Source organism: Narcine bancroftii, chromosome 8 (assembly GCF_036971445.1).
Source record: "Narcine bancroftii isolate sNarBan1 chromosome 8, sNarBan1.hap1, whole genome shotgun sequence".
NCBI classification, from domain to species: domain Eukaryota; kingdom Metazoa; phylum Chordata; class Chondrichthyes; order Torpediniformes; family Narcinidae; genus Narcine; species Narcine bancroftii.
The window spans coordinates 142,968,944-143,041,032 of record NC_091476.1 but is presented as its reverse complement, the minus strand read 5'-3'; the positions used below and the strand labels follow the sequence as shown (position 1 = coordinate 143,041,032).

The 72,089-nt window shown below is 41.4% G+C and overlaps 1 long non-coding RNA gene across 1 annotated transcript; it reads left to right on the top strand.

Annotated features, from left to right (window-relative positions):
• Window positions 1-26,316: 26,316 nt before the first annotated feature.
• Window positions 26,317-49,964, top strand: LOC138741295 (uncharacterized). Its single transcript, XR_011343437.1, has 3 exons — window positions 26,317-26,696; window positions 35,210-35,294; window positions 49,719-49,964. It is a non-coding gene; the product is annotated as an uncharacterized lncRNA (long non-coding RNA).
• The last annotated feature ends 22,125 nt before the right edge of the window (window positions 49,965-72,089 follow it).

The window sequence follows — 72,089 nt, the reverse complement described above, 5'->3', positions numbered from 1 at the left end:
TTATGAGCAAGGGTATTTGTGTCCCTATACCAGACCATGATGCAACAAGTCAGCACAATTTCCACCACAAATCTAGAAATATGCCAGGGTTTCTGGTGTCATACCAAACCTCTGCAAACTCCTGAGGAAGTAGAGGCGCTGACATGCTTTCTTCATGGTGCCATTAGTGAGTTGGGTCCAGGAAAGATTCTCCGAGATGGTAACTCCTAGGAATTTATATTTACTCATCCTTTCCACCTCTGATCCCCCAATGATCACTGGATTGTACATTTCTGGTTCTCCTTTCCTGTAGTCAACAATCAGCTCCTTGGTTTTGGTGATATTGAGTGTGAGGTCATTGTTGGCCAGCATCTAAAAGATCAATTGAAAAACACCAGCAACTCTTTCAGATCAGTGCAAAACATTTTTTCGAAGCAGACATTGTTTAATTTCCAAAGCTATTTGATACACCATCAATAATCACAAAGACTGAAGTTGTGAAACTGATAGGTTTTTATTAATTATATTCTGGAACAGCCGTCAACGTCTTTGACTGATCAAGGCAGGGTGAAATGGCTATGAGTAGAATCAGTCCCGGGAGGTGTGTCCAGCCAACAGCAGCCAATCATAGCATAGCTATCCAATTTAATTTATTTTAATCACATCCCATGCATCCAAATGACAAATGGGGAAAATCAGAAGAAATTAGTGTGATATAAAACCTGTCTGATAGTTTACGCAGTACACAAACATGCTGGAGAAACTTAGCAGTTCATGCAGCACCCATAGGCAGTAAAATGTAATCAACATTTCATGCCTAAGCCTTTCGTAAGGAATAAGCAAAAGTTTTAAGCCCCTGTATTGCAAAGCCACAATCCATATTGTTCTTATAAATTCACAAGCCCATCTCACATGGCACCATTCGTTCATTCATGGAATGTGATCAAATCCAGTATTTTTCACCTGTTTCAAATTTTCTGAGAAAGAGCTGACAAGCTGCATGAAGTTTCTTTTGACTCAGATGTATTGCTCACTGGGCCAGGGCAGCTGTGATTCAAATACCTTGTAGGTCTGCAGTCATATTCATTTTTTCTTAATATTTTATTTAAAAGCTTTTCTATACACTTAATTAGTAAATCATTATGCAATACCATGAATGTTTAAATTAAAGAGAATTTCATTCATTACATGATGGTTATATCCCCTCCCCTTCCTTCCCTCTCCCAATCCCCACCCCACACTCCACCATTATAAAGAAGAATGTACATATGTAACTTAATTTAATGTAATGTAATTTAATAAAAGAAAGAAACAAATATTATAGTACCTTGGGTTGCCTGGAATGCATTCCAACACATTGGAATTAAGTAGATCTTATATAGTCATTTCATTTTAAGCAAGAAGGTTAACGCAGAACTGAAGAGGCTGGAAGAACATTTCTACATATTTATATCTAATATTTGAATATCCGGGCTTCAAATTCACAAAAATATAGATATTTATTTCTCAAATTATATCTAATTTTCTCTAAAGGTATACAGCTTTGTATTTCTGCATTCCATCTTTCCATACCTAAATGTGAATCTGATTTCCAAGTAACTGCAATACATTTCCTTGCCACTGCTAATGCTAGTTTAATTTCATTTGATAAATTGATAATTTCACCTTAGATCTTGTTCCTTCTATATTTCCCAATAAGAATAAATCTGGGTTTAATAGAAATACTGTACTTCTAACTTGTTTTATTTTTTTTCCTAAATCCACACAGAAGTGTTTTGTACCTTAGAGCATGACCTATCCTCAAAGATCCCTTCACCTCACCTAAAACATTGACTTGATATATCTGATTTCATTCTATTCAATTTTGTATCTTACATTAATAGAATTTGTCATACTATCTTGACAGAGATCAGACCATCTTTGTTCATCAATTGTAATATTCAAGTCCATCTCCCATTTCAGTCTAGATTTGTGCAGTCCTTTTTGCAGTAAAAAGATATATTGTTGATGTGAATTTCTTAATGTTTCCTCTCCAAATAAGAGTTTCCATCTCACTACAAATAGGTAGCCACATCTCTGAACCTAATTTTTCCCTTAAAAATGCTCTCAGTTGAAAAATAAAGTATTGTAACATATTCCATATTTATTCCTCAATTTTTCAAATGACATCAATTGGTCTTCTTCATAACAATCTTGAAAATTTATAATACTCTTATTGGTCCAAATGATTATAAATCAATTATCCTCTAAAAAAGAAACAAGTTGGTTTTGAATCAAAGGCATTTTAGGCAATATACTTCCTTTTGTTTCAATTTCATCGTTTATCTTATTCAAAATAGTAATTAAATGTTTCAACAATGGTGTCTCCCTAGACCCATTTAATAATTTTGTCCCATTTATATATAAATTATTCTGCTAACCTCTCTTCTATTTTATCTAGCTCTATTTTAACCCATGCTGCCTTTTCTACTTCTTCAAAAATGATGTAAAGAATCTCATTTGAGCCACTTAATAATAATTCTAAAAGGTAGGAAGCTGTAAACCTCCATGTTCATATTTCCATGTTAGTTTTTAATATCAAAACACTTGACATTTCACCTTTCCAAAGAAATTTCCTTATATGTTTTTAATTCTTTAAAAAAAAACTTTTGTGGTAATAATATGGGTAAAATTTGAAAAAGATATTGAATTATTGGAAATATGTTCATCTTTATACAATTAAATATTCCTATTCAATTTATAGGCAGAGTCATCCATTTTTTTAAATCATCTTCAATTTTTTTTGAGTAATGACAAGTAATTAAATTTATATATAAGTTTTTAAAATTGTTATCTACATGAACCCATAAACATTTAATCCCATCTTCTGACCATTTAAATTGAGTGGTTCTCTGACAGAGCATATAATCTCCTTCTGTAAGAGGTATAATTTCACTTTTATCCCATTTTATTTTATAACCAGAAATCTTAGCATATTCTTCTAAATTAACTTGTAATTTCCTTAAGGAAGTCTCTAGTTTCATCAAATATATTAAGACATCATCTGCAAACAAGCTAATTTTTATATGCTGCTTGACCAACCTTAAATCTTTTAATTTCCAAATCTCTTCTAATTATTTTTGCTAATGGCTCTACAGCTAATATAAACAAAGCTGGAGACAAAGGGCATTGTTGTCTACTTGATCTCATCAATTGAAATGAAGTAGAAATCTGGCCATTCGTTGCTGCTTTAGCTTTAGATTTATTATATAGTGCTTTAATCCAATTTATAAAAGTTTGCCCAAATCCAGAGTTAGCCAGGACTTAAACAAAAAAAATCATTTCTAAACTTTCAAAGGCTTTTCTTCTGCATCTCAAGCCATGGAACTTTTCTTTTTTTGTGCTAGATATATACATATTATACATTAACTGTTTCCTTTTAACAAAACCTGTTTGGTCTATATTTATTAATTTTGGTAATAATTTAGTCATCCTTGTCATGATAATGAATATGTATGAGATGTACCGGAAGTCACGTGGTATGAGAGAGAGATAAGAGCACAAGCAGGAGAACAAAGGAAACTGGAGAATAAAGACTCGGAGAAGTTTACCTGATAAAACTTGTGTTTGATGTTTTATTAACTTCACATTTCGGGCCACAAATGTGACATTGGCGACGAGGATGGGATAAGGTTGAAGAAAATTAAAGACTAAACAAGATTACAGAGGATTACAGACAACTTCAAGGTGATAAGAATTTTCTCTGTGTCTCAGTACTTTTGGGGCTGGAATATTTCCTCATGGCTGGGGCAGACGGTGACTTTCTAACACATACTGGAATTGCTCATTTTGACCCAAAGGGTGATGGAAGCACTGTAAATGTGAAGTGGAAGGCATGGCTGGAAGAATTTGAATCCTACGCCGACAGTCGTGGCCTATTTCTAGAACCGGTACAGTTGAACAAAAAGCGCAGAGAAGGGCGTTACTTCTTTTCACTGCGGGACCCGCAGTTCAGGAAACATTTAAGACACTTTTGAATACTGAAAGAAAGGATGAGTACCGGAAAGCAGTAGATGCATTAAATGCACACTATGTAGTGACATCGAATGCTACATTTCAACGCCATTTGTTTCGGAGAACGAGACAAGAAGATGACCAGACAATTGCTCAGTGCGTGACGAGACTACGCCAGCTAGCTGTTGGATGCAATTACATGCCAGGTGATTTGGACAACCAATTATTGGATCAAGTCGTACAGCACTGTAGATCAGATAAACTCAGAAGACGTCTACTGGAAAGAGGGAATGAGTTGGAACTCACCAATGCTTTAGCCATTGCTGCTGCATTAGAGGCTGTTGAAGGGCAATTTCATACCATGACCCTGAAAGACAACTCAAGCCAGCAAATTAAGAGGCTCTCACATCGCCATAACCAGCCAAGATATACGTCGACACAGGACGTGGAGTGTTAGCGATGTGGAAACTGAGGTCACTTTGGAAAAGATCCATATTGCCCGGCCAAAGGCAAAGTTTGCAGAAAGTGTGGAGGTAAGGACCACTTTGCAAAGAAGTGCAAAAGCAAGTTCAATGCAGACCAGAGGAGGAAGAGTACAACTTCCAAAGGCAAAGCCTGGGGGAAAGGAAAGTATCCTGGAAAGAAAGACACCATTCGCCAGATAGACGGTGACGATGATGATACCCAGGAGGAACAGAGTTGTTACCAATTTACGTTGAATGAAATACATCATGAGAAGGTCCCAGTGATCATTGGTGGAGTGACAGTGCAGAGTTTATGGTCATAGAAGAGAGGGGAGAACCATTGCTGAGTAAAAGCACAGCGCAAGACCTGGCAATACTTCATATTGGAGCTTGTGTCAATTCAATTCAGTCATACGAGGATATGAAGCAAGAATTCCCCGCAGTCTTCCAAGGAGTAGGAAAGCTGAAAGGTCGACAATTGAAGCTAGCGGTAGATGAAACGGTCAAACCCAAGGCACAACCAATGCGCCGAACTCTGTTTGGACTTCGTTGGAAAGTCGAAGCCAAAATTAAAGAATTGATCGAACAAGACATTATTGAACCGGTGGAACATTCGACACAATGGGTCAGTCCCGTAGTGATTGTGCCCAAACCAAAGGGTGACATAAGACTATGTGTTGACTTGAGAATGGCCAATGAAGCTATAGTTCGAGAATGACACCCTATACCAACAGTGGAGGAAATACTTCAAGAACTAACTACCAGCAAGGATTTCTCAAAAATTGATCTGAAATGGGGCTATCATCAATTAGAGCTGGATCCAGGTTCCCGAGATATAACAACATTTGTGACTCACTGTGGATTGTATCGTTACAAGAGACTATCATTTGGAATTAATGCAGCTTTGGAGATCTACCAGTATGAAATCCATCAAGTGATTCAAGGCATTCCTGGAGTTGCCAACATTTCTGACGACATCATAGTCCATGCACCAACGAAGGAAGAGCATGACAAACGGTTGAGGCGTGTACTATCTAGACTACAGGAGGCAGGCCTTACCGTGAATGGAAACAAGTGCCAGTTTGGTGTGTCAGAAATGGACTTCATGGGACACAGACTTACACGGGAAGGACTAAACCCCGCAGAGGCCAAGGTGAAAGCTATTGCATAGGCACGTGCACCTCAGAACGCAACAGAGGTGAGGAGTTTCCTGGGATTGGTCAATTTTTGTGCAAAGTTCATTCCTAATTTCGCTACAGTGGCAGAACCACTAAGGAAACTAACCAGGAAAGGTGTACCATTTCATTTTGGATCTGAGCAGAAGAAAGCGTTCACAGTGCTGAAGCAACGCCTGACAGATGCAAAAACTCTTGGATATTACGATCCGGCGGCATCAACCAAAGTCATAGCGGATGCCAGCCCGGTTGGTTTAGGAGCCGTGTTGGTCCAGATGCATGATGGAGGACCAAGAATCATTGCCTATGCCAGCAGATCGTTATCAGATGTGGAAAGAAAATACTCTCAGACAGAGAAAGAAGCACTCGGACTTGCATGGGCCTGTGAGAGGTTCCATGCATATTTATACGGCATTGAATTTGAACTCATCACAGATCATAAGCCATTAGAGGTGATCTATGCACCTAGATCCAAACCATGTGCCAGAATAGAAAGATGGGTACTCAGACTACAACCCTACAAATATAAAGTAATCCACATTGCAGGGAAAGCAAACATTGCTGATCCGCTGTCCAGATTGGTGACGGATGGTGGTCCACAATCCAAGTCAGAATTTGGAACAGAAACAGAGAGCTTTTTACGCTTCGTAGCTATTCAGTCGACACCGAAAGCTGTGACTACGAAGGAAGTCGAGAGAGAATCCGAAAGTGATCCAGAACTCATGGAAGTAAGAGAATGCATACAGAGTGGACAATGGGACAAGTGTACTCACAAGGCTTACATTCCCATTAGAGACAAACTTTGTTGCATCGGACAGTGTGTATTAAGAGGTTGCAGATTGGTGATACCGCAAAGATTGAGACCGAAGATCGTATCCTTAGCGCATGAAGGACACCTAGGTATTGTTGGTACCAAGCAAAACCTCAGGACCAAGGTATGGTGGCCAGGTTGTGATAAAGACGCAGAGAAATTTGTTAAAACTTGTCACGGATGTCAAATCAAAAGTAGGAGTAATCCGCCAGAACCGATCCGGAGTACGCAACTCCCGACAGGACCATGGATCGACGTAGCTGTTGATTTTCTTGGACCTTTACCGACGGGTGAATCAATTATGGTAGTGATAGATTACTACAGCAGATACTATGAGTACGTGGTGTTGAAGTCCACAACCACTGAAAAAACAATACAAGCATTAGCAGAGATATTCGCAAGATATGGATTACCTGTTACATTATACTCTGACAATGGTCCACAATTCATTTCAGAGACATTTGCGGAATACATGAGGACCACAGGTATCCACCATCATAAAGTAACTCCGAAATGGCCGCAAGCCAACGGAGAAGTAGAGAGACAAAATCAGTCCATTGAAAAACGATTGAGGATTGCACACGCAGAAGGACAAAATTAGCGAGAAGCATTGCTATCTTATGTGGCTGCCTATCGAGCAACGCCTCATGCAACCACTGGAAAAAGTCCTGCAGAAGCACTTCTTGGGAGAAAAATCCGCACAAAAATGCCAGAAATAAAGGAAATCCGAGACGACCAGGAGATGAGGGACCACGATGCTGAAAAGAAAGGTGCAGCAAAGCTGTACACAGATTCGAAATGTGGAGCCAAGTACTCAGACATCATGCCAGGAGATAATGTTCTAGTGAGGCATGAAACTGGTGGTAAGCTAGACACACCTTATTACCATCAACCCTATACTGTCGTATCCAGAAGTGGCAGTATGGTGACAGTCAAGTCTCCGACTGGAGTCCTGTATAAGAGAAATGTATCAGGTGTAAAAAGGTACCAGTCCAGAGATACATTGAGCGAAGAGGTTGAAAGGCCAATACGAGATGCTGAAACTGAGAGACCTGATGATGTTCCAGAGGCAGTTACCAGCACTCCTGATGAAGTGACTAGAGCGCCAGAAACACCCGAAGCCGTGGCGAGCAGTATTTACGACGCTGAGAGTGAACAACCGAGAAGCGACGACAATATCGCAGGCAGGCCGAAACGAAACCGGAAAGTGCCCAAACGATACGAAGACTTTGTGCCATAGTTTTAATAAGAACTTTGGGACAGTATTTAATTTTATATCATAAAGTGCATGTATGAGTGCCGTAGGAAGTAAACTTTATGTAGTTGAGTTATAGTATTACCATTAGTTACGATGTTTGTATGTTTCCGAGGGATATCGGTAAGTGAAGGTAAAGTTTATTTCTGATTAAAGGAGGGATGTCATGATAATGAATATGTATGAGATGTACCGGAAGTCACGTGGTATGAGAGAGAGATAAGAGCACAAGCAGGAGAACAAAGGAAACTGGAGAATAAAGACTCAGAGAAGTTTACCTGATAAAACTTGTGTTTGATGTTTTATTAACTTCACATTTCGGGCCACAAATGTGACAATCCTATTTGCCAATATTTTAGTGATTATTTTATAATCCACATTCCACAATGAGATGAGTTTATATGATGATTTCAAAGGGTTTCTATCTTTTTTTGGTATCACAGTAATTATTGCTGTTGAGAATGATTCTGCAAGAGTATACATTATTGATGCTTGGTCAAGCACTTACGTAAAAATAAGAATCAATAAGATGGGAAACCAACTTCTCCTGGTGCTTTATTACTTCGTAAGAACTCATTGATTTTTTCACTTCTAATTGTATAAATTTAGCACTTAATTCTGTTTGTTCCACCATGGTTCAGTCTTCTTCTTCTTCTTCTTTCTTTCTTCTTTCTTTGGCTTGGCTTCGCAGACAAAGATTTATGGAGGGGTAAATGTCCACGTCAGCTGCAGGCCCGTTTGTGGCTGACAAGTCCGATGCGGGACAGGCAGACTCGGTTGCAGTGGTTGCAGGGGAAAATTGGTTGGTTGGGTTGGATGTTGGGTTTTTCCTCCTTTGTCTTTTGTCAGTGAGGTGGGCTCTGCGGTCTTCTTCAAAGGAGGTTGCTGCCCACCGAACTGTGAGGCGCCAAGATGCACGGTTTGAGGCGAGATCAGCCCACTGGCGGTGATCAATGTGGCAGGCACCAAGAGATTTCTTTAGGCAGTCCTTGTACCTCTTCTTTGGTGCACCTCTGACAAGATGGCCAGTGGAGAGCTCGCCATATAACACAATCTTGGGGAGGCGATGGTCCTCCATTCTGGAGACAAAACCTACCCAGCGCAGTTGGATCTTCAACAGCATTGATTCGATGCTGTTGGCCTCTGCCATCCCGAGTACTTCGATGTTAGGGATGAAGTCGCTCCAATGAATGTTGAGGATGGAGCGGAGACAACGCTGGTGGAAGCGTTCTAGGAGCCGTAGGTGATGCCGGTAGAGAACCCATGATTCAGAGCCGAAGAGGAGTGTGGGTATGACAATGGCTCTGTATACGCTTATCATTGTGCGGTTTTTCAGTTGGTTGTTTTTTAGACTCTTTTGTGTCATCTAGGTAAATGCATCTGAAAGAGGTTCCTATCTATTTTATTCTCAACTTGTAAAAACTCTGAACTATATAATTTAGAATAAAATTCCTTAAACAATTCATTTATTTCTTGAAGTTTGTAACTAACGACATTTAAATAATTTTAATTGCATTAATCGTTCTTGATACCTGTTCTGCTTTCAATTGCCATGCAAGTACTTTATGTGATCTTTCACCTGAGTGATAGTATCTCTGTTTAGTTCTTGTGATTGCCTTTTCTGTTCCATAGATCTGTAATGTGTTATATTGTAGTTTGTTTTATTGATTAATTGTCTATGTTTACCCTCAGATCTTGTTGTTTGAAGATCTTCTTCCAAGACTGTTATTTCTTGTTCTAATTGATCTACCTCTTTCATATAATCCTTGTTAATTTTTGATGTAAAACCTATAGTTTTACCACTCAAATATGATTTCAAACCATCCCATATTACAAATTTGTCATTCACAGAGTTCATATTTGTATCACAAAAGAGTTGTATTTGCTGTCTTTGAAATCAGTTCTTTTTTAATAATGATGAATTTAATCTCCATCTATAAACTGATTTCTTTTTGTCTGGCATTCTGATCATCATCAATAAAGGTGACTGATCAGATAAAAATCTTGCTTTATATTCTGCATCTAATATCCAACAGTGTAGCTGTGCTAAGGTTAGAAATAAATCAATTCTAGAATAAGTCATGCATATTTGAATAAAAAGAATAATCTCTTTCTCTAGGATTAACTCTTCTCCATGCATCTATTAAATTCAAATCTCTCATCAATACCAATGTAGCTTTTGCTGCTTTAGATCTTGATACTCCTCTAGCATCTATCTAAAACTAGATCTATACAAAAATTAAAATATCCTCCTATAAAAATATTCTCATGTGCCACTGCTAAGATCAGAAAAGTGTCTATAAATTTTTCATAATCCACATTTGGTGCATAGAGATTTAAAAGAGTCCATAATTCTGAATATATTTGACAATGCATCATCACATATCTCCCTGCTGGATCTATTGCTAAATTTTGTATTTCAGCTGGAAGATTTTTTCTCACCAAGATTGCCACTCATCTTGCCTTAGAATTAAATGATGAATTTCTTTTTAACTTCAAATATTTTTTCTCAACTAAATGTGTTTCTAATAGAAAAGCCAAGTTTACTCACATTTTCTTAATATGTGCTAATACCACTTTCTTTTCACTCTTCTGTTTAACTCATTAATGTTAACATTTAAAAATTTTACTATTTCACTCATCTTGCTAATCCACTCCTTCCTCCACCTCTGCCTGCGGTCCCTCCTCCCTTGGCTCTCTAATTCAATATCCAATGTATTGGTGTGTACTCCCTCAGGCAATCCAAATAAAAAAGAAAGTTAAGTTTACTTTTAAAGCATTGAAATCACTACATTTATGACTATATATAAACCATAGAATACCACCCCTTCCCCCTGCCAGTATGTGTTGGTTAAATAGCCAACACTAACTTCTTCTATGTTACAGGTTGAGACCAGAGTCACATTTACCTACTTGATACAGTAAGAGTTAGAGACCCATCTCCTCCCAACCCCCTTGGTATTTTAATCTCAAAATATTTTAGTCTGCAATCATATATTGAGTAGCAGATCCTCTTCTAGGAAGGACGCTTAGAAACCAGATTGTTTTCTTACAAGCAATAAATACATGGGCAACATTACAAATATAACATTTGTAGAATGGGACTTAAAGGGAATTTAAATTCCAGCCCTAATATGTCCTGTTCATTATCGTTCTGGATTACTTGTCCAACATCATGGAACCATAGAACACTACAGCACACAAAACAGGCTTTTGGCCCTTCTAGTTTGTGCTGAACCATTTTTCTGCCCAGTCGCACTGACCTGCACTCAGTCCATAGTCCTCCATACTCCTCCCATCCATGTATCTGTCCAAAATATTCTTAAATGTTAAAATTGAGCCCACATTCACCACTTCAGCCGACAGCTCATTCCACACTCTCACACTGTGTGAAGAAGTCCCCCCTCATGTTCCTCTAAACTTTTCCCCTTTCACCCTTAACCTATGTCCTCTAGTTTGTATCTCATCTAACATGAAAAAAGCCTATTTGCATTTACACTATCGAAAGCCCTTATAATTTTGTATACCTCTATCAAATCTCCCCTCATTCTTCTATGCTCCAGGGAATAAAGTCCAAACCTGTTTAACCTTTCCCTTTAACTCAGTTCCTGAAGTAAATCTTCTCTGCATTCTTTCAATCTTCTTCATATCTTTCCTGTCATTAGATGACCAAAACTGCACGTAATACTACAAACTTAGCCTCACCCAATGTCTTTTCCAACTTTATCATAACATTCAAACTCCTATACTCAACACTTTGATTTATGATGGCCAATATGCCAAAAGCTGTCTTTATGACTCAATCTACCCATTGCACCACATTCAGGGAATTATGTATTTGTATTCCCAGATCCCTCTGTTCTACCACACTCCTCAGTACCCTACCATTTATCGTATATGTCCTTTCTCAGTTTGTCCTTCCAAAATGCAAGATCTCACACTTGTCTGCATTAAATTCTATCTGTCATTTTTCAGTCCATTATTCCATCTGGTCTAGATCCCTCTGCAAGCTTTGAAAATCTTCTTTGCTGTCTACAGCACCTCTAATTTTAAACCCCATTTACACAGATGTGAATTACCCCAAATATCACATTAATTGGCATGTGAACGACCCATTTTTAAAGCTCGGTTGGGTCGTTCACACTGAACCAAGAAAAGCCAGGTCAGTGCAACCTTTTACATAGTAACCCAGCATCCAGGAGCAAAAGGAGGCAGGACTTGCAGCATTACAGCATTGATGTCCTGTGTGATATGTAACATGCTCCGGGCAGTGACCTCATCCCGACCTTGTTCCTGCTGTTTCAAGTTTGAATCTCCTGCTGGTAATTCGCATGCATTCATTGCCTTCGACTGTCCTGGACCCAGGAAGGTGGATGCTTTTTAGTTGGGATAATGTGAACTATTTTGTTACTGCGTAAGAATATACCGTTCTCACTGTAGTAACTATAGCACACCACTGTGGGGCGTATATAAGTGTGTGTGAACTGTTCCCTGAGATGGTGGAGTCTCTTCTGTTATTTGAATCTTGCATCTCTAAGTTATTTAAGAAGCCTCCCAAGTAACTCCAGAGACAACATGTTGGCAGCAGTGTAAGAGAACAGGAATAAAGCCATACAATTGATTGTAAGTCACTGAAATATGAAGGGGAAGAGAAAAAGCATTACTGAAAAAAAATGGCTGGAACAACTGCAGTTCACCCAGTGATGGATGGGGCGGCTGAAGACATTGTTGAATTGTTTAAAAGGTTTTAGCAGAAGTGCAATTTACCATTCAAAAGCTATTTTAAAAATACAACAGCAGAGGAGAAGGTCAGTTATGTACTTCTCTGGAGCGACTCCTTGACTCACTTAATAGCTGGGAGCTTAACAGAGGTAGAGAAAAATGATCCAGAGCAGATATTTGCGAAGTTTGCTTCTCACCTTGAACCCAGGTCTAATCATAGAATTAAATGCTATAAATTTCAAGGTTTAATGCAAGAGCCTGATGAAACTGTTGATAACTTCCTCACTCGACTAAAAATTGTTGCAGCAAAATGCAGATTTAAGGATATAGAGGAAAGATTAGTTGATCAACTAATATGGGAGAGTGCCCATCCCAAAGTGCAAAAGTCTCTTAAGATAGTTTGAAGCTAGCCGAAGCTATCGACGCAGCCAGAGCCACCAAAGCCTCGAGGATGCAAATGAAATCCCTATCTATGCAGACCCACCCACAGCAAAGAGAAGGAAGGGTTGATGCTATAAAGAACACAAACAGAAAAGTGCAAACACCCAAGACTTGCAGGGAGTGCAGAAGTCAACACTCTTTCGATTACCAAAATAAACGCCTTGCGAACGGTTCTGAATGTAGAGCCTATGATAAAGCAAACCACTTGGCGAAGAATTGCAAGTCTGGTATGAAGAAAACAGTAATACCAGTGAAGAAAAAGACAAGAAGAAGATCCACCACATAAAAGGAAACAACAATGAGGACTCTGACACCCAGATAATGGACATAGAATCCATACATCTTCACGAGATGTCGTGTGAGATAAAGAAGGAAGCGAGTTGCACACAAGGATCCAAATACAGAGGACAATCCAGAAAAAGCCAATGTTATTTAATCGAAAGGTGAAGCTGGATACTGGATCACAAAGCAACATCCTTCCATTCAGACTCTACCGCCAGATGTTCCCAGGAACATAATAAAAGGGTATCCAAAAGACGGCACATTGGAAACAGCAAATATCATGTTAATGGCCTATGGTGGACCCATGATCAGGCAGATAGGGAGAGCTAAGATCTATGGCTGCCATAAGGGAAAGAACATCCTCTGCACATTCTGTGTGGTAGATGCAGACGGACCTGAATGGGTGCCGGGAGTTGCAATTGGTCTCTGTCAATTATGAGATCCAGATGAAGAAGATATTCAAAAGGATCAACAGAGACACTCCATTGGAGAACCGACTTCCAGTCACAAACAAGGCTGAGCTCGTGAACATGTACCTGGAATGCTTTGATAATTTAGTTGGATGCTTTGGAGACTTTGAAAATCACATCACCATAGATAGATTCAAACTGCAAACCAGTCGTCCATGCTCCAAGGAAAGCAGCTTGAGAAGAAGCTGGAGCAAGAACTAAAGGACTTATAAAGGATGCAAGTCATAGCAAAAGTCTGGGTAAATTCCATAGTGGTCAAAGAAAAATCAAATGGTCGCTTGAGAATATGTCTGGACCTTAAAGACTTAAATCAAGCAACAAAAAGGGGTCAATACCCAACACCGACACTAGAAGACATCGCAGTGGAACCAGCAGTATCCAAAATCTTCAGCAAAGCTAGATGCTAAGAATAGATACTGGAATGTGAATCTAGATGAGGAATCAACACTACTAACAATGTTCAATACTTCATTTTATCGTTACAAGCTTCTGCGACTACCTTTCGGCCTAAAGGTGAAACAGCAGAAGATCGATGAGATCTACAGAGAGTGTAAAGGTGCCATTGGCATTGCGGACGACATCCAGGTTTTTGGCAGAGATGGAAAAGTTCATGATCTTCATCTACATGAGGCCATGTCTTGGGTAAACTTGTACCTCTCACTTTGTTCATTTTAAATTGGTCACAGTGTTTGAGCTACCGAAAGAAAACAGAGACACACGCCGAGAGTACTTCAGTTTATACAAATCTTTATTACTAAATCTAAAGCTGATTTCAAACTACAATATGCAAGCCCTTTCCAATTATACTTATCAACGCCTGGACTGGTCCCAACTGCCGAAGCGAGGCAACGACCGCACAATTGTAGTAGGTTGTCTGGCATCGGTAGCAGCTTCTCCACCTCCCCCAACCAGGACGTTGGTTGGACTCTAGAAGTTTTTCTTCTTGCTGAGAGATGTTTCCACCCCTCAGAGAGTCTCAAACTTCAGCAGTGGAACCAAGGCTTGTATTACCCAAAAATTGTTTACTCATAGCTTATCTCTTTGAATAAATGATTTACTTATCTTCAAGGTCTCCTGACAGTCTGCGACCAACAAAAGACAACTGCATCTCTGGGCCCCATGATGGAATTTAGATTATGTCTTCTGATTCACATGTATACATTCTTGCATAAGCTGGTCTAAATCCTCCATTATAGGCCAATGGAGAGAATAAGAGGGGCTGAAATTAAACTTAATGCAGACAAATGCATTATAAAAGAGAAGGAATGCCAATTCTTTGGAATCCTGTACGCTCCTGATGGGGTAGAGCCAAGCCCAGAGAAAGTTAAAGCCACTGGCGAGATTGAGACCCCAAGGGACAATAAAGAACTCAAACGTTTCTTTGGGTTGGTCCAATACATGAGTTCCTTCATACCCCATAGGTCAGACTACACAGCAAACATCAGAGAGTTGCTGAAGGAAGACGTGGAATTTCAGTGGTCACCATCACAACAGAGAAGTTTTGACCAGCTCAAAGAAATCATATGCAGAGAAGTGGAGATAAGATATTATGTTAGAGAAAAATCCCTCATTCTGGAAGTAGATGCATCTAACAGAGGCCTTGGTGAGGCATTGGTACAAGAAGGAAAACCAATAGCTTTTCCCTCAAAAGCACTAACAACAACAGAGACCAGATGTGCCAACATTGAGAGAGCTGTTGGCGGTCGAATACGGATGCAAAAAGTTTCACGTTTCTGTATGGAAGAAAGTTTATAGTGGAAAGAGATCATCACCCACTGGAACACATCCAGAGAAAGAACCTAAACAAGGCAGCAGCTAGACTGCAGAGATTACTTCTATAACTATAATGCTTCAACTTCGACAAAATACATACCAGGCAAAGAGATGGTGCTTACTGATACGACTTTCCCCAAATGAAAGATATGAAATGGAAGACATGGGGATCAAGATACATCATCTCGTCAGTGTGACCAGTAATATATTAAGCCAGATCAGAGAAGAAACCAGTAAGGATGAGGTGTTGCAAATGCTTTCTCAAAAGTAATACAAGGATGGCCAGAGAGGATACAGTGGATACAGCCTTCAATACATCAATAGTGGTCTATCAGAGATGATATATCATTGGAGAATGGTGTTCTGCTGGCTGGATCAAGGCTGAATATATCTGAAACAAGGCAGAAAAAGATTCTCCAGAAAATACATGAAGGTCACATGGGAATGGAGAAATGCAAACTCAGAGCGAAGTCAGCCGTGTACTGGTCTGGTATATACAAAGACATCAAAAATATGGTGGCTACATTTCAAATGTGCTAAAAGTACAGAAAGACACAACAAAAAGAAGATTTCCACAGAAGTACCTACCAGGCTATGGCACACAGTGGGAGCAAACTTGTTCGTCGAGAAGCAAGAGTGGTATTTAATAGTAACCTTTTACTACTTGAAGTGTCCATTCGTCAAAAGGGTGAAAGACCTGAGAGCGTCAACTATCACCTCAGAAATGAGAGTGCTCCTTTCTGAGCAAGGAATACCTGAGCAAGTAATATATGACAATGGAACATAGTTCTCATCACAAGAATTCAGAAAACTAGCTGCAGAATATGGGTTTGATGTCATTACATCATCCCCATTCTACCACAAAGGTCAAGGGTTCATTGAAAGACAAGTGCAAACTGTGAAATGCACACTAGTTAAGTGTCGTGAAACAAAAGACCCAGACCTAGCTCTTCTAACATTATGAGCAACACCTTTATGGGCTGACATGAAGTCCCTAGCAGAATCTTTAAATGGTAGGAGATGTGAAACAACTGCCAAGCAAAATACACCCTCCAGAAGACCAGGAAGAAACCAGAAGAAGACTGGCTGACACACAAGAAGAAGGACGTCAGCATTATAACGAACATGCACAAACATTTCCAGAACTCTTCTGAGGGCAGAATGTGCATATTCAAGAGCTGATGTTGAAAATTTGGACCCCAGCAAAGGTCATCAGAAAAGCTGAGGTCATACATTGTTGAGACAGGCACTGGCAATCAGCTGAGGAGGAATAGAATTCACATCCAGCCAACACAAGATGTGATGAAGCAGAAAGCTTTAATATCAGCAAAGTCTGCAACACCAATATCAAATGAGGTATTAAGTGAAGAGACCAGAACCACTAATACCGAAACATCAATACAGCAGTTGTCAGGTGGAGCACAACAAGCTAAATCACCTACATGTGTAATGATCTCAGTCAAATTCACAAGATGGCAAAGCAACAAACAGTCGCCAGTGCAGTATCGATAAGAACTATTTTAAAATAGTTGTATAAATAAACTAGTGTACAAATTCAGTTACTTAAGTTGCATTGAAAAGAAAGAAATAAAGAACAGTAAATTTTTCTTTATCTTGAGAAGGAGGAATGTTATATAGTCAGGATAATGTGAACTATTTTGTAACCATGTAAGAATACACCCTTCTCACTGTAGTAACTGCAGTGCATCACTGTGGGACATTTTATATGTATATGTGTGTGAACAGTTGCCTGAGATGGTGGAAGGCATCAGTAAGTAAAGTCTCTTCTGTTATTTGAATCTTGCATCTCAAAGTTATTTAAGAAGCCTCCCAAATAACTCCAGAGATATAACAGTGGGTAAGCCTTTTAGACAGGAACCAATGTGAAACACATTGGCTCTGATTCTACCTACCTTAACAGGTAATACACAGGATGAAAATTACCCCTATCCTGCATTCATTGCATTCACACAGGGAAATGAAGCGGGTAAAAGTGGTTAATTCCCATCTTTTAATGGCTGTGTAAAAGTGCCATCTGCCACCTTGCTGATTCAGTTTGTCACGTTATCATCCAGATCATTGATATGGATGACAAACAACAATGGTCCCAGCACCGATCCCTGAAGCACGCCACTAATCACAGTGTGAGAAGCATCTAAAAGACTTACCCACTGTTATATCTCTGGAGTTATTTTGGAGGCTTCTTAAATAACTTTGAGACGCAAGATTCAAATAACAGAAGAGACTTTACTAACTGATGCCTTCCACCATCTGTTCACACATATATACATATAAAACGTCCCACAGTGATGCATCACTACTCTCTGGCTTCTCCTGTATAGCCAATGTCGAATCCACTTATCCGAACATAACCACTGTATCCCCTTTACACAGACATGGTTAAATGGGAAGGGATAATCTTTTAAGCACCACAATTTGAAACATATTCCAACTCTATTAACAGATTGGCTGAGCCTCCTTTTGGGCTGGCATCTGATCTTTGTTATAAACTAAGCTGCAGCACATCTGGTTAATGCTTGCAATGTTCTGTTGTCTCGTCCCTTTCAAGTACCCCAGTAACCTGGCCTTGTTCTTTGCAGAGTTTGATTTATTCAGACATGCCAGCACATTGTGTGATGATGTAAACTTCACTGGATGTGCCAATAACAGTTTGAACTGTCCTAATTGTTAGAACATGCCCACCACCACATTGCAAATCACAGCCACACTTCCAACTCACTCAAAATGAATTCTCCTATCACCATGGTCACATCATATTCTCACTGCTTCCTTCAGGCAGAAGGTACAAAAGCCTGAAAACCAGCACCTCCAGGCACAATAACTTTTTTTTTTCCCCAACAGCTATCAGGATCTTGAACCTACCATTGATAGACTGATCAGGGACTGCTCTGACACCACAAAAGAACTGTCTGCACTATTGTAATGTCACATTTTTCTCTTGCACTGTGGTAACTGAATATTTATTATTCACATATTATTCTTCAATCCTTGAGGAAAGGCTCAGGCCTGAAACATTGGTTATATATCTTTACCTCCAGTGGATGCAACAAGACAGGCTGAGTACCTCCAGCAATTCTGTGCTCTCGCATATTTATTATCTATCCCTCTTTTGTACTGAACAGCAAATTCCTAATCCCTCTGCCTGTTGGACCTACAGCAGAAGTTTTCAACCTTTTTTTTGCGCTCAATTGCCACTTTAAGTAATCCCTCACTAACCACAGAGCACCTTTGGCAAGCGATGCCATAGTTGCTCCCTGGTTAGTAAGGGATTACTTAAGATGGTAAGTGAGTGGAAAAAAAAAGGTTGGGAACTACTGACCCTGAGGGAGCTAAGCAGCTATCTTATGGGCTCACACACTGCCACTTGCAGGTGCCCCTCTAAGCTGCACATCAACTTGACTTGAAAATATACTGCCAATCTATCACTGCCACTGGTCTAGATCTTAGAGCTCCCTTCCCAACAGCACTGTGGGTAAACCTTCACTACAACTGTGGTGGTACACCACCGGCCTACAGCAGGGGGCAACCTCTGTACCTGCAGGAGTGTAAGGGGACAGGACAACACCTGGCCAGCTGTCAATCAGTCGGCCTGAATGGATCAAGCCCCACCCGGTCAGGTGTCAATCACCCTCCAGGATATAAGCCTGCGCCGGCCTCCTGAGGCTTCACTCAGAGTTGCTGCAGCCACAGCCAGCCTGGCTCTGTGGAAGTCTTTGTGGATTAAAGCCTGTTGTACAGTCTTTATCTTTGTGTGTGTCTGATTCTGGCTAACAGCGCACCACAACAACGAATGGCAGCAATTTACAAAGCAAACACAATGCCTCCTTCTCAACAACATTCGGAGATGGGCAGCAAATGCTGGACTTGCCAACAATGCCCATGTCCCACAAGTAAGTAAAGGGAACAACTAAAAAATGAATCTGACAAATCAAATTTGAATTTAACGTGTTTGTTTTCAAGCAGGCGCAGTCTGGTTAAACTGAGTCCCAATCGTGTTAAAAGTAGGAAAATTATCTGAAAGATATTGAGCAACTCATGCTAAATTCACTGCAGAATTGATCTCATCAAGAAATGTTCTAACTTATTTTTGGCTTCTCTCCTGCAACCAGCGTGAGATCATGTCAGGAGAATAGCATTGTTACCGTTCACCAATAGACCAGCCACATCCAGCATCAATTCTCATGGACAAACTCCTTGGACCAGGAACACACAGTGAGTTTGCATCCTGGCCAGAACAAAAAAAGCTATTTTCTCATCCAAAACAGGTTTCTGAATAGCTTTCACATGTGGCTATAACGACATGGCAAGCCACATAGACTCTATACACGTTCCAAATAGTTAATCAGAGCAAGTTGTCTGAACATATGACCCATTCTGAGCATTATATTTCGTGGCAATCCACGTGTAGAGTTGAAGTAAATTTGTTAATGGAGGTTGCAGTGATGATGGTAGGGTATGGAGATGCTGACAGGCTTCAAGGCATTTAACTAGCTTGCTAACTTATGTTCTGGGAACAGAGAGCACTTCCGTTTGGCTCATGCCATGTAACACAAAGTGACATTACATTAATTTAAATTTTAAATTTGGACATACTGCACAGTAACAGACCATTTCAGCCCATGAGTCCATGCCACCCAATTAACCTACACCCCCCGGTACGTTTTGAATGCACAAGGGGTATAGGTTAATTTGAAAATGATATAATTTTCTATCCAGTATCATCAATATTCCTATTTTCAATGTGCACTGAAGTGTGAATGTAAGTTAATCAATGCTAAATTTGAATAGAGTGACTGCCTCATTTTATTAACAGATATACTACTGGTAAGATTGTGACAGTCAGGAATCTGGAGGGCAGGTTAGCCTTGTACAACTCACAAGAAACAGTTGATTAGAGAGCAAATAAAATCAATTCACCCGACCAAAAGAGAAAAAAATGTCACCAGATTAAAAACATAAGAGCATAAGAGCATAATAAATAGGAGCAGGGGAAGTCATCTGGCCCATTAAGACTGCTCCACCATTCAATAAGGTGATGACTGATCTGGCAGTGGACTCAGGTCCACTTACCTACCTCGTCCCCATCACCCTTAACTCCTTTTCTATTTAAAACTATTATTTTAGACCAATGTTCCTTTATGTAAAAATGAAATTCTTTCATGTTATGGTTACTTTTCCCCGGAGGATCTTTTTACTGTGAGGCCATTAATCTCTCATATGATGCAAAAGCAAGAATGATACCTGGAATGAAAGGATTACTACGAGGAACATTTGATGCCCCTTGGGCTGTACTCCTTGGAGTTCAGAAGAATGAGGGGAGGAATGTCATAGAAGCATTCTCAATGTTGAAAGGCTTGGACAGTGTAGCTGTGAGAGGTTGTTTCCCTTGGTAGGGGAGTTGAGGACAAGAGGATACAACTTCAGGATGTAAGGGCACCCATTTAAAACAGAGATGAGGAGGAATTTCTTTAGCCAGAGAGTGATTAACTTCTGGAATTTTCTACCATAGGCGACAGTGGCCAAGTGGTTGGGTGTATTTAAGGCAGAGATTGATGGCTGTCAAAATTGTCATGGTATCAAAGGTTATGGGGAGAAGGCAGGGGAGTGGGGGTGAGTGAGAGAATGGATCAGCTCATGATGAAATGGCAGAGTAGACTTGATGGGCTGAATGGACTACTTCTCATATCTTATGCTTTGGTTCCAATTTCCAGAAGATCTTATCTTTACAATCACTCTTCTATCCCTTGAAACCAAAGCTTCCAACATCACCAACACTTCTCTTTTGTGGTGGCATAGTTAGTGTTGTGAGCAATGCTGTTACTGCACCAGCGATCAGGACCAGGGTTCAAATCTGCGCTGCCTGCAAGGAATTTGTATTCTTCCTGTGTCTGCATAGGTTTTCCCCGGGGACTCCAGTTACCTCCTATCCTTCAAAATGTACTGGGTGGTTATAGGACAATTGGGCGTAATAGAGCAGCATGGGCTTATGGGTTGAAAGGGCTTGTTATTGTCTCAAAAATCTTTCAGGTTTGGTGTTTAATGGATCTCCCATTGTTATCCTACCCTCTGAACTGTGTTTTATTTTGTTGTATTTATGTATGGATGGACTTGCTGGAAAGCATATAAAACAAACCTTTTCACTGCACCTTTGTACAGATGATGATCAAGTGAAAACTTAAACTTAATTAAATAACTGGGAATATTGGTTTCTGTACAACATTAGACAGAAAAACTGGTGAACCTTATAAATAAAATTTCTTCACAAACAACATCAGAGCAACCCACTATTTTAATGTCAAATAATGTCAAAATATCAAAAATGACTCTTTATATTAGAATCATGGGTGAACTCTTCAGGTGACCATGAGCTTAAAATAACTTTCAGTCATTTACATTTATTTGAGTTATTCAAACATCTCCATGATAACAACCTCACACTCAATATCACCAAAACCAAGGTGCTAACTTCAGAGGTGCACAATCCAGTCATCTTTGGTTGATTAGAGATAGAGTGGATGAGCTCATTTAAGTTTTTGGAAGTCACTATTGTTATAGAGTTGTGTGTTGTGTATTTTGGCCTATGTGTTGTGTGGTTTTGTGTTGGAAAGTGACAGATTGACTTAAAGAGCCAAGGTGAAGGTGGACTGCTGAGAGAGTGGGAGACGGACTGGGTATGTGCAGAAAATGATCTAAAATTTCTGGACTTGAACGACAAACCATCACTGGGGTGTGCTGTGGAGTGGAAGGTGGCCCAGAGCATGAGTCGTGGTCTGGAGGACAGTTTAGAATGTTGGGATTTCAAAAAGGATGAACATTCTGAAGGCAGCCAGAAGGATCTGGATCAAGCCGACGGTTCCTATCTCTGCAAGCAACACAAGACAACTTCGAATTTTGTGCTCTCTCTCTCTCGCAAAGATCTTTTGGCTTCAGTTTACCAAACAAACTGAATTTTGTTTATGATCTTTGCTTCAGATGGGATCGAAGTTTTGTGAGTCTTGTGTGTTTTGTGTTTGTTTTGTGTCTAAGATTTTCTGTGGGCTGGTTGGAAATATAACTTAGGCTTTAATTACATGTTATATTTAGGCTGGAGAATTTATTAGTTTTACACTGTTATAGAAATTTGCATATTAACCAATGGGCATTGTTATAAAAGGGGTTTTTTGAATTAAAGTTTGAAGATGAATTTTTGTTAATAAAGTAATTGTTCATCTTTACCCCTGTGTGATATGCCTTCTTTCTGGTTGCTGGTTTGTTCTTGTAACATTATCTTGGAGGATCTTTCGTTGGGCCAACACATTAATGGCATTGTGAAGAAAGCACGGCAGCGCCTCTACTTCCTCAGGAGTTTGAGGAGGTTTGGTATGTCACTAGAATCCCTGCCAAATTTTTGCAGATGTGTGGTGGAAAATGTGCTGACTGGCTGTATCAAGGTCTGGTATGGGAACGCCAATACCTCTGAGCGTAAGGCTCTGTAAAAGGTAATGGACACAGTTCAGGATGTCTCAGACAAAACCCTCCCTGCTATCTTGAACATCTTTAGGAACGTTGCTGCCAGAGAGCAGCAGCAATCATCAAGGATCCACACACTATGTTCTCACTGCTACCATGAAGAAAAAAGTATCGGTGCCACAAGACTTGCACCACCAGATTCAGAAACAGCTGCTGGCCATCCACCATCAGTCTCCTCAATAATACACTCAATCAGGGACTCATTTAAGGACTCTTACACTTAAGGACGTGCACACTTTATATTTTTTTCCTCTCTGTATTGCAGTCAGTTTGTTTACATTTATTTATCTGTTTACATCTGTACATTAATTACAGGGTTTTTTTTGCACTTCCAATAAGTGGTAGGTCTGCCTTGCCCACAGGAAAAAGAATCTAAAGGTTGTATGCAATGTCATGTATGTACTCTGACAATAAATCTGAATCCAAAATCTGAAATCAACACTTCTACTTTCTTCTGATGCACTCTACAAATATTTGAGTTCAAGTTTGTCAAGGAGATGTTTCCCCAGTCTTGGCAAGGGGCACAGTCTCAGCATGGGGAATAAGAAATTTGGGTTTGAGATAAGGGAAATATTCTTCACTCACAGGGTAGTGAAGCTGTGGAATTTTCTATGCACAAAGCAATGTAAGGCAAGCAGAGGAATAACTGGATAGATTTCTAGACCAACAGCAGGAAGTTGTTTGGGGAATTTGTTCATGAAGTGCAAGTTGATGAAGTAAACAAAGACGATGTGGTCAAGCAATAATCATGGCTTTTATTAGCAGTAACTCATGGTGCAATAATGAAAGACAATAGGTGCATATACAATTATATCCAAGGGGAGTGTCCTTAACAGAAGAGATAATGCACAGCCAATGTTAGAACAGCAAAGCTCGCCAGAGGCGAGGCAGGCAGCTTGACAGACATTCACCACAGTTCATGATCAAGAATTAGCCATGATCATGTTGAACAGTGGAACAGATTGAATGCGGCACTCCAACTCCTGTTTTCTATGTTTCTATATGTTGGATATAACTCTCTCTGCATAAATAGCCATGAGATGTGAACTATACTCATCAAGAAAGAGAAGAAACAATTGGTGTCCTGAAAAGATTATAGTTGGTCAGATGAAATGGAGCTCTGTGTCTCCACCTATTTGGAAGAATAAATTGGGAAGTATTATCACTACAGATTTAGTCCAAATGGTTTCCAGGGAGTCATTAAGGCAAATTGGTGAGTCTGGTTAGAGAAGGTTTAAGTGGATGATAAACATTGGTGTGGATTGGTTGGGCCTAATCGCCATTTCCAAATGGTGTATTTTCAAAATTCTTTGTAATCATACATCCATTAAGACTATATGATGAGTAAAAGTTGGAAGAGTTGCTGAAGGCAATCAAGTCATTTATTGTCATTTGATTGTACAAGTACAAAGCAGTGTTTTCCGGTCCTCGGTGCAAAACACAGACACACAACCAGATATAACACACATACAGACAAAAAATACAGGTGTAAGACAAACATTCATATATACAAAAAATATATATATTTTTGTAAATATGAGAGACTCAGATGGTTAGTGTGAGCAGTTATTTTGGTTGCTCAGCATTCTCACTGCCTTTGGGAAGAAGCTGTTTCTCACCCTGGTAATGCAGGCTCTGATACTTCAGAATCTCTTCCCGAACAGGAGCAGCTGAAGGATGCTGTGTGAAGGGTGGAAGGGTCCTCAATGATTTTGCACACCCTCTGCAGACAACAATCCCAGTAGATCACGTCGATGGCAGGGAAGAAGACTCCAATGATCCTCTCTGCCACTCTTATGGTCCTGTGGGTTGACCTCCGATCCATTTCTCTGCAGCAATCGTACCACACTGATGTAGCCAGCCAGGATGGTCTCAATAGAACTTCAATAGAAGGTTGCCATAATGGTAGCTGGTAGCCTCACTTGCTTCTGTCTTCTCAGGAAATATACTGTTACCTCTTCTTGACAAGTGAGGAGATGTTGAGTGTCTACAATAAGTCACTAGTTAAGTGAACTCCAAGGAGTTGGTGGTCTCCACTCCCTCCACTACAGAGTTGTTCATGTGTAGTCGATGGTGGTCGTTCCTTGACATCCTGAAGTCCACGATCATCTCTTCCGTTTTGTCAATGTTGAGGCCCAGGTTGTTGCTCTCGCACTATTTCACGAGATTTTCCAACTTTTTCTGTGGTTTAACTCATTGTTGTTGCTGATGAGGCCGACTACTGTTATGTCATCTGCAAACGATGACACAGTTGGAGCTGGATCTGGCGATGCAGCCATGAGTCAGTAGCATGAACAAGAGCGGGCTGAGCACATAGCCCTGAGGTGTGCCTGTGATGACTATGACGGTGCTCGGTATTCTGCTACTGACCTGGGCAGACTATAGTCTTTCCATTAATTAGTCCAGGATCCAATTATAGAGAGTGGTGTTGAGTTCAAGCGAGGACAGCTTCTCCATCAGCCTCTGGCAAATGATCATATTAAACACCAAGCTAATCGTATTAAATGTCTGTAGTCTATAATGCAGCAAGAGCCAAATCAACATTGTGGCTTCTGCTGTCTGACAATCTAGAAACAGCTCAACTTTTCTAAACTGTGAATATACTTTTGTTTATGACATGCGACATGGCAAAGGGCCCTTCTGCCCCACGAGTCTATGCTTCCTAAATACACCAATTAACCAACAACCTCTATATGTTTTTGAAGGGTGGGATGAAACTGGAGCATGCACAGGAAACCCACACAGACATGGGGAGAATGTACAAAATCCTTACAGACAGCACCAGGTTCGAACACCAGACACTGGCACTGTAACAGCATTGCGCTAACTGCTACGATAACCGCGCCGGCCACCAATCAATATTGCACAAGATCAATCAGCTGAATACTTTAATGACATTATCAAGGTAAACACTGATATGGATTAAATTGTGTATAAACAAAAATAAATGTTTTATAAAAGGAAAGCAGTCTGCATGGATGCAAGTGACATAGTTAGGAATAACTTGCACCATCCACAAGCCAAGTTGGCATCGTTTAATTTAATGTTTATTACTTGGATATAAGATGTTCTCAGTTGATTCAGGATTTCATAATTCTTTGTTATACACATTGACAAGCCTTGTGAGTGTTATCTCTTGCTAGCAGATCAATTTCATTGATAGTGTGCAATGGTTGTGACATTACGACAGAATAGAACTTCACCACATTTCCTTGGCCACGCTTAGCTGCTCCTCTGACATGGCCAGCTGTGCTCTCCTCTGCTTTAACATTTAAGATTCAGAAACAACGTTTCATAAGGACTTATGAGAGCCAAACAAACAGAAATGCTTTAATATATTGGACAAACCAAGCTACATCATAGCATTGTTACCAAACAAGATGTCACTGAGACAAAGATAACAACTGCCTCTCCTGAGGTAGTCGACCCTACACAGTTTAAAATGCAGTTCTAAGATATTGCTTGGTCAATATAATCTGCCACACTCTTCAATCCTCTGCACACCTCCTATTCTGGTCACGTACAAACTTTATCTATCTATCTAATCTATCTATCTATCTACCTGTCTGTTCATCTATCTGTCTGTCTATATATCCATCTATCTATGTCTATCTTCCTACCTACCTACGTATCTATCATCTCTTTTTTTTCTGTCTGTCTGTTTTTCTATCTCTACCTCTTCCTTTTACCTCATTAACATGCAATTAGATCATCTGTTCTTACATTTCCATCTATGGCTCCATTATCCATTTGACTGATGTAAGTGCAAAAGAGCCCAGGTCATCTCAGAACGTAATCCAGGTTAGTGTTACTATGCACATTCTGAACATGTTTCTATGCTACCACAGACATCCCTTGTTTTTTATCAGTATTTGCTCATTCCTTCTGAAACAGAGCTTGCAATGCTCACAGTGATGTTCAAATAGGGTAAATATTCTAAAGGAATATTAGAGTTTGGATCGGGGCCAAATTCCTCTGGAACAGCTGGGTTAGGTTGGGCTGTCTTATGCCAGTCCAGCTCAAAACTAATTTGGGTTGGAATGGTTTTCTCAGTAATACCACACAGGGCTGTATTTCATTAGGCATTTGAGGAGATATTTTGCAGGGTAGATTTCATAAGGAGTTTGAAGAGATTTGGAATGCCACCAAAGACGCTTTCAAATTTCTGCAGGTGTACTGATGAGACCATTCTGACTGGTTGCATCACTGTCTAGTATGGAGGTGCCAATGCACAGGAAAGGAAAAAGCTACAGAGAGTTGTAAACTCAGCCAGCACCATCATGGGCATTAGTCTTCACTCCATCAAGGACCCTTAAGAGGCGGTGCCCCAAGAAAGCAGCCTCTATCCTCAAGAACCCTCACTCCCCAGGCCATGCCCTCTTCTCGCTGCTACCATCAGGAAGGAGGTACAGGAGCCTGAAGATGATACAAAAACAGCTTCTTCCTCTTGGACATCAGATTTCTGAACAGACAATGAACCACAGTCACTACCTCACTTTTTCTTGTTTTGCACTAGATTTTTTTTAAATCTTGTATTTACGGTATTGTAAATTATAGTAACCTTGTTCTGCACAATACTGCAGCCACAAAACAACAAATTTCATGACACATGTTCATGACAGTAAACCTGATTTTGATTCTGATGAGTTGAAGCAGGGAGAGCTGCTTTCTCACAGACTCGGGGACACTGGTTCAATGACTGTGGAGGTCGTAGGAGCTCCCTGTGACTATTCGAGTTTCCCCAGATGCTATGGTTTCCTCCCATGTCCAACAGATGTGCAGGTTGGTATGCTAACTGGTGTTGGTGAATTGCCTCTTGTTTGTAGGTGAGGGGTAGAACCTGGGGGAGCTGATGAGAATCTGGAGGGAGTAGAATGGGATCAGAATTGACGATGGGAATGTACGTGGTGAGCCAAAGGGGCTGTTTACATGCTGTGTCACTCGATGATCTGATCTGTCCTCTGTTCTCAGACATAAAATCTTCTTTAGGGTTGCTGTATTTATGGTAAAGGTCATGTATAGAATATTCAGAGCTCCAATTTGTCTAAGCTTCTGGCATATACTTGTTGGAATTTAGGAGAATGAGGGGGGATCACATTGAAACATTTCAGATGTTTAAAGATGTGGACAGAGAAGATGGAGAAAGGTTGTTTCCCATGGTGGGAGAGTCTAGGACAAGAGGGCACAACTTCAGGATTCAAGGGCTTCTGCTTAAAACAGAACTGCGCAGGAATTTCTTCACCCAGACTGTGGTAAATCTGTGGAAGGTGTGGCCACAGGTGGTTGTGGAGGCCATGTCATTGGGTGTATTTAAGGCAGAGATTGATAGGTTCTTGATGAGGCAGAGCATCAAAGGTTATGGTGAGAAGGCCGGGCAGTGGGGCTGAATGGGAAAGTGGATCAGCTCATGAAAGAATGGCAGGGCAGACTCAGTGAGTTGAATAGCCCATGCTCCTGTGTCTTATGTTCTTGAAGTAAGCGCTGAGCATTTTAGGATTATATTTTTCTACATGAAAGATGCTGCAGAAATGCAAGTTGTATTTGTATGATTGAAACCAGTTTTGCAACTGTAGCCGGCTGCTTGGGAAATGCCTGATCTCAGGCAAGTGGTCTGAATGACAGTGGCATTGAGAGAGAGGGTCTTGGGTAGACAGAAATCTGACCAGGTGGCCAAAGGCACCGTTTTACAAGCTGCCTTACAGCAGGAATATTCAGAGGGTAGAAGAATGAGAGCACGTGGCTAGAACGGGTGATCTTAAGAGGTTACAAAAAAACCTGCAGAAAATCTATTTTTTAAATGTAAGGTTTGGAAAAAAATAATTGATTTGTTTTATTGATCAGCCTGTGCTAAACTATTGGATAAACTCCAGAAATTATGTATGAATTCTACACAGGATAGGCATGTTTGTGAAAAAGTAATATTAATTTTGCATTAATTGTAGTACTTTGCAAAAGACAAAAGGCATAATTATTTCTCAGGGGAGAAACCATTTAAACAACATGAACATTCTTTAACTTGTTATGATGCAGGAAGCTGTTTTACTCTTTGAAGTCATTGCTGGTTCCCAGCTGAGCAATTCCATTCATCCTGTTCACCTTTCTGATTTCCCTGTCTCATTCTCCCACATGATAAGCAACTCCATTTTGATACCCTTTGTTTGCCATTTACCTGCACTTCAGGGGTAATTTAACTACCAATCAGGAAAGAGATACAGGTGCCACAAGACTTGCACCACCAGGTTCAGGAACAACTGCTACCCCTCCACCATCAGACTCCTCCACGACAAACTCAATCAGGGACTCATTTAAGGTCTCTTAATTTTCACATGTTATTACTGAAGATTTATTTTCTGTATTTCCACAGTCAGTTTGTTTATATTTCTTTGTTTGTTTACATTTCTCTCTTCACTAAATGCATCTGGAGTTAAGTATTTTTTTGCACCACCAATAAGTGGTGATTCTGCCTGGCCCGCAGGAAAGAGAATCTCAGGGTTGTATGTGATGTCATGTACGTACTCTGAAAATAAATCTGAACTTTGAACTTTGAATTAACTGATGAGTAGGTTGAATCTTAAACAAAGCTATATGGTAATTCAGAGAATGTGCAGACTTCACTCAGAGAACACAAGTTCAAAGTTCAGATTTATTGTAAGAGAACATACATGTACATCACGTACAACCCCGAGATCCTTTTTCTTGCAGGCCAGGCAAAATTTCTACTTACCAGTAGTGCAAAAGAAAGCACATATCAAAACATACTGAATATTTTTTATAGCAACCTGGAAAAAAGAAATGTTAGCTTTTTCACAGCAATATTTTATAAAAAAAATATTTGGCACAGTTACTTCTGAATAAAGCCAACTTGATCAACCCATGCTATAACAGTGGATCACTGCCCCCGGTATCTCATCCTTCATAGACCACAGTTCATTGCTGCGGGTCCCAGGAATTTCATTGACTTTGTTCATCACATCTGCTACAGAGTCTGGGATCCAGAATCAGTGAGTAGACAGGTAAGAGGGAGGTCAGATTGCTGATGAGCTTTCAAAATGCAGGGTTGGAAGCTCAACAGTTTAGTGGCTTAAAATTGCAAGATCTGTACCTTCCACAGTGTTTAGGTAGAATGCTATTCATTGAAGTATTTTTATACTTTGCTTCTAATCATTCTTAATTACTGATAAAAATAGATATAATTTGCCATGTATTATTGTTAATTACTGATTTTATGAAGTTTAACAAATTTACCTGACTACAATCCTTAACTTTTGGCAACATTCTCATGAAGAAAATAACACAAATTCAATGGGACTAAAGAATTCCTGTACCACATTCATTTTATGATTTTGATTATATATTCAATTTATTTGACAGATGTGCTTTCATAAATGTTCCAACAACTGAAACACAAGCTCTGCAGTGTCGGCAAACAATCATGAAAGATCCAGCTTCATTTCTAACCTTACTTTAATAACCATCTTATATTTTACAATTACGGTGTCAGTTTCTCAGCCATAAGAATACCAAAAGTCAAGATCCCCTTATTGTCATGTAATAGCATTATTACATGTAATATTATATTACATGTAATATTACATAAAATTACCTTCCACCTGCCATAAAGCAAAGAGCCATCATTAGCATCGCCCTGAATCCCTTACAGTACGAGAGAACAGAGCAAAAGAGAGTCCCTTCTGAGTCACTGAGTTCACGTGGATTCACCGGCAGCGCTCCAGTAGCCCTGTCATCGTTCAAATTTCAACTGAGTCTTCCTTCAATATTTCAAACCCCTGAAATTAAAAGAGCTTTTCTTTGTAAAACCCTGGGAGATCAGAGATACCCGTACATCTTGTACAGCTCAGCCTCCATGGTTTTCAAGCTGCACTAAATGTTCAACTTCAGAGAATGTTTGCCAAAATATAATGTTCCCTCTGCAATTTTAAGTGAACTCGTTTAAGATTTTACAAGCATTTATGGAGTGTAATGCACTACATTAGTCTTTGCTAATCCTGTGCAGAAATGTCATATTCAGGACCAAATTCTACTGTTTAGAAAATGCTGTTCCATCAATTATAGGATTTTAATGGAATATTGAGAATACCCGACGATAAAACCCTGAAAATGGTAATGGACACAGCCCAGGACATCACAGGTAAAACCCTCCCCACCATTGAGAATATCTATAGGCAATGCTGCCATCAGAGAGCAGCAGCAATCATCAAGGATCCACACCACTCAGCACACGCTCCGTTCTCGAGGTTGCCATCAGGAAAGAGGTCGAGGTGCCACAAGTGTTGCACCATCATGTTCAAAAACATCTGCTACGGCTTCACCATCAGACTCCTCAACAACAAACTCAATCAAGGACTCATTTAAGGACACTTATTGTGCACTTTATTGATTTTTTTCCCTTTGTATTGAACAAACAGGTTGTTTTCATTTCTTTACTTGTTTATATCTTCTTGAGTACAGTTTTTTTTGCATGATCAATAAGTGATAACTCTGCCTCGCCCACAGGAATAAGAATCTCAAGGTTGTATGTGATATCATGTACGTACTCTGACAATAAATCTGAACTTTGAAATCCATGATGACCTTTTTGTCCATCTACATCAATAGTTTTCAAACATTTTCTTTCCACTCACATCTTCTTCTTTGGCTTGGCTTCGCAGACGAAGATTTATGGAGGGGTAAATGTCCACGTCAGCTGCAGGCTCGTTTGTGGCTGACAAGTCCGATGCGGGACAGGCAGACACGATTGCAGCGGTTGCTGGGGAAAATTGGTGGTTGGGGTTGGGTGTTGGGTTTTTCCTCCTTTGTCTTTTGTCAGTGAGGTGGGCTCTGCGGTCTTCTTCAAAGGAGGTTGCTGCCCGCCGAACTGTGAGGCGCCAAGATGCACGGTTTGAGGCGATATCAGCCCACTGGCGGTGGTCAATGTGGCAGGCACCAAGAGATTTCTTTAGTCAGTCCTTGTACCTCTTCTTTGGTGCACCTCTGTCACGGTGGCCAGTGGAGAGCTCGCCATATAACATGATCTTGGGAAGGCGATGGTCCTCCATTCTGGAGACGTGACCTACCCAGCGCAGTTGGATCTTCAGCAGCGTGGATTCGATGCTGTCAGCCTCTGCCATCTCGAGTACTTTGATGTTAGGGATGAAGTTGCTCCAATGAATGTTGAGGATGGAGCGGAGACAACGCTGGTGGAAGCGTTCTAGGAGCCGTAGGTGATGCCGGTAGAGGATCCATGATTCGGAGCTGAACAGGAGTGTGGGTATGACAATGGCTCTGTATACGCTAATCTTTGTGAGGTTTTTCAGTTGGTTGTTTTTCCAGACTCTTTTGTGTAGTCTTCCAAAGGCGCTATTTGCCTTGGCGAGTCTGTTGTCTATCTCATTGTCGATCCTTGCATCGATGAAATGGTGCAGCCGAGATAGGTAAACTGGTTGACCGTTTTGAGTTTTGTGTGCCCGATGGAGATGTGGGGGGGCTGGTAGTCATGGTGGGGAGCTGGCTGATGGAGGACCTCAGTTTTCTTCAGGCTGACTTCCAGGCCAAACATTTTGGCAGTTTCCGCAAAACAGGACGTCAAGCGCTGAAGAGCTGGCTCTGAATGTCAATTAGATACAATTAAAACAATGATTTTCAAGCTTTTTCTTTCCACTCACATACCACCTAAGTAATCCCTATGCCATAGGTGCTCTGCAAGTAAGGGATTACTTAAGGTGAAATGTGAGTGGAAAGAAAAAGCTTGAAAATCATTGTTTTAATTGTATCTAATTGACACATTATGTGCACAGTTTCATTACTCCAAAGGAAATTGGCAAATGACAATTTTTCTCAAGCAAAATATTTCACTAATAATTGGGTCTAGAGCAGTGATTCTCAACATCCCCTTCCCACTCACATACCACCTTAAGCAATCCCTTACTAATCACAGAGCACTTATAGCATAGGGATTACTTAAAGTGGTATGTGAAGTGGAAAGAAAAAGGTTGAGAAACCACTGATCTACATCAATCCCATTTGCCTGCATTAGGTCCATATTCTACTGTGCCTTACCTATTCAAGTGTCTGCCTAAATACAGGTACCTCATAATATGATGATTACATGAGTTCCCCACCTCCTCTGGCTGCAAATTCCATATTTTAACTACCTCTTGAGTTTGGAAAAAAAAACATAATTCTTAGGTATCCCTTAAAACTCCTGATTCGCTCCTTAAACCTATGCCTCTTGTTTATGATATCCCTAACATAGGAAAAAGATTTTAGCTATCTAACCTATCAAGTCTCACATAACCTTGTATATATCTTCCCTTAGTGTCTTCCACTCCAGGGAAGACAAGCCCAGGCTACTTACAGTAGAAGTCCAAACTTCCAGACTGCTCGGGGATTGGGTCAGCCCGGATTTTCAGATTTATTGGATTCTTGGGCAATACTTTTAAAATTCAAATTTAAGGAGGAATAAATAAGAGATGAACAGGTAAACTTTGGTGGTTTATTCATTAGCAAATACAGCATGCTTCATTTATCAAAATGAGCAGCTTTCAAGAAAAAAAGCCACTCCTGTGCATCTGTGGTGCTTACACATGCAAACACGTACACAAAAGCCCGCTGAATTTAAAATGTTTTACAATTGTCAAAAAGTTTGGCTTCTCGAGTGGTCGTGATTTCTGGCATCCGGAATTTTGCACTTCTATACTTGTCTTCTCACAAGGGCAGGAGCAGGAGAAAGGCATCTGGCCCATCGAGTCTGCTCTGCCTTTCAATAAGATCATAGCCTTGAACTGGTATTCCACTCCACTTATCCACCTATTCCCTGTCACCCACAATTCCCCTAATCTAAATGTGTCTGAAATAGATTTAATGAGGCAGCCCCTGTTGTGTGTAAGCCACGTCTTGATGTCATCCCTCTCTGTATGTCAGTAGCCACATTAGTCTGATGGTATTAAAGAATGAGTCCTCCAAGTCCTCACTGTGTAAGTGCACACGCAGCTGACTCTACTGTTTCCCTGGGCAGAGAATTCTGCAGATTCACGACTCTCTGGGAGAAACAGTTCCTCCTCACCTCAGGTCTTGCCTGCCAGTGGAAACAAACTTCCTGCTTCTATCTTTTATTCCCATAGATAAAGTCCTCCACTCCAGACAACATCCTGGCGGATGCCCTTTGAATTCTCTCCAGTGCTTGTAAATGTTTTCCTGGTTTGCTTTGGTATTGTGATTGAAGGGTTAAAAGCAATTGTAAGGGAATTGTACACTTAATTGACTTGGGCCTAGAGACAGGATTGCTAAATGAAAATAACAGCTTGCCTGAAGACTACAGATCTGTTAAGAAAACACCAGTACATATTGAGGCCTGTAGAAGATCATTTAATTGAAGAGCAGGACTGATGTTAGTTGCGCATTCTGCTGCAGAAATCCTTTTCCAGATCATCAGCCTTGCCACGTAAGTGATGAATGTCTGGAGAGTTTTGGAGGAAGTGGCTCTAAAAGTGCAGTCCACTGCACTCGCAAGACCTTGAAGCAGATGCCATTTGCATGGCATCTGACAAGCGATGTAAGGCTCGTTGCCCCATCAGTGCCCTTGCTGTATTATTGTATTACTGTATTAGTGTGTGTTTTCTTTTATTGGTATTATTATTTACTACACCGTTACCCAGAATTCGAGCAACCAGCAACCTCAAGCAACTATTAAAAAATGAGGAAAATAAATAAATATTTAAAAATTAAAATGAATACGAATAAATAAAAATTCCACATAAAGCACAGTAACAGGCCCTTTCAGTCCACAAGCCTGGGCCACCCAGTTACACCCAATTGACCTACAACTCCCGTTACATTTTTAAAAGGTGGGAGGAAACCAAAGCACCTGGAGACACAGGGAGAAGGTACAAACTCCTTACAGACAGCGCAGGATTCAAACCCCTATCCTGGTCACTGGCACTGTAACAGCATTGCGCTAACCGTGCCGTCTTTTTAAATTTAAAATTGGAAAAGTAACATTTAAAATTGGAAGAGTAAATGTTCTCTGAAGAAACACATAAACCTTTGGTGAAGATGGGAGCCAATATTCAGGCAGTGGAGGGCCTTGGTCGTGATTTGCTTGTTGCAGTTTGAATAAAGTTGTGTGAATCAGCAATGGCGTCGCCCAGGATGAAGAGCTGGTTGGGGTAACTCTCTAAAAATGTCTGCTGATCCCTGCTTAGTAAGAGTTTTTAGCTTTATGTGTATATTATTTAGTATATTAGTAAGGCATTATCTGATTATCTGTTAACCTAGTAGTGGGGTGGTTTATTATGATGTTATCATTCATCTTTCAGACGGCTCCATGAGAGGGAGGAACCTGCAGATGCAGCGACCATGAAATGTTTTCAAAGATCGTGACAGAAAGTAAAGTAAGATGCTGTAAGATTTATATATTCATGCAAGTGTAGGTACTGTATAGCCTTTTTGACTTAGTCTTTTAATGTTTATTCTCAGTGCAGGTGTATTAGACATTGTGAGAGTAAGTCTCAAGAAACCAGAAAATACGTTTATCTGGTACCTACCTATCCCCATAGGTGCTGGAAACTGGGAGCTTTATCGCATTTTTACTTGTAGTGGAGTGGTATTTAAATAAAAATATTTGTAACCTATCATTGTAAATATTCTTTCTCCACCATTGATGAAGGTCCTCCTTGTAACCTGTTCATGCTATAACACCTGTAGATACTTTTAATGGCTTCAGTGGTGAGGGCTCATCTTGATTTGCCTACAATAGAGAAGCATGTCATTCATCATTATGCTTTGAACTGAAGGTTCGACAATTTTTCTTATAAAGGCTGAACTGCAAAAAAGTCAACGCGACATGGACAACAAATTTGGACTGGGCCCCTGTGGAGCAGTATTGCCCCCCCCCCCCCCACCAACCCCTAACCCTACTACCGCCCCTGCACTGATAATTTTTGGTAGGAGGCAAAACTAAATTGGATCGTCATAGGTCTAATCACCTCTGAACTGTGGAGATGTTAAAAAAAAAGAGTCAAGTTTATTATCATCTGATTGCACAAGTACAATCTGATGAAACAGCATTCTCCAATCCTTAGAGCAAAACACAATCAGACATAACACACATACAGACAAAAATTATATACGCAGGACACCCATTTCATCAGTACAAATAAATTAATAAGTATTGCTTCATGAATATGAGAGTCTCGGATGGTTAGTGCGAGCCGTTCCTTTGGTCGTTCAGCATCCTCACTGCCTGTGGGAAGAAGCTGTTTCTCAGCCTGGTGGTACTGGCTCTGAAACTCCTGTATCTCTTCCCCGATGTAAATAATTTTAAAAAGTAAGAATTATGCATTTCTAAAGGACGTTTTAATTATACATTAAAGCAATTAGAAATAATTAAGTACATGCATTTTAATATTTTAAGTGACTTTTTCTTCATAAATTAATGTAAATTAATTAAAAACATACTTATATCTTCACTTCCTAAATTGACCATGAATTTCCAATTAAATCAATGGCTTCTCCAGTTCCTCAACAATTCTAACCTGGTACAGGCATAGAGGGGCAGCCCTGGTAATGAGCCAGTGGCGGAGTGTCGCAATGGCAGGTGTCAAACCAACTGTCACTCAGCAAGCGTTTGACATGACAGGTTCACACAAGTCCAAGTTTATCTCATCTGGATGCAGGTAGTTGTCTGAGTAGCTAAGTCAATTCACCCTTTCATTACAGACCTTTCAAAGAAAGATGCTCCTGTGGATCTGGCTGTGGCCAAATACTTCTGAACGTCTCTCTGAATGAGTATGAGAGTTTATTATATACAGTGTGTAGATGCACTCAAATTCTTACTTTCATCATTCAAACAAGTGCATACAATACACTAGCGATGGTAGAATAAATTAAATTACCACCAGGTTGGCGTAGCAATTAGTGCAACATCTTTATAGTGCAAGGGATCAGGACCGGGGTACATTGTCCCCATGTCTGCCTGGGTTTTCACAGAGGGCTCCGGTTTCCTCCCATTGTTCGAAACATACTGGGTGTAGGTTAATTGGGTGTAAATTGGGTGGCAAAGACTTGTGGGCCGAAATGGCCTGTAACCATGAAGTTTGCCTAATTTTTAAAAAGTCAACAAGTATAATAAATGTAAGAAGATGGATAGATAAATATTCACAGTCACTGTGAATTCTTCATTTACTTTCACCTGCATTCTTCATTTACACACGTTATCCTGAAGACGCCGACAGATGAATCTTCAAAACCACTCCCTCCATTCTTGGACAAGATGATGTATTTGGATTCAGTTAAGAGGCTGACAAAGTCTCCATATGGTTGAAAAGCAACTTCATTACTCAGTGAAAAAGTCATGCATGATCATCTTTTTTTTTAATTTTTTTTATTTTTCACACCATAAATCACATTAGCCATGATATACACTTTTTCTTTTTCACACATATACAGTGACTTTTTCTCTCCCCCCCCCCCTCCCTCCTCCCAAGCCACCCCCCCACCCCCCCACCTCATCCATTTTAGGTATACAATCTAGGTTGCATTAAACCAGTCAGACAATGTTGTCATTCAACAAAAATACACCAGATGTAAGTTTGGCTAAAACAAATGTTCTCATTCTATTTGGTCAATCACAATCACTGCTTTTTGTTCAATCCCTTTATTGCAAGAAATTATTATTCAACCGGGCAGACAGATCTTTCGGTGTTCTCAAGAGTAAAGTTAGGGGAAGGTTCAAGAGACTGATTAAATATAAATCTCCTTCTGAAACTAGACGTGCTGATTTTCAGGCTTCTGAACCTTCTGTCTGAGGTAACCAGTGAGAAGAAGTTGTGACCAGCATGATGAGGGTCCTTCACAATGAGGCAGAATTTCATAGAAGTCAGAGCTGGTGAAGGATTTGACGAGGTTTGCCACTTTGCCAACATTGCGTGTTCCTGGGCGGGCAGTAAGCACACAAAGGAAGGGAAATTTAACCCAGGAGCTGGAACCTTTAACTTTATGTCTATAATTAAATTTAAAGTTAAATGAGAACGTTTGTTTTAGCCAAACTTTCATTGAGATAATTATATGTGAAATCAACTGAAAATCTGTATAAGTACCTTAGTCCACTGAGTAATGAAGCTGCTTTGAAACTATATGGATACTTGTGTCAGCCTCATATCTGAATCCAAATTCACCATCATGTGGGAGGCAATGAATTGCCTGCTGTACTTGCCTTCCACTTCTGCTGAACTCCATGGAGCCCAAATGCACCGGAAGCGAGGTAACAGGTGACCGATATTCTTCCCCAGGCCTATCCCTCCGAATCACTCTCCCAGATTAATTTGTAGCACGGCCATAATATGGGCAGATTCCAAAATCATCAATAAAATGAAATTACCGGGGCCCAGAAAAGGAAATATCCAAGAGGGAAGGTCAAAGAAACTTGGGAGCCCTGAGGAACTCAATGCCAGCTGAGCCAAAATGATGGAGGTTAAGTCAACAAAGTCACAACACAGACACTATGCATTTAATCCCCAATCAGCAGTACTGTGACAGCATTACCCCAACTGTTAGGCTAATCGTGCTGCCCCAAGTGATTCTGCGTGACTAATCACAATCCCTGCTTTCCCTTCAATCCCTTTATCAGCATCAATCTGTCTCAATATTTGAGCATCCACAGGTCTGCGTCTCCTGCTTTCTCTACTTTTCTAATTTGAAGGACCACTTTATCCCGAAATTTAATAAAAGCCCACTAAAGCCTTGATTGAAAGTGACCATAGTTTGGTTTCTACATCACTACAACTAAAAGGAATAAAGAAACTGCTTTCCATTGAAAAGGTGAAGAAAAACCTAATTGAAAGTATATGAGCAAATAAATAACATTGAATAAAACTTGTTCACATTTCCAGATGTCTGGTAATTATAAACTTCAGTGTCATTTATATGATATTGGCTTTTCAGATGACATGAATTACAATTTGCCAAATGGGAAAACATGTAAACAATAAAACTGTGGATTTGGCAAAGAGCATTGTGCACTTTAACCACTGATTTTAAACCTAAAATATTCCCTTTCCTCACTGATCTTTAGCACACAGCAAAAGTAAAGAAAGCAGAAATAGATTGTTCATTGTGTGAGTGTAATGTCATTAAATTGGTGTGATTGATGCAGAGAAATAGATCGGAGGTCAATCCACAGGAGTGTCTCCCTCCCCCCCACCCCCTGCCTCTCCCATCGAAGTCCAAACCATCAGCAACCCAAACTCCAGATCGGAATCTCTGATACGATCTGGAAGCCTTCAGCACCCTCAGCATCCTCTCCCATCCTGGATCCGATTTCTGGTACTGCTTCAGCCAGTCTCAAGCCAGTCTCCACCATTCCACAGGCTGGTTTGAGTCCTTTGACCGCAGCCTTGAGTTCTTCACCTCCTTGAGTCCCCAACAGCCTACTGCCAATGTATTCTTCATCCTCAGAGCCCCTCACTGGTCCATGCTGTGGGTCATCTCCTCTGCTTCACCTTCTCAAACAGGGGATGGTGTCTGTTTTTTGGTGCCCTGCACCAATCCTCCACTCACCCAGAGTCTGCAACCTCTAATGGTCATTGCCGATCATAGGTGCCACCATCTTGGGCCCAGATCCCATGGTCATGGGCTTTTAAAATAAACCTGTCAGCTCTTTTAATAGGCCATTTATAGCCTGTACAGAGCTGTTAGTAATTGGACTAGGCAGTAGAACACTGAAGAGGAGCGCTGTGTCTCCATTCCCCGCTCTCAGTAGGTCTGTACCAGCGGCAGTGCTGATGTTGCCGAGAAAGCCTTCCTGTTTACAGTACCGGAGGCAAAACAGTTTACATAATGATTAGCGCAATGCCTCTACAGTGCCAGCAATTGGGACCGGGTTTGAATCCCGCACAGTCTGTAAGGAGATTATCCATGCAGATTATCCCCAGGAGCTACGGTTTCCACCCACCAAACCAAATGTACTGGTGGTGTAGGTTAATTGAATATAAATTGGGTGCCATGGACCCATGGGCCGAAATGGCCTGTCACTGTGCTGTATATTTAAATTTAATTTAAATTTAAAATTGAAAATTATAACCCCCTCACCTGTGAATTAACCAGCTCTGAATCTCCGCACCTGCATGCAGGACATATTTCAGTTACGTGTGCCCTCTAATGACTCAGAGACCCCTCAAAAGTTAAAATAAAAATAGAAAATGCTAAAAAAACACTGAGCAGATCTGGCAGCATCAGTGGAAAGAGAAACAAAGTTAATATTCCAGGTTAAAGATGCTCTGTCAGAACATTAACCCTCCTCTCACTCCTCGGATCTGCTGAATGTTTCCAGCATGACCTGTTTTTATTTCATGTTGTTAAATCTGCAGATTTTTTTTTTTTTTGCTTTTCACTTCTTGTAGGGTCCTTGGTATACCTCTCACAAATAAAACTTCTTTGGTGGGACGTGACAGATTGTTCTTATTTCACACCTGAATTCATGATTTTACTTCTCCTGGAAACAAAAGAGTAGCTGATCTCTGCATTCCTTCATTATAAATCTGACCAATTCTTGGAGGTGCCAATGCTCAGGACAAGATGGTTGATAACTCAGCTAGTGACATCACGAGCACCAGACTTCACTCCGTTGAGGACACCTACAAAGAGGTGGTGTCAATACAAAAGCAGTGCAAGGACCCGCACCACCCAGGCCATGGCCTCTTCATTCTGGTACCATTGAGAAAAAGGTACAGGAGCCCAAAGATGAGCACTCAATGAAACAAGGACAGCTTCTTCCCCGCTGCCATCAGATTCCTGAATGATCGATGAATCAAAGACACTGCCTCACTTTGACTTTCTATGCACTATTTTTATTTATTGCAAGGTGGTTTATATGAATGTTTACACTGTGACGCTGCTGTAAAACAACAAATTTTGTGACTCATTCATGACAATAAAATCTGATTCTGATTCTTACATTTTACTGTCAAGGTCCAAAGCAGGGGAGAAAATGGTCTTTGTTTGCCAAGTTAAACACTGGCTTTAAAACTGCAGAAAAGTTATAGGCAAATTATTTGTTCACAGAATACGGACATTGAAATTGAGATGTGAATCCAAATTTTGAGGTTGATGATTTTTTTTGTTAACTGAGGATATCAGTGCATATGAAGACTGAGAGATGAATAAACCAAAATCAACCATTATTTCAAGATGTGCAAAAGAACTCTTCTGTTCCTGTGTCCCGATGCACTTCCTGCGATGAGAAGAAGTGAGCAGAAGTGATTTCAGTGTGTCTGTGGAAGTTACTGCAAAATGATACATTGCCTCCCTAGAGCCAGGATCAGGGATGACTCTGGAAGCCCATAGAATATCCTGAAAGGTCAGAATCAGAATCATTTTTTGTCATGAACATGCCACAACATTTGTTGTTTTGTGGCAGCTTTACAGAGCCAGCTCTTCAGCGCTTGACGTCCTGTTTTGCGGAAACTGCCAAAATGTTTGGCCTGGAAGTCAGCCTGAAGAAAACTGAGGTCCTCCATCAGCCAGCTCCCCACCATGACTACCAGCACCCCCACATCTCCATCGGGCACACAAAACTAAAAACGGTCAACCAGTTTACCTATCTCGGCTGCACCATTTCATCAGATGCAAGGATCGACAACGAGATAGACAACAGACTCGCCAAGGCAAATAGCGCCTTTGGAAGACTACACAAAAGAGTCTGGAAAAACAACCAACTGAAAAACCTCACAAAGATAAGCGTATACAGAGCCGTTGTCATACCCACACTCCTGTTCGGCTCCGAATCATGGGTCCTCTACCGGCATCACCTACGGCTCCTAGAACGCTTCCACCAGCGTTGTCTCCGCTCCATCCTCAACATTCACTGGAGCGCTTTCATCCCTAACGTTGAAGTACTCGAGATGGCAGAGGTCAACAGCGTCGAGTCCACGCTGCTGAAGATCCAGCTGCGCTGGGTGGGTCACGTCTCCAGAATGGAGGACCATCGCCTTCCCAAGATCGTGTATTATGGCGAGCTCGCCACTGGCCACTGTGACAGAGGTGCACCAAAGAAAAGGTACAAGGACTGCCTAAAGAAATCTCTTGGTGCCTGCCACATTGACCACCGCCAGTGGGCTGATATCGCCTCAAATCGTGCATCTTGGCGCCTCACAGTTCGGTGGGCAGCAACCTCCTTTGAAGAAGACTTCAGAGCCCACCTCACTGACAAAAGGCAAAGGAGGAAAAGCCCAACACCCAACCCCAACCCACCAATTTTCCCCTGCAACCGCTGCAACCGTGTCTGCCTGTCCCGCATCGGACTTGTCAGCCACAAACGAGCCTGCAGCTGACGTGGACATTTACCCCCTCCATAAATCTTCGTCCGCGAAGCCAAGCCAAAGAAGAAGACAGGTGCAAATTGAGATATTTAGACCTACATTCAGCACAGTTAACAGGCCCTTCAGAACCATGCCTCCAAAATACCCCAATGGACCTACACTCTCAGTACATTTTTAAGAGAGGGAGGAAACTGGACCAACCAAAGGAAACCCACGCAGACACAGGAAGACCATACAAACTCCTTACAGAGAGCACAGGTGGCTTACATGATAATAGTGTGTGCTAATCAAGCCACCCATTGCAATAAATATTGCAATAAATTGCATTTTAAAATAAATGAATTAGTGTAAAAAGAAGAGAAAACGAGGTTATGTCTGTGGTTCATTGTCCATTCAGAAATCTGATGGCAGAGGGAAAGAAGCTGTTTTTGCATCACTGGGTGTTCGTCTTCAGATTTCTATACCTCCTTCCTGAAGGTGCATCTGCCAATATGTTGTGTATTCATGGTTAGCACAGTGGTTAGTGCATTGCGGTTACAGCACCAGCGGCCTGGGTTTGAAACTAGAGCTGTCTGTAGGCCGTTTGCATGTTCTCCCCATGTCTGTGTGGGTTTCATCTGCATGCTCCAGTTTCCTCTCAAAATGTGCTAGGGTTGTAGGTTAATTGGGATATTTGGGTGGCCCGGGGTCATTGGCTGGAAGGGCCTGTTACTGTGCTGTATGTACTTTCAGATACTTAACAGTGTGGAGGAACGTTGGGGCCAAAATCCATACATTTCTCAAGGTTGCCCCACAGATTAATAGGATAAAGGCCTATGGAATGATGAGCTTCATTAATCATGAAATTGAGTTCAAGAATTGAAAGGTAATTTTACAACTCTACAAATCTCTGGATTTGAAAGCCATGGAGAGGGTGCAGAGGAGATTTACCAGGATGTTGCCTAATTGAAAAATAAATCTTATGGGGAAAGTTTAGAGCTAGGACTTTTCTCTTTGTCGTGAAGAAGGATGAGAGGAGACTTGATAGACGTCTACAAGATTATGAGAGGCATAGATAGGGTGGACAGCAAGTGCCTGTTCCACAGGGTGGAAATAGCAAGCACCAGTATGTAGTACAAATACATACAGTATGTACAAAATGAAGGGAGGGAAGTTTAGGGGATACATCAGGGGTAATTTTTTTAATATAAATGCAGAAAGTTGTCAGTGCCTGGAATGCCTTTCCAGGGATGGTGGAGGAGACTGAAATATCAAGGGCATTTAAGAGAATCTTAGACAGTCACATGATGAAAGAAAAATAGAGGGTTACAGTGTAGGAAGGGTTCAGTACATTTTTAAGGAATATATGGGTTTGCAAAACATTGAGAGCCTGTACTGTCCTGTAAATTAAAAAAATAATTCTTTTGTCCAGAAGATTATAATGATGTATCTGGTTCAATAGATGAGATTCTCAGAGAGCTTTTAATTCTCACATGGAAGGTTGGTGAATAAGCAGACATAAGAGATGGCAGATACTTAAATGCAGAGTGCAAAACCAAAGTGCTGGAGAAGTCAGAACTTTGTTTTTGCATCTGTCGAGGGAAAATCTATCAAAGTGAAAAGTTCAAAGATAGGATTTATTGTCAGATTACATACATGACATCACATACAACCTTGAGATTCTTTCTTCCTGCAGGCCAAGCTGAATTGGCCCTGCAAAAAAAAAACTGTACTCAAGAAAAAGATATTTATACAAAAGAGAGAAATGTAAACAAACTGTCCAAGACAGAAAATCAATATTCAACAATAAATAATGTGCAAAGTAAGACTCCTTAAATGTGTCCCTGATTGAGTTTGTTGTTGAGGAGTCTGATGGTAGAGGGGTAGCAGCTGTTCCTGAACCTGGTGGTGTGAGTCTTGTGGCACCTAAACCTCTTTCCTGATGGCAGCAGCGAGAACAGAGCTTGTGCTGGGTGGTGTGGATCCTTGATGATTGCTGCTGCTCTTTGACGTCAGTGTTCCATATATATTTCTTCATATATTATCTATCCTACCTATTCTCCTTGCAATTCTGTAAACTTCCCTAACTTCAACCTCCCCACTGCCATCCTGAAGGGCCTTTCCCCTGGATTGCCTGTCCCATCCTTCCTTCCGCCACATTTCTCTGAGAGTAGCAATATCATACTCCATGTGTTAATCCATAACTCAAGGTTCATCCATTCAGTCTCTGTCTTTTCTGTCCAAGAGGGTGAACTGGTTCCCAGATAATCATTTCATCATGAACTGCTTAGCGGCCCCTTGACACTTCATCACAGTGCAATTGATTTCCCTCTCACTGTGAACAATAGTATTGGAGACAAAATAAAGTGCCATTCAGTCCAACACACAGGGGAAGAACTACATGTGCAAGCTAAAGGGCTAACAAATTCTAATTTATTGGACAGCTTGGTTGTCAGAGGGAGGGACGGAGAAGAGTTATTTCTTCTGCATTCGTAACAAAGAGAAAACATTCTGAATCGGTATACCACCCAGCACATGCACATAATTACCATCAAGGTTACATAATCACATGCAAGCAGAGTTTGTAGCATCTGGAAGCTAATAAAAAGAGCCTCTACACATAATGTTCACATCTCGAAGTTAATTTGCCTCAAATGCCTGGTGGTCAGACTAATTAGCTATAAAATTGACTCCAAGTTTATCAAAAGAAATACTGAAGAAGTGGTCAGGTGTGGTTTGACTTGCAGCATCAGATGGCAGGATGCTCCTATCAACATGTCCATCCAGTATCAGCACCTCTCACATGCTAAAGAAGACTGAACTTCGAAAATCAAGATTCCCTTTTATTGTTGCATAATGATCAAAAACTGTAATGTAGTAAAACCTCTGTTATCTGGAATTCAAGTAACTAGCAGCCTCAAGCAACCAGCGAAATAAATCGAGGAACATAAATAGATAAAAAATGCAGGTTTAAAAATGTTTAGTTTACCAATCAAGCAACACGCAAGCTCAAGTAACCAGAAAAAAAAGAATCACTATTCCATCATCCACCGATCCCCATAGGTGCCAGATACCGTATACCTGAAATTCATCAATTTTTCCTGCTGTAAGTTAAGAAGAGAGTTGCCATGAGCCTAGCCTGATGCCCAAACAATAGGAGAAAGAGAAGCAAAAGTGAGTCCCTACAGAGACACCGAGTGTCCATGCATTTGCCTCCAGTGCTCCTGCAGTCTCTGCAGCCTCCAATATGATTAGGAAGCTTCGGGAGCCCGTCTTGCATTCAGCACCCACTCGAATTTATTACAACATCAAAACAGAAGGCAGTAAAACACAGGAACTGAGGCAACAAGAGAGACTGCAGATGCAGGGAAAGTGGAGCAACACACTGATACACCTGCTGGAGAAGCTCAGGAGGTCAGGCAGCATCCACGGCAAGCAATAGACAGTCAACGTTTTGGGCCAAAATACCTCATCGGGACTGGCAATAAGGAGGGAGGAGGCTAGAATATAAAGGTGGTCAGCGAGAGAAGAAAGTCGTGGTGGTGCCCCTCCTCTTTTTTTGGCAGTCCAGATGAAAGTTCCAAAACACTGACTGACCATTTTCCTCTGTGGAAGTTACCTGACCTGCTGACTTCCTCCAGCACCTGGTGTGTGAGTGCAGTAACACGCCCCTCTGTCCACGATGTCTGTCCTGAAAATAATCCCACATCAAACTCAATTTCTTCCGTCTGCAAATCTCCCACCGTGCCCTGCATGTTCTAGTCAACTGGAAAATATTAGTAATATAGTTAACCCCGCCCCCCAACTATCCAGCCACTTCAGGGATTGCAGATGCTGGATATACAAATTTTGCATTTGCCTGAGACACACTCTTGCAATGTCTAACAAATACACCTGCATTAAGAATAAACAGTTCAAAATGTAATTTGAAAAAAATCAGCATGATAACCCTTAATAATGTAAAGTTCACTTTAATTAGGTAATTCAGATTTATTGCCAGAGTACATACATCACATACAATCCTGATCTTTTTTTCTGTGGGTGAGGCAGAATTGCCATTTATTGGTAGTGGGTCGCGTCTCCAGAATGGAGGACCATCGCCTTCCCAAGATCGTGTTATATGGCGAGCTCTCCACTGGCCACCGTAACAGAGGTGCACCAAAGAAATGGTACAAGGACTGCCTAAAGAAATCTCTTGGTGCCTGCCATATTGACCACCGCCAGTGGGCTGATATCACCTCAAACCGTGCATCTTGGCGCCTCACAGTTCGGCGGGCAGCAACCTCCTTTGAAGAAGACCGCAGAGCCCACCTCACTGACAAAAGGCAAAGGAGGAAAAACCCAACACCCAACCCCAACCCACCAATTTTCCCCTGCAGCCGCTGCAACCGTGTCTGCCTGTCCCGCATCGGACTTGTCAGCCACAAACGAGCCTGCAGCTGACGTGGACTTTTACCCCCTCCATAAATCTTCGTCCGCGAAGCCAAGCCAAAGAAAGAAGACAAAAAAACTGTACATAATGTATACATATAAACAAGCAAAGAACTGTAAACAGAAAATATATGTAAATAAACTGTGCAATACAGAGAGAATTTAAAGAAATCAATAAAGTGCACAAGTAAGAATCCTTAAATCAGTCCTCAATTGAGGTTGTTGTTGAGGAGTCTGATGGTGGAGGGGTAGCAGCTGTTCCTGAACCTGGTGGTGCGAGTCCTATGGTATCTGGACCTCTTTCCTGCTGGCAACAGCGAGAACAGAGCGTGTGCTGGGTGGTGTGGGTCCTTGATGATTGCTGCTGCTCTCTGACAGCAGTGTTCCCTGTAGATGTACTCCATAGTGGATAGTGTTTTCCCTGTGATATCCTGGGCTGTGTCCTCTATCTTTTGGAAGGCATTATGCTCAGGGGTACTGGGGTCCTCATACCAGGTCACGATGAGCCGGTCAGCACACTTTCCACCACACATCTGTAGAAATTTGCCAGGGTTTCCGATGCCATACCTAACCTCCGCAAACTCCTGAGAGTTGACAAGAGGCGCTGACGTGCTTTCTTCATTATTGGGTTCAGGAAAGATCCTCTGAGATAGTGACTCCCAATAACTTAAAAATACTCACCCTCTCCACCTCTGATCCCCCAAAGATCACTAGACTGTACACCTCTGGCTTTCCTTTTCCAGAAGTCAACAATCAGCTCCTTAGTTTTGGTGATTTTTTTTTGAATACTTTATTTAAAATTTTAAATGTACAATATACATTTTGGTGACATTGAGTGCAAGGTTGTTGTTGGTGCACCATTTAGCCAAGTTTCCAATCTCCATCTTACATGTTGACTTATCCCCTTCCTTTATATAGCCCACTATTGTGGTATCGTCAGCAAAATTGTAGATGGTGTAATTGTTGTACCAAGCCCGTGCTGCCCAATGACACCCAATTAATCTACAACCTCAAGTACGTTTCAAATGGTGGGAGGAAATCAGAGCCCCCAAGGAAAACCCATGCAGACACGGGGAGAATGTACAAACTCCTTACAGACATCATGAGATTCGAATCCCAGACCCAATCGTTGGTGTCCTAAGGACATTTCGCTAACTGCTACACTAATCGTGCTGCCCTGCTGAAGCCACACAAATACTTAAGCACAGTATACCAAAGTAGTAAATAAATATTCACCATTGTAGTTAGTGCAAAAAAATGTGATTTTTCAATAATGCAAACAGATTTTTTGGTGGCCTCAGAGTAATTATGTTTAGGGTTAGGGTACACAAGGATGTTCAAGAGCCTGATAGTGGTTTGGGAAAAAAAAACTGTTCTTGAACCTGCTGGTCTTCAGGCTTCTGTACTTTCTTCCCGAAGTTAGCAGTGAGAAAAGTTTGTGACCAGGGTGATGTTGGCTTCCTTCTTGAGACAGCGCTTTCCCACATGTATCTTCAATGGATAGGTGCCAGTGATGGACCTGACCAGGTTTGCTATTTTCTGAATTCCAGAAAACCTGAGATTCCAAACCTGGCTGTGATGCAACCAGTCAGTGTGCTTCCCATTGTGCACATGTAAATTTTTGATAGAATGTTCACTGCCAAATCTCCCCAAACTTCTCAGAAACTAGAGGCATTGGTGTGATTTCTTCATGGTTGCATCAATATGGAGGCTCCAGGAGAAATCCTCCAGCAGAGGAACTTTAAGGTACTAACATCCCACATTGAAGACAGAGCTAAAAATGTTTCCATTATTCAGGATTCTTTTATCGTCACGTAATATTGTTAGTACAACTGCTTAAAATTGTATTCACCTTCACTTGGCCACAGATCTCATTGGAGGAATATCAATGTTTATTCATTTGGACTATCAGACTCCTAAACAACAGACTAAGTTGGAGACTCATTGAAGGGCTCTTGCTTTGCACATTACTTATTATTGTAGATTTATTTTCCATATTGCACAGTCTGTCTGTTTGCACTTTATTTACATTTCTCTCTTTTGTATATGTATCTTTTCTCAAGAACAGGTGCTCTCGTACTTACAATGGTCCAACATGACTTTTTATAGTTTCGTTGGTTCCAATCTGTACTTTCAATTTCAAATTCCGATCTTTTCCCACACTTGTGATATGCGGTACGCTACTCTCTCACAATACTGGGCGATGAAGAAGACTATGTCTATTAAACCATCGACAAGTGCCTTCAACAAGGGTCGATGATGCAGTGCGTTCTACCCGCTGTTCTAGAGCTTCATCAGAAGGGAGTGAAATGGATGATCCTGTCACTTTAGCATCTCCACCATCTTCACCATCCAGCAATTAATTTTCGTTCTCTGCCTCACACATTCTTCATGCCCAGAGTGCTTTCAGATGTGTATGTTAATGGTTTTTTTTTTCAGTGTGGAGTAAATGTATTTAAAATCTAATTATAAAAAACTGGTAGCTGCAGTATTCTTTTTTGACTTACATTTTTTTACTTATGACAGGTTTGCCAGAATGTAACCCTATCGTAAGTTGTGCAACATCTGTACAGTTTTTTGCACTACTGATTAGAAACTCTGCCTGGGCCACAGGAAAAAGAATCTCAGGGTTGTATGTGATGTCATGTATGTACTCTGACAATAAATCTGAATCTGAAATCTGAGACTTCAATGTATAAAATGTCATATCTCTCCCAATTTACAACTTGCCTTTATGTTGATAAATTTATGGTGTTAAATTATGTTTCAACATTGCCTTGATGTTGCAAAAAAAAGAAAACAGCTGAACCTCTGAAGGAAAATTGAACAAATGGTGACAGGAACAAGAACCCAAAATTTTCCAAAGCACTTACCATCTCTACATTCTGCAATTTTATATTTTACCTTTCATAAGTGACTCGAATTAAACTGTATAAATGCCAAAAGCCCACTCTGCTAACCATTAAAAAGTCATTGTAAATTTTTTTTAAAACACCTATTCAATAGGCTGGGCAGTTAAATGATTAGAATCATTGTTAAAGCTAAAGAACTGTTCTGCCTTTCTGGTGTAACTAAAAGAAAATCGTTATCATCTTTTCAGGCTGAGAAAGCTGTCCGAACCATTTACTGCGATAAAGGCAACCCATCATCAAACAAGAAGCTTGATTCTCCAATCTTCTACCAATCAGTGGAGAGATTTATCGGGTCCACTGTTTGGACTATTAATACTTTAATGTTGTTGTGCTTTGTCTGGTCAAAGTTTCCTTTAAGTGAAACTCTGCGTGCTAGTTCATTTACCATTGAATGTGAAATCATACAGTAAAGCTGAAAAGAATCAAGGCTAAAACTCATCTACAGGAAAGTGCCATTAAAAAAAATAATGGAAGGGTTAACCACCCTTTAGAATGAGAACAACATTGGACGACAAATTAATCAAGAAAAAAAACATTTGAAATCTTGTGATGTCAAATAGACCACGTGAATTATCTTGATCTCTCCAACCCCTGGTTCACAATCTGTTTAGCACCTTGGCTCTGTCCTCCATAGTAACATGGATCTCACATTGATCACCCATTTCAATTCTCCATCCCATTCCCTTGCTGATGTGTCTGTCCATGGTCTCATGCACTGCCAGACTGAGACCACTCGTAAATTGGAGAAACCCTCCAATCAGATGGCATTAATATCAACTTCTCTGGGTTTTGTTAACCACCCCCACCCCCTTCTTCCTCCCATTGTCTCTTCTTTTCCCTGTCCTTTCATACTGACATGATAAATTCTCACTTAGTATCACAGAGTACTCAGCCAGTATTCTGAGGGCGAAGGTATCCATTTGCTTGGACGGGCTGATTAGGGATCGTCAGCATGGTTTTGTAAGTTGGAGAACGTGTCATAAATCTGATTGAGTTTTTTGAAGATGCGATTAAAAAGGTTCATGAGGGCACAGCTGTAGACATTGTATATATCATATACATTATTTTGAAGTACCAATTTTAACCTGAGTTTTTCTCTGAATAGAGAAAAACTCACCATGTTCATTATCTTCACCCATAATCCAACCACAGAAGACTAAAGCTACAGTTTCTGCAAATATAATATGAGAAAATTCCAGAAATCCTCAGCTGGTCAGGCAGTCAGTGTCTGTGCAGAGTGAAGCAGAGATATTGCTTCGCAACTCTTCTTTCCAGCCCAAGAAATTATCAAAAAAATCAACATAAATGCAGGGGATATGAGAAGGGAAGGCACAGGATCTGGAAGCAGGTCATAAGACTATCATACAAAGGAGCAGAAGTAGGCTATTCGGTCCATTGAGTCTGACCCGCAATTTAATCATAGGATGATCCATTTTCCCACTCAGCCTTCAGCCCAACCTTCTCCCCATAACCTTTGATGCCTTGGCTAATCAAGAACCTATCAATCTCTGCCTTAAATGCACCTAGTAACCTGGCTTCCACAACCTCCTGTAATAATAAAATCCACAGATTCACCAACCCCTGGCTAAAGAAATTCCTCCACATCTCTGTTCTAAGGAGACACCCTTCAATTAAGGGATGTTGAATGACAAAAGGGGTTATTGACAAGAGTACAAGAGGTGGAGAGAAAACAAGCACAGAAATAAAAGATGCAACAACAGAAAGTGGAACTGGATATAGCAAATTCATTGTCTGAAACTCAGTGTTGATCCAAAAGGCCATGAAGTGGAGGTAAAGAAGCTGGACCTCTTATCAAATTACTTCTTAGTCAGATGGTTGTAGATTCAAGCCTGATCTGGCCAAGACACCAAAATCAAAGCAGATATTTTATATCAGTACTAAAAGAGTGATGAAAGATATTGTCTATTGAATAAGATTTTAAATATGGTTTAGACATCCCACCCAGTGGATTTGAAAGATTCAATTGCACTCTTCTAAATATGAGTAAGTAGAAATTGGAGAGACAGGAAGGAAAAATCCTATTTGTGCTAAATAGATACCTGTTATCTCTTAAACAATATCACGATAATTGATTGTCTTTTTCTTTGGCTTGGCTTCGCGGACGAAGATTTATGGAATGGAAGAAAAAGATGGAAACAATCAGCAGGTCAGAAAGCCTCTGTGGATTTGAGGAAGAGTCTGAGGTTGCAGGGAGAGTGAGGAAGTAAGAGGCAGACAAAGAAAAGGCTGATGTCAGTGTGGCCATGGGGATAAGCTGTTGATGAGGGTAGTTAGAGATAGAAAATATGAATAAAAGTGCATAAAATCTGTGAAATAAAGATGGTTAAAGAGAATACCAATAAAAAAAGTCTACATTCTAAAATGCAGACCATTTGCGATTGGTGAATTTGCTATAAAGTTAACTGCTCATTATCACCTTGTGTGAGGAGTTTTCCTTAACGGTGGTTTCCATGTTTACCATGATGATGTGCTTTTAAAACATTTCATGGCCTCTGTGGTGGCTTGGAACATCCTGAGAAAGGTCATATAATTGCAAATCTTTCCAAGTAATACATCACGGACAAATCTTTCAGTGGAACTTTAAACCAAAAATAATCAAGCTTTTCATTGGAGTAAAGAGGTAATTACATTGTATTTACTTATCATGTTCAATGGCTTTTACCAGTTTATTATGGATCAATTTAATATCATAATTGAATAGATTGAATTGTAAATAATATATAGAACGGTGTTCAACCATTGGCCTGGGCAATGTGGAATTGGTATTACAACAGTCACTATAAAATTCTTACATTCATTCTTTTATCTCTCCATTAATTACTCAACATCTAAATTCAGTTTTTTTACATTTAAATTTTAAATTTAAATTAAACTTTTTTTTTAGACATGCAGCATTGTAACACGCCCTTTTGGCCCCCAAGCCTGGCCCACCCAATTACACCCAATTGACCTACAACCCCCAGTATACTTTGAACGGTAGGAGGAAATCGGATGCCCCAGGCAAAACCCACACAGACACGTGGAAAACATACAAACTCCTTATTGACAGCATAGAATTCAAACTCCGGTCCCTATTGCTGTCATTGTAAACAGTGTTGCGCTAACCGCTACACTAAACGTGCTAACTCTGGGTCACGTCTCCAGAATGGAAGACCATCGCCTTCCCAAGATCGTGTTATATGGCGAGCTCTCCACTGGCCACCGTAACAGAGGTGCACCAAAGAAGAGGTACAAGGACTGCCTAAAGAAATCTCTTGGTGCCTGCCACATTGACCACCGCCAGTGGGCTGATATCGCCTCAAGCTGTGCATCTTGGCGCCTCACAGTTCGGCGGGCAGCAACCTCCTTTGAAGAAGACCGCAGAGCCCACCTCACTGACAAAAGGCAAAGGAGGAAAAACCCAACACCCAACCCCAACCCACCAATTTTCCCCTGCAACCGCTGCAACCGTGTCTGCCTGTCCCACATCGGACTTGTCAGCCACAATCGAGCCTGCAGCTGACGTGGACTTTTACCCCCTCCATAAATCTTCGTCTGCGAAGCCAAGCCAAAGAAAAAAAAAGAAAAGAAAAGAAAAAGAAGAATAAAAGTGAAATAAATAGATGACTTTCTCGATTTTCCAGTGAAGTAATGCAACAGAGTCACTGGATCATCCTGGCAGCTTGACCGATCAAGGTTCAGTTCTGACCTCTGGAGCTGTCTGTATGGAGTTTGCAGTTGTCCTGGAACCATGTGGGGTTCTATTGAGTGCTCCATTTTTATCTGAAAATATGCAGGTTGTTGGATTAATTGGCTTCTGTAAATTGACCCGAGTAACAGAATCTTGAGGAGTTAACGAGAACATAGAACATCAAACATTATGGCACAGAACAGGCCCTTCAGCCCACGATATGGTGCTGAACCATATTTGCCTATAAATAAAAACTAAACGCTCCCTTAGCTCATAACCCTGTATTTTTCTTTCATCCACGTGCCTGTCTAATGCCCCTAATGTTTCAACCTCCTTCACCATCCGTGACAATGCATTCCAGGCACCCACAACTCTCTGCAAAAAAATTATCCCTGATGTCTCCCCTAAATTTCCCTCCCTTAACTTTATACAGATGTCCTCTGATGTTTTGTACTCCATCCCGGGAAAAAGGCGCTGACTGTCCACCTTATCTATTCCTCTCATAATCTTGTAGACCTCTATTAGTCACCCTCATCCTTTGTGTGGAGAACTAAAGAAAATTAAAAAGAGAAGAGATTGCTCTGTGATTTGGCCCAGATATGTTGGGCTGAAGTGACCTCCTTCTATGAAATATGAAATGAGAATACACTGTGTTCATCTGTGTTCACCACTTCAATTCAGTGCCTCACTTCCATACTCACATGTCTGTTGTTGGCTTTGTGTACTATCCCACCAAGACCTCCCGTAAATTATAGGAACTACCTTTGATTTTCTGTCTGGGCACTCTCCAACAGGATGGCATTAAAATCGATCTCTCCTGTTTCTGATAGCCTACTCTCTGTTCTCCCTCCCTTCCCTTCCCCCTGTCTTCTTTCCTCCATCTCTCCATCCCCTTCCCTCTCCATTCACAGAGCCATTTCCCCCCCCCCCTCATTGCTGGACTGGCCTCCCTCCTTTATCCATCCATTATCTCCTACCTCACTGACAAAAGGCAAAGGAGGAAAAACCCAACACCCAACCCCAACCAACCAATTTTCCCTTGCAACCGCTGCAATCGTGTCTGCCTGTCCCGCATCGGACTTGTCAGCCACAAACGAGCCTGCAGCTGACGTGGACTTTTACCCCCTCCATAAATCTTCGTCTGCGAAGCCAAGCCAAAGAAAAAAAAAGAAAAGAAAAGAAAAAGAAGAATAAAAGTGAAATAAATAGATGACTTTCTCGATTTTCCAGTGAAGTAATGCAACAGAGTCACTGGATCATCCTGGCAGCTTGACCGATCAAGGTTCAGTTCTGACCTCTGGAGCTGTCTGTATGGAGTTTGCAGTTGTCCTGGAACCATGTGGGGTTCTATTGAGTGCTCCATTTTTATCTGAAAATATGCAGGTTGTTGGATTAATTGGCTTCTGTAAATTGACCCGAGTAACAGAATCTTGAGGAGTTAACGAGAACATAGAACATCAAACATTACGGCACAGAACAGGCCCTTCAGCCCACGATATGGTGCTGAACCATATTTGCCTATAAATAAAAACTAAACGCTCCCTTAGCTCATAACCCTGTATTTTTCTTTCATCCACGTGCCTGTCTAATGCCCCTAATGTTTCAACCTCCTTCACCATCCGTGACAATGCATTCCAGGCACCCACAACTCTCTGCAAAAAAATTATCCCTGATGTCTCCCCTAAATTTCCCTCCCTTAACTTTATACAGATGTCCTCTGATGTTTTGTACTCCATCCCGGGAAAAAGGCGCTGACTGTCCACCTTATCTATTCCTCTCATAATCTTGTAGACCTCTATTAGTCACCCTCATCCTTTGTGTGGAGAACTAAAGAAAATTAAAAAGAGAAGAGATTGCTCTGTGATTTGGCCCAGATATGTTGGGCTGAAGTGACCTCCTTCTATGAAATATGAAATGAGAATACACTGTGTTCATCTGTGTTCACCACTTCAATTCAGTGCCTCACTTCCATACTCACATGTCTGTTGTTGGCTTTGTGTACTATCCCACCAAGACCTCCCGTAAATTATAGGAACTACCTTTGATTTTCTGTCTGGGCACTCTCCAACAGGATGGCATTAAAATCGATCTCTCCTGTTTCTGATAGCCTACTCTCTGTTCTCCCTCCCTTCCCTTCCCCCTGTCTTCTTTCCTCCATCTCTCCATCCCCTTCCCTCTCCATTCACAGAGCCATTTCCCCCCCCCCCCCCTCATTGCTGGACTGGCCTCCCTCCTTTATCCATCCATTATCTCCTACCTCACTGACAAAAGGCAAAGGAGGAAAAACCCAACACCCAACCCCAACCAACCAATTTTCCCTTGCAACCGCTGCAATCGTGTCTGCCTGTCCCGCATCGGACTTGTCAGCCACAAACGAGCCTGCAGCTGACGTGGACTTTTTACCCCCTCCATAAATCTTCGTCCGCGAAGCCAAGCCAAAGATCTCCTACCTGTGGGTCTGTGCTCCTTCCCCTGCCCCCTCTCTCCCCCCCCCCCACCATTTTGTTCAGGTGCCTGTCCACATTTTGCTCATACCTTGATGAAGGATTCAAGCCCAAAACATTGGTTATGTACCTTTATCTTTTCTATACAAAGAACACTGTTTGTCCTGCTGTGTTTCTCCCACATTGTGTTTTTTCTTGGGTCCTTCTGCTCAGCAATTGGAAGAGCAATTGTTCAGACATACAACACCCCTCCACCCTCCCACCTACCACCACACCCACCCCCCCCCCCCACCCCCATCAATTCCACTTGCACTCCTAATGACCTGAGGAAAGCAGCCAAGTGTTAGCAGATTCAGCTCACCCCGGCGCCACCCTCTTCACCCACCCAATTCACGAATGACAGATCACACACCAGCTTCAGGGGCAGCTGTATCAAACTCCTGAATGAAGCTCACTCCAGTGAGTGATGTTGTCTTTGCTCTTTCTGTCACTCTGGAACCCTGCACTCTGCCCTGGGTATCTACTGCTACACTAAGTATGGGTTGACTCTCAGGACTACTCACCATGCAAACATTTCCAATGTACCTCATACACAGAATGATACACTTGAACTTGAAGTCTGGAGCTCTCCCAGATCAGATACATTAACCTGCATTTAAGGATTGTGTGCAGGAAGTGCAGAACCATATTAATGGATATATTCCTTACAATGAAACAAAAGGGTTTCATTGAAATTAATTATTTGATGAGCATATCGTTAATAAATAATAGAACCAGGCTCTCTAACCGCTATCATTGGGTAGTACAAGAGGAATGAAGAGAGAAAAGAACTTAAAGAGAAATTCAAGGACAAAACCCTCTTCAGTGCAAACATCATCTGTTTTCCTGTCACCAAATTTGATGGCAAGCTTTGTGTCTGAGCTCCAGTAATTAATGGTCTATTAGCTTGGAATTAATTTCAACAACCTTTTAAGTGCATTTAGCCATGTTAATAATGAATTTAGTTGTTCTTGTGCCTAAGAGACTTACAGCTATGGATGACTCTTATTTTATTAGACCTGCAGCACGGTCACAGGCCTTTTCAGCCCATGAGCCCAATTTCCCCAATTGACCTACAATCTCTGTATGTTCTGAATGGTGGGAGGAAACCAGAGCACCCGGAGGACACCTGCACAGACATGGGGAGAACGTACAAACTCCTTAGAGACAGCGCAGAATTCCAATCCTGGTTGCTGGCGCTATGCTAACCATGTCAGTCTTCCCACATGTGCACCCATAAGATGTTCATCTGAATAAAATGCATATGGAACTGCTTCCTGCAGAACATCAATAATTTAACAATAATCTTAGAACAGTATATCACAGGAACAGACCTTTCGGCCCACATGTCTGTGCTAAACACAAGCCCCAAATCAAACTAAAGCTCATGCTGCTTTCACCTCCACCCTCGTCATATTAATGTGGCTATCTAGAAGCCTCTTAAACACTGCTATCGCTTCTACTTCCTCTGCTACTCCTGACAATGTGCTCCAGGCACCCAATATTCTCGGTGTAAAAAAATTTTCCTTCCACACCTTCCTTAAACATTTGAATGGATCCATGGATAGGATGGGTTGAGAGGGATATGGTGAAATGCAGGCAGGTGGGATTAGTATGGGTGGTGCATTTCGAATGGCATGGTCAAATTGGGCTGAAAGCCTGTTTCCACACCTTGTGACTCTATGACGTTAATCAGTGAGGACAGGTGACAGCACTTCCTCAATTCCAGGGCCCTACAAGGCTGTGTACTCATTCCCATTCTGCACTCCCTGAACACCCATGACTCAGCGATCAAACACTGCTCCAACTCCATCTGTAAGTTCACGGAGGACATCTTTGTCTTAGATTGGATCTCTAATGATGATAAGTTCCAGTGTAGAAAGGAGGCAGAGGGACCAGTGGCTCAGTCCCAGCACCACGATGCCCACGTCAGTCAGAGAAGGGTTAGAGGTCACACCACAGTCCGCATCAATGGTTATGAGAAGGAGATAGCACACAACTTTGTGTCCTGAGGAGTAAACATCTCCAGTGTCTTGTTGTGGTCCATCCACACAATGGTCAATAAAGAACCTTTGTGCTAACGCTTAACCAGAGCCTGAGGAAGTTTGGCATGATTTCAGATATTTTCAGATTCAGATTCAGATTTATTGTCAGAGTACACACATGACATCACATACAACCCTGAGATTCTTTATCCTGCAGGCCAGGCAGAATCACCATTTATTGGTAGTGCAAAAAAAACCTCTACACATGTAAACAAATAAAGAACTATAAACATAATGAATGTAAAGAAACTGACTGTGCAGTACTGAGAGAGAGAAAAAAACTCAGCATCTTCCCTTAACAACCTCTACGCAGGCACCACTGAAAGCATCCTGTTAGGGTGCTTCGCTGCAAAGAACAGGAACGGCTCTGCCCAAGACCATCAGAAACTTCAGAGGGTATAAACACATCTCAGTCCATCATACATAATCTTGGCTCTCCATGAATTCCATCTACTCTTTTTGTTGGTTTGAGATAGATTCAGGTTTATTGTCAGAGTATGTACATGGCATCACATGCAACCCTAAGATTTGTTTTCCTGTGGGTGTGGCAGAATTATCACTTATCGGTAGTGCAAAAGAAACTGTACACAGCGTATACATGTAAACAAATAAAGGAATGTAAGCAAACTGACTGTACAATAAGGAAAGGAAAAACAAACAATAAAGTACAAAAGTAAGAGTCTTTAGATGACTCCCTGATTGAGTTGGTTGTTGAGGAGTCTGATGGTGGAGGGGGAGCAGCTGGTCTTGAACCTGTTGGTGTGAGTCTCATGGTACCTATACCTCATAGCAGCCAACATATTAAAAGAGTCGTCCCACCCCAGCCACAGTCGTGTTTGGAAGATGACATGAAGAAGCAGCTGAGCCTACAAGTGAAATTGAAGGCCAGTAACTGATGGAAAGGAAATGAAAGAAGCAGCTTTAAAAGGACTGTGGGATACTAAGTTGAACAATAAATGGCATAGGAATGTTTATGTATCCTTCAGCAGAAAACAAAAGAAAGATGGATGTGGACAATAATAGAGATAACCTCATGAAGAGGTTGTACTCTCATGTACTGGGCAGGAACTGTACATACGCTTTGCTGACTGGGCTAAAAACACATAAATGCTGGAGGAACTCGGCAGGTCTCGTAGCATCTAGAGGAGGTAAAGCTATATAACTGATGTATCAGGCCTGAACCCTTCTTCAAGGTATGTACTGTGTACCTTGAACCTTCAAAGAACCTTGAAGAAAGGCTCAGGCCCAAAATGTCAGTTATATAGCTTTACCTCCTCTGGTGTGGAATGAGCTTTCAGCTGAAGTGGTGAATACGGGCTCAATTTTAACATTAAAGAGGAATTTGGACAGGTCCAACCATGGATGGAAGTGGTATGGAGGGCTAGTCAGTGAGACAAGGGAAAAAATAGTTCATCACAGACAAGGAGGGCCGAAGAGGCCTGTTTCTGTAATGTGGTGTTCTATGGTTCTATGAATTCTGTGAGACCTGCTGAGTTCCTCCAGCATTTCTGCATTTTTTATTACAATCGCAGTGCCTGCTGTCTGGGCACCAAGGTTCAGCTCTACATCTCATCCAGACAGCTGGAGAATCATTGGTATCAAAAATAATCCATTTTGGATTTTTTTTCAATGAAATGGATGGACTTTGTAGTTCTAATTTCACCGCTTATGGTTTATTACACTGTGAAATAGATAGGATTTGAAGTGTTCATGCATATGATCTTTGTTCAAAGGCTAAACCACTTCACATTTCCTGGACCATAATCAGGGAAACCAGTTTAAAGATTTTAAGAATCAGTAAAATGGGTGGCACCATTTGCATAGTGTTTAGCACAATGCCTTTACAGTATTAGCGATCAGGACCGGACCAGCGTTGGAATCCCGCGCTGTCTGTAATGTTCTCCCCGTGTCTGCATGGGTTTTCTCCAGGGCTCCAGTTTTCTCCCACCATACACTCCAACCAGGGGTGTAGGCCTGTTACCATGCTGTATGTCTAAATTTAAATGTAATTAAAAAAAATATATATACCCTGAAATTTGTTCATTTTGTTGCAGGGATCGTGGTACAGTGAATCACAATTACTGCTGATGGACACTGATTCTTTGAAATGTAACTTTATGCATTCCAAGTGAAAATCCTACAGATAGTAAAATTAAATAAAATAGAAATAAATAAAAATTGTTTTTATGAAATTTGTTATTTTATCTTTTATTATAATCTCATTTTCATGTCCAAATCTTCATTCTATACCCAAAATGTTGTTTAGAATTCCAGCAAAAATTTTTCCTTCTTGAAGTTAAACAAGAATTTCTGCTGATGCTAGCACTGTGTATAATAAACAGACATGTTGGAGAAACTTAGCAGGTCATGCAACATCCATAGGAAGTAAGAGGTAACTAGAGTTTTGGGACTGAGCCCTTACAATCAACAGAAGTTAATCCACAGGTCCATAAGAGCGGCAGAGAGGATCACTGGAGTCTCTCTCCCCCCCCCACCATGAACATGATCTACCAGGATCATTGAAGAGGGTGCGCAAAATTGTTGAGTATCCCTTCCACCCTTTACATAGTATCTTTCAGCTGCTCCCATCGGGGAAGAGATACAGGAGGATCAGAGCCAGCGCCACCAGGCTGAGGAACAGCTTCTTCCCATGGGCAGTGAGAATGCTGAACGACCAAAGGAACTCCTCACACTGACCATCCAAGACTCTCATATTCAGGAAACAAAATCTATTTATTTATTTAGTTATTTGTATATTTGAATACTTGTCCTGCATATGTACCGTATGCCTGTATGAGTGTTATGTCTGTTGTGTGTCTATGTGTTTTGCACCGAGGACTGGAGAATACTGTTTCATTGGGTTGCACTTGTGCAATTGGATGACAATAAATTTGACAAAGGTTGTTCCTTTCCAGTTTCCTTCAGGGAGTGTCAGACATCTCCCTTACTGGGCAATGGGGATCTTGGAAATTAGTCCTTGTTCAACAGGCATTAGCCAAGAAGCACCTCATGCCATGGAGATCACATGATCTTTTTGGAAGTAAAACACAAAATTCTGTGGACACCGTGGTTGAGGTAAAAAAAAATCAAAATGCTGGAGAAACCCAGCAGGTCAAGCAGTGTCCTTTATGTAGCAAAGGCGAGTGCTTCCTTCAGACTCAGTGCATGTAGTTCTTTTTTCCTTGAAGCCCTGAGATGCTTCAAGCTTGATCTAATCTGCAGGGATCAATGAGATGGAAAACCCTTCAAAGTTTAATTGCTAAATTTGCACAGAATTTCTGTATGATAGATTTCCTCTTTTCCAATGCCTTCAGTTCAAGGAATCCTTGGCATGAGTAGCCAAGATTCTAATAATCAGACAGGTTATTTTTACCATATTTTCATATAATCACCAAGCCTTTTACTTCATTTCATAGGTTCCAGAATGTCACATAATAATACATTAAAAATATAATATACATGATATACTTCAACTTTTGTCTGCCATAAGGAAAGTTGCCATGAGCATTGCCCAGCGCACCTAACAATAGGAGGAAGAGAAGCAGAAGAGTCCTCTGAGCCACTGAGTGCCCGTGGATTTGCCTCCAGCGCTCCCACAGCCTCTGTGGGATTCTCTGCATTTGCTTCAACTCTGGGAGCCAATGAAGACTGGGCTTTCTATTGCACGGATCCCTGTTGTCTTCAAATAACACTGTGTGAACGTGCGAACATCAAATATTTTATGGTGTAATGTGTCTCTCCGAGACAACCAAATTGAATGCCATTTTGTTAAGCATTCAAAGAGTGACACATAAGTTCAAAGGATTGAAGTCTAGCTAAAACCTACTAAACCTACCCCAACTGGGTTAACTCAGCTGAAATATCGTTAACAACTGGGTTTGAACACGGTTCCTCTGGTAGAGTCTGGGTTTTTCTTAACTGCCGGTGATACAGGGCTATTGCAACATTAAACTACTTTTAAAGCATTTAAATTACTCTGTGAGATAAAAGCAACATTCACAATACATTAACTAGCAATTCTTCCATCCACCATTTTAGCAGAGGTAATAACCCTTTTAAATTAAATGGAGTTGCAGATGAATGCATTAAGCATTCAGACCTATTATCTCATGGTATAATTTCAAGGTTCATGCAGCTAAGACAAAATTGGGATACATTTTACTTAATCATAGTTCACTCTCTGATGGTTCCTGTCCTGCTAAATGTAGGATGTTATTCATGCTTTAAGAGGAAAGGATCAAGCATCTATCAGTAAAGAGCTGAAACTCGATGAATCAACCCAAACTTCTTTTCCTCAGTCGTATTAATGGCAGCAATGACAGCATTCTTGAAATAGATCCGATTCGGCTGTTAAGCAATTAAATGCAATGATAGTCTTGCTTTGATGAAGTAGCAAATATTTGCAGTGGAAATGCAATGACTGATTGGAAACGCATGGAACAACACATCATATTTCTCCCAACAGAAGGGACAGAAGAGTGGATCGGGGACTCCTGGAGGGAGTGTGATCAGAGGAGTGGAGAGGATTGAGCCCGACTGATTCAGCAACTCAGTCTGAAGCGGCTCTCCTGTGAGTCAACAGTCTTAAACCCAATGGCATGAACCTTGAGTTTAGATAACCTCCACCTCCTTGTTCTACTGTTTTCATCTCTACCTACTACCATTCTTACTTTTCTCTTTAATTTCATCCCTTCAGTCTCCACTCCATCAAGGACATTGACAAGAGGTGATGTCTTAAGAAAGCAGCCTGTATCCTCAAGTACCCTCACTATCCAGGCCATGCCCACTTCACACTGCTACCATCAGGAAGGAGGAACAGGAGACCGAAGACACATATCCAATGTTACAAAAGCAGCTTCTTCCCCTCTGCCATCTGATTTCTGAATGGACAATGAAACACAAACACAGTAATAACCCCTTTAATTAATGTAATTTACAGCAATTTTGTGCCTGTGATGCAGCCGCAAAACAACAAATATTGTGACATGTCACGACAAGAAATTCTGATTCTGATTCCCAATGATCTCCCCCTCTCCCTGTTTCTCCACCACTTTATCCTTCTGCCCCAAACCCTATAATCTCCTAGCCCCTTCGCAGTTTCTTCCTCCCATCTTTCCCCCTCTTGATAAACAATGTCACCCCTAAAATAAAGCATAAAAGTCTGTAGACACTGTGGTTGAAATAAAAACACAATGCTTGAGAAACTCAAAAGATCAAATAGTGTACTTTATAGAGCAAGATAAAGTAACCAACATTCCCAACATATTAGTTATGCATTTTATCATTGCTGTATAAAGTACATTGTTTGACCTGCTGAGTGTCTCTAGCATTATGTTTTTATTGATATCACCCCTTCCTACTTTAGTCTCAATAAAGGGTCCCAACTTGAAACATTGCCTGACCATGTCTCCCCTGGATGCTGCCTGACCATGTCTCCCCTGGATGCTGCCTGACCATGTCTTCCCTGAATGCTGCCTGACCATGTCTCCCCTGGATGCTGCCTGACCCATTAAGTCCCTCCAGTTTCTGTTTGTTCATGAATCGCTTCCTATTTAACCAGTGAGAACATAGCAAAAATATTCTTCCACAGATCAATGAAATCAGATGCCTTTAATTGCAGCACATTGACTATGCATCTACATAGTCTCAGACTTATAATTACACTTACCTTTGTCAATATATAAAAATTTTGTTTCTTTTATTGTAATCTCATGTTCATCTCCCAGTCTTCATTCTGTGCTCAAAATGCAGTTTAAAATTCCAACAAAAGGTTTTTTCTTCCTATAGATAGACAAAAAATCTGCAGTTGTGTAATACGTGCGTGCTGGAGAAATTCAGCTGGTCACGCAGCGTCCATAGTAAGTAAGAAGTAATCAATGTTTTGGGAGTGGTAGGGAGAATTATTGAGTCTCCCTCCCTGCCATCAACATGATCTACTGGCATCATTATCCAAAGAGGAAAACTTATTTGTTCAATTTTTAGTGAAGCATAATTCTTTCTCCTTTATCTCTTTTAACCACCCGGAGTAAAAGACTGCCTTTGCTCTGTGAATTCAGATTTATTGTCAGAGTACATACATAGCATCACATACAACCCTGAGATTCTTTTTCTGCGGTTAAGGCAGAATTACCATTTACTGGTTGTGCAAAAAAAAGTACACAGCAGATACATGTAAACAGATAATGAATGTAAACAAACTGCAATACAGAGAGAATTTTTTTTAAAATCAATAAAGTGCACAAAGAACAGTCCTTAAATGAGTCCCTGATTGAATTTGTCATTGAGGATTTTGATGGTGGAGGGGTAGCAGCTGTTCCTGAACCTGGTGGTGCTAGTCTTGTGGTACCTATACCTCTTTCCTGATGGCAGCAGTGAGAAAAGATTGTTGGTTCATCTTTGTGTTCCCTATTTATTTGCAAGTTATTATCTGTCTGGTAGTTCACATATAGCAGGAGCAGCTGTCCTGTCGATATCTGGTACTGTCATGACTTTCTATTCAAGTTGAGGGGTGGAGGGGGAGTTCAAAGCAGATTAATGGTTGGTTTATGAGATGAAAGGATGAGGAGAGATTGGGCAGTGATTTGAGCAACAGTCGCTCAGAAAAATGGAAAGTTATCTGATTGAAACATAGATTCTAAAAAGATTTGACTGAGTAGGTCCCTTATGGAGACTTCTGGAAGGACGTAGGGCACTTGAGTCAGAATATGGGGACATCAATTTAAGAGGGGAACCAGGAGGAATTTCATCACATAGGATTTCATTCTTGAACTTTTCAGCCTTGGACTAACAATAACAAATTATATAACTGAACACAGGTGATTACCTCAAGGTATTTTAAATGGGCATTATCAGAGGAAAGATGACACAAACCAGATCAGGTAAACATTCAAACATGGTCTGATGTGTGACCCCAGCTGGCTTTGACTTTTAACCATGGTGGAATCCCTGCAATTGGCAACCAGGGGAAGAATCATTGGTCAGAAGCTACATGGCGATATGATGTTGCTACATTATCACGTCAGATATTGGGTATCCTGTAGAATGATTCACATCCTGTCTCCCCAAAACTTCCCACCATCAGGGGTGCTATGGAACTGCTCACACTAACCATCCAAGACTCTCATTTGCACAAAACAATATTTATTTATTTTTATGGATTATTTGTCTGTACGATGTCTGGCTGTGTTTTCACCCTGAGGACTGGAGAATGCTGTTTCGTTGGTTGTATTTGTGCAATCAGATGACAATAGACTTGACTTAAATGCTCTCTGTTTACCTGAGAGGAGTGCAGCTCCAACATAAAACTTCTGTTAGACCCCTTTTGCAATTCTGGTCGACCACAACAGGAAGATGTGGAGGCTTTGGAAAGGCTACAGAACAGGCTTTTTGTTTCGAGGATGTTGTCCAGTTTAGTACATTCATGTTATTGGGAGAAGTTGGGCAAACTTGGGTTGTTTTCCCAGAAGTGAGGGGAAAGCCTGATAGAGTCAGAATCTTTTCCCTGGGGTAAAAGTGTCACACACTTGGTTTAAGGTGAAGTGGGAGGGGATTTTAAAGGAGATGTGTGGGGCAAACGTTTTACACAGTGAGTGGTGGATGCCTGGAACAGATTGCCGGAAGTAATGGTGGAAGTAGACACATAGTGGTGTTTAAGAGGTTTCCAGATCGACACTTGAGTGTGAAGGGGATGGAGAGATAGGTATCAGGAGCAAGTAACAGACTTTTAGTTTTGATATGGGCATCCTGTTCAGCACAAAAAGCTGAAGGGCCTTTTCCTGAACTGTACTGTTTGATATAACTCAAGAATCTTGTCATAATTGGGGATCAACAGCTGCTCACTACATCCTGAAAGGAAATCTTCAGATGTATATGAACCCCACCAGACTGGTTATCCACCATCCTGATTTGAAAATGCATCTCCTTTGTCGACAGCATTGTTGGAGGAACTTCCCCCACAGACAGTTCAAGGAGGCAACTTGCCACCACCTTCAAGAGGACAATTAGTGGGGGGTAATGTATCCCTTACCAGAGATATTCACATTGACGCACCATAAATCATTCGAGAGACTATTGTAAAGAACCCAATAGACTTTTATTCACTTGAGAGCAGTGTATCTCTACAGTTCGATTGTCCTGCAGGGACAATTTTGCCTTGAAAAAGGCAAAATAGTTTCTGGCCTTTTAGTTATTCTGCATTTTCATTTTAAACAATTTCTCCTCAGGTAATAAACTTTGATTTGTAATTCCATAAATGATCGGTTATGTTGCACAGTTTGGTTGCGTCGGTTTGAACTATGGAACAGTCACCTTTATACAGGAGTCTGTGGGAAAGGGTCACAGGTACAACCAGCCAATAGGTGTGCTTGACTTGATAATTATACATGAGAGTCGTTTACCCCACAAGGAATTGAGGGTAGTTTTAGCAATAGCATCATCACAAAGGTTTACAGGAGAATATGAAGGTGAGGTGGAGCTGAAGAGTTTTCAAGAAGGAGTTGCAGGGTGGTGATATTTGGCAACCAAAGGCAGTTAGGGCTCCAGACTGAAGAGACTTGGAGATGTGGATCATGAGTCAAGAGTAACCTGCATCCATTGATCCAACCCCTAGGGATCGCCACCAATTATATCCCACCAGCCTGAAAATGACCCATTTATCCCAACTCGGTTTTCTGCGTTCCAGGCAGTTTTTGAGCCGTACCATCCAAAACCAGGCTAGCTTAGTTGTGCAGCAGCTTTTTGTTTGATATCTTGTCAAATACCTTTTGGAAATCTAAATACACCACATCTAAAAGTCACTCTTGCTCAAATTGTTCTGTCACAGCCTTAAGCAATTTGAACAAATTTGTCAAACATGATTTACCTTTGATAAAATCATATTGACTTGGTTTGATAATTTTCAGCTTTCCAGAATTGATAGTTATTTCCCCTTTGACCATAAGACATAGGAGCAGAATTAGACTATTTGGCCCATTGACTTTGCTCTGCCATTTGAACCATGGCCGATCTATATAGTTATTGAATTAGCTAGATTGCCAATTATAGACATTAAAGTAACTGACCTGTAGTTCTAAATCTTCTGTCTTCCTCCATTAATGACCAAGTTTTTTTGGGGGTGGGGCTTACATTGACTGTTTTCCAATCTACTGCAACTATCCTGAACAAAGAAAAAGAAATCCAATGCATCCATCATCTCTGCAGCCATTTCCGTTGACCCTTTCGTGTGCAGCCATCGGGTCCCAGTGAGTTGTTGGACTAGTCCATTCAGATCCACTAACACTTGTCCCTGGTGATTGGGATTAAGTGGCACGGTTGGCACGGCTGTTACAACATCAGCGATCAGGACTGGGGCTCGAATTCCACACTGTCTGTAAGGAGTTTGTACATTCTCCCCACGTCTGCATGGGTTTTCCAAGGGGGCTGCAGTTTCCTCCTGCTGTTCAAATCATACTGGGGGGTTGTAGGTTGATTGGGTGTAATTGGGCAACATTGGTTCATGGGCCAAAATGGCCAGTTACTGTGCAGTATGTCAAAATATTTTTTTAATTAAAATCTAATTATTTGAAATGAGCCCATCTGTTATCTTGGAGATATTTGCAGTAATCTCCACAGTGAAGATTGCCAGATAAAAATCAACTTAATATATCTGCCACTTCTTTCTTTCCTGTCATTACTTAACCATCCTTGTTCTCTGGAAGATCCACCTGCCTTCTATGTCTATTTCCCATTTGTATATCCATAGGACCTGATGCGGTTTGTTTTGATATTATACGTAAGTTTTCTCTCAAAATCTGTTTTACATTCTTACAAGCATTTGTTTTAGTTTCCTATAAACAGGAGCCTTCCCTGTTTGGTGACCTAAACTATTTCAAGAACGTCAAATTCTAACTGTTTAAAACATATACGGATATGCACTAACTTCCAACATGCCCTCAAATTCACCTGGACCATCTTGGACTTCCTTTTATAAATCACTCTGCTCCATCTGAGGAGGGGACGTCATTCACATCTTCTGTAAACCCACCATCTCACAGCTACCTTGACTAGACTTCCAGTCACTTTCATTGCTGTAAATATATTGTCCCTTATGCTCTATTTCTCCATTTCTGCTACACCTGCCCTCAAGATGAGACTTCTTCATGCATCTTCTGAAATGTCTTCCTTCTTCTGTAACTGTGACTTCCTCTCTGTCACAGTTGATGGAGCCCTCCCATGTATTTCCTCCATTGCTTGCATATCTGTTCTAACCACCCCCCGCCCCTCCTCCCCAGGAAGAACAGCAAGAGAGTTTCATTAGTCCACAACTTTCAACCCACCAAACTCCACATCCAACACATCTTTCCCATTTTGGCCAGATCCAAAGTCATCCCATCACCAGTCACACCTCACTCTCTCCCACACTTTCTGGTTTCTCCAGATACCATGTTAATGTGAACTTCCTGGTCCACCCATCCCTTCTCATCCCCAGCACCTTCCACTGCAAGTGAGGGAAATGTAACACCTCCTGTCTCACCATCATCCAGGACGGATTTGTCCATAGCAAGAGATGTTTCACATATTCCATAGAAGTGCTTGGTTAAAAAAAAACCTTTTGCTTAAAGCTTCCCTTACTTCAGCAAGGAGGTCTAACCTCCGCAGGAGGATGGAGCATGGAAAGTGAGTGAACGAGAACTAGAGAAAGTAGCAAAAACATGCTGTTAGGTCCTTACAGTGACATCCTGGAAGATGATGGCAGAGGCTCCTCACTCCTTGCATCCTTTGCTACAGTGAAACACCAAGAATCAGTCCACCTCAGGCCTGGATATTCTCAACAAATGAGCATTTGAGCATTCACAACCTTCAGAGGTAGATCACAACAAACATTATTTAACCCACAAAAATGACAAAGAATCATTGCTATCACCTCACCCCAAATCATATAATTCACTGAATCATCCCAAAATATTTATATATATACTGTATTTAATTTAATTTATATCTTTATGTACATATTTGATGTTTCTGCCCTGTGGTCCAGAGAAACTGGTTGTATATATACATTCAGCTAATAAACTTGAACCATGGGTGAAGATTTCATCGCACCGCAGGCGGGAAGCTCACGGAAGCTGATGGGATTGGATTGCCTTCGGCTCCTCCCTGGCTTCAGTGGTGAGTGAATTTGAGTTGAAAATTTCCACTCAACTCCATCTCCTCAATTTAACCGCCAAATCAATCGGGTTGATGTCATCACTGAATGATAGGGAGCAAAGGAGCTGCCGGGGTGAAGAAAGAAGAACCAAGTTGTTTTAATTTTGAAAAAATGAGACATCAAACATCTGCTGAGTTGAAAGAAGCCTTTGTTCATAATTAATTCCAGGACGTGTGTCAGCACAGACCAAATCTCTTTCCTTATTTGAGATTGCAATAGACCAGAGTCAATGGCTTCGCATTGATTTTTCCTGGAAGAATCAGCATTGATTTCAGATAATGCAACTCACATTATGATGTGTATTCGGAACAAACTGCTCAAAATTATAGCAGAGATTTGTAATGCTTTATACTGAAAATGAAGAATGTTGGAATCTAGGGGTTAATTAATCATAGAAAATATGTAGAATATATGCTTATGTACTATTCATTTTGTATACATGAATCCAGTACTATGTAACAATTTAATATTTACCTCTCTTTCTTCTTTGGCTTGGCTTCGCGGACGAAGATTTATGGAGGGGGTAAAAAGTCCACGTCAGCTGCAGGCTCGTTTGTGGCTGACCAGTCCGATGCGGGACAGGCAGACACGATTGCAGCGGTTGCAAGGGAAAATTGGTTGGTTGGGGTTGGGTGTTGGGTTTTTCCTCCTTTGCCTTTTGTCAGTGAGGTGGGCTCTGCGGTCTTCTTCAAAGGAGGCTGCTGCCCGCCAAACTGTGAGGCGCCAAGATGCACGGTTTGAGGCGCTATCAGCCCACTGGCGGTGGTCAATGTGGCAGGCACCAAGAGATTTCTTTAGGCAGTCCTTGTACCTTTTCTTTGGTGCACCTCTGTCACGGTGGCCAGTGGAGAGCTCACCATATAATACGATCTTGGGAAGGCGATGGTCCTCCATTCTGGAGACGTGACCCATCCAGCGCAGCTGGATCTTCAGCAGCGTGGACTCGATGCTGTCGACCTCTGCCATCTCGAGTACCTCGACGTTAGGGGTGTGAACGCTCCAATGGATGTTGAGGATGGAGCGGAGACAACGCTGGTGGAAGCGTTCTAGGAGCCGTAGGTGGTGCCGGTAGAGGACCCATGATTCGGAGCCGAACAGGAGTGTGGGTATGACAACGGCTCTGTATACGCTTATCTTTGTGAGGTTTTTCAGTTGGTTGTTTTTCCAGACTCTTTTGTGTAGTCTTCCAAAGGCGCTATTTGCCTTGGCGAGTCTGTTGTCTATCTCATTGTCGATCCTTGCATCTGATGAAATGGTGCAGCCGAGATAGGTAAACTGGTTGACCGTTTTGAGTTTTGTGTGCCCGATGGAGATGTGGGGGGGCTGGTAGTCATGGTGGGGAGCTGGCTGATGGAGGACCTCAGTTTTCTTCAGGCTGACTTCCAGGCCAAACATTTTGGCAGTTTCCGCAAAGCAGGACGTCAAGCGCTGAAGAGCTGGCTCTGAATGGGCAACTAAAGCGGCATCATCTGCAAAGAGTAGTTCACGGACAAGTTTCTCTTGTGTCTTGGTGTGAGCTTGCAGGCGCCTCAGATTGAAGAGACTGCCATCCGTGCGGTACCGGATGTAAACAGCGTCTTCATTGTTGGGGTCTTTCATGGCTTGGTTCAGCATCATGCTGAAGAAGATTGAAAAGAGGGTTGGTGCGAGAACACAGCCTTGCTTCACGCCATTGTTAATGGAGAAGGGTTTAGAGAGCTCATTGCTGTATCTGACCCGACCTTGTTGGTTTTCGTGCAGTTGGATAATCATGTTGAGGAACTTTGGGGGACATCCGATGCGCTCTAGTATTTGCCAAAGCCCTTTCCTGCTCACGGTGTCGAAGGCTTTGGTGAGGTCAACAAAGGTGATGTAGAGTCCTTTGTTTTGTTCTCTGCACTTTTCTTGGAGCTGTCTGAGGGCAAAGACCATGTCAGTGGTTCCTCTGTTTGCGCGAAAGCCGCACTGTGATTCTGGGAGAATATTCTCAGCGACACTAGGTATTATTCTATTTAGTAGAATCCTAGCGAAGATTTTGCCTGCAATGGAGAGCAACGTGATTCCCCTGTAGTTTGAGCAGTCTGATTTCTCGCCTTTGTTTTTGTACAGGGTGATGATGGTGGCATCACGAAGATCCTGAGGCAGTTTACCTTGGTCCCAACAAAGCTTGAAAAACTCATGCAGTTTGGCATGCAGAGTTTTGCCGCCAGCCTTCCAGACTTCTGGGGGGATTCCATCCATACCTGCTGCTTTGCCACTTTTCAGTTGTTCGATTGCCTTATATGTCTCATCCAGGGTGGGAACCTCATCCAGCTCTAGCCTTAGGGGCTGTTGAGGGAGCTGGAGCAGGGCGGAATCTTGGACTGAGCGGTTGGTACTGAAAAGAGATTGGAAGTGTTCTGACCATCGGTTGAGGATGGAGATCTTGTCGCTGAGGAGGACTTTGCCGTCTGAGCTGCGCAGTGGGCTTTGGACTTGGGGTGAGGGGCCGTACACAGCCTTTAGAGCCTCGTAGAAACCCCTGAAGTCGCCAATGTCCGCGCTGAGCTGTGTTCGTTTGGCGAGGCTAGTCCACCACTCATTTTGGATCTCCCGGAGTTTGCGCTGAAGATGGCTGCATGCGCGACGGAAGGCTTGTTTCTTCTCTGGACAGGACGGCTTTGTAAGGTGAGCCTGGTGGGCAGCTCGCTTCTTTGCCAGCAGCTCCTGGATTTCCTGGCTGTTTTCGTCAAACCAGTCCTTGTTTTTCCTGGAGGAGAAGCCCAGTACCTCTTCAGTGGATTGCAGTATGGTAGTCTTCAACTGATCCCAGAGGGTTTCAGGGGACGGGTCCGTGAGGCGGGTTGCAACGTCGAGCTTTGCTTTGAGGTTTGCCTGGAAGTTTCCTCTCGCTTCGTCTGACTGCAGTTTTCCAACATTGAACCTCTTTCTGGGGGCTTTACCTCATGGTGGAGGGAAAGAGTAATGTAAGTAAGGGGCAGCCACAGGATGTAGCAAAGTTGGCTGATTACAGTAGGTTTAGAATTGCCTGCTCCCAAAATACAAAAGAGAGAATATGTATGAAATTTAGTAGGAAGGTTAAGGCAAAAGGAGGTGTTGATAAGCACAGGAGCCGATGGCCAGACAAGAACAAAGAGAATCCTGACAAAGACTGTCAGAAATAAAGAGAATGGAAT